The sequence below is a fragment of the Neltuma alba genome, unplaced genomic scaffold, assembly GCF_004799145.2.
Source record: "Neltuma alba isolate B1F8T4 unplaced genomic scaffold, ASM479914v2 tig00013022_pilon, whole genome shotgun sequence".
Lineage (NCBI taxonomy): Eukaryota > Viridiplantae > Streptophyta > Magnoliopsida > Fabales > Fabaceae > Neltuma > Neltuma alba.
Window position 1 is genome coordinate 1 of NW_021637369.1, and position 63303 is coordinate 63303.

The window sequence follows — 63303 nt, forward strand, 5'->3', positions numbered from 1 at the left end:
ATAGCCTGCAAAAAGTTAGAGTTTACCTTGGCATGGTAATTTGGCACCTGTAAACTTTTTCCTAATTTTAAAAACAAAGTAAGGATACCCTAATTTTACCAACTGCAGAGCAAGAGATTTGATAAAATTAGTTCATTGACAGTCATTTTTAGACCATACTCAACACAGACAACTTTAATTTCTGAAGATCTCTCTGATTTCTGTCGACTCCCGCAGATTCCAGGAAACACAGGCGCTGTTGCTAGAACATGTGCAGCATCAGCTGTTGGACTGCACTTGGTTGGGGTGAATATTGCTTCCCTAAATCTCCCCGCATTTCATCTGACATTGAGAATGTAGTCACCTCACATTTTATTCTATCAAAATTTGCTACCGACGATGGTGGTATTACCCTATTATTTCAGCCAATGGCATTCAAAGTGGCAATAAATTAAAGCGAAGCGAGCAGGACTGGATTACTGGCCGTATCCATGTACACATGTTTGATGATTTCTTCCTTGAAATCCTCTATTCTATGAGTGCTCCTCTATTCTGCCCCCTTTATCTCCTCTGATTGTTTTTCCCCACAAGGTAGGATTGTATACTTTTGGAAGATCTGGAAGTTAAATCTGATCTGATATCAACACGATTGCATGAGTTTCCCCTCCCTTTTTTTTTTTTTGAGTAAATTGCACTTTTTTGTTTGTTTAGCTTTGTATTTGTTTTCCAGCATTAATGCAAAATTGCAGATATGTGGTTGTTTAAATTCATGATTCATGGGCAGACTTTCAAGATTATTTCAGGAAGCAGGTATATATCATTCCCAAAGTAACTTCTGCTAACCTTTATTGAAGTCTTTCTTCTGGATTGAATACCTTACATGGTGTCCGGAAGTCACATTAGACCTTAATAAATCTGAGTCAAGCTGGCTGAGCTCACTGGGGATAAAGCTCTCCAGCACCTATTTTCTTCATTCACAAGTCTTGAATGTGAAACTTTATATAAAGGGAATTGTCGTCATTGTCACTCTGATAAAAAATTGTTGGTTATATAGTCTTCCTCTGACTCCACATGTCACCATTGTTTGGCGCAGGAGGGTGAAAAGCGGCTGCTAGCATTTACTAAGAGGGGAACAAAAGTTCATTCAGTGAGTTGCCAATCCTTTTGATAAGTGACTTCCTCTAATGATGTCATTTCTCTCTTTCATTCTTTCAGCCCTAACTGATTGACAAATTTGTCTCTTCTGTCATTACTTTTTCTATGGTTAGCTTGAAATCTTTAATCATTTACTTTCTTTTGAACCCATTTTTCATTAAAAATAGATAATCACTGTCTTTCATCTGATGCGCTAGAACTCAAGGAGATATGCAAGTTGACTGAAGAAAGAAATGCTGAAACTATGCCACAGAGTTTGAACCCTATAATTGGCACAGTTCCATATATGTGTGTCTATAACTTGTGAAAAAGAGGGAAAATAGTAAGTGTATTTTCCAATTTCCAATTGGAAGATAAATAGTGAATAAATGCAGGTATACCAATATTAGTACAAGGACAAAGAATGAGGCCAACAAGGATCAACTTGTAACTATTCGGCTATAGGGGCTTTTGCATTTACACTATATGAAGCACAACAGTTGAACGTTTAAACTCAAGTCAACATAATAGTTTTTGAGAGTAAATTACACACGTGAAATTCTATTTATCTGTCTATTTTCAAAATCAATTTACATCTTCGCCAAAATTTTGCCAAATTATACACACCTCCTGATTATCTTCAATCGATACAAAGGCCCAAAAAAGCGAGTATATGACACGAACCTTCCTAGAGTTTGAAGGAAAAAATGCATAACTTCTTTCGTTCCGAAATATGCACGTATCTCCCCTGCAAATAAAAAGGAGGTCTATGTAATTTTATTTTTCCTGTCGTGGAGGTACACGTGAGTTTTATAAATATAAGAGATAAATTTTTGTGATGTTTGCCAATATTTGGAATGGCCCCTCTGGTTTTATTTTTTGTTAAAGTGTGTGTTAATATTGAAAATAAAATAGTGGTATGTATAATTTCAAAAGAAAAAGAAAAAGAAAAACTCCAAGAATTTGTAGAACTTACTAATACTCTTGTAATATTCCTTTACCTTGCAGGAGTTTTCTTACAGAAAAGGCGATTATCTTTTATTTGGTTCTGAGACGAGTGGGTTGCCTCCTGAAGCCCTGCAAGACTGCAATTCTGAACCTTATGGTGGTGGTACTATCCGAATCCCAATAGTTGAAACTTATGTCAGATGTTTGAATCTTTCTGTAAGTGTTGGCATAGCATTATATGAAGCTTCCAGACAACTGAACTACAAGCAAATTCAAACACCTTCTGTAACAAGTACTGATACAGCAGAATCATTAATTACTGAGGACATTTTTGGTTGAAAACTGAAAATTACTACTGCAAATTATAAAACATCCTAACCAGGTGTATTTCATTCTTCCAGGTTGAGCATTACTTTTCTTGATCAATTCAGGTGCAAAGATCTATTAAATATAATGGGATGGGACCTAGTCAATTATAAATGTCCTGTTGGTCACGTTTTCTAGTGGGGTTTACTTGTTATATGTTTATATGTTTATTTATGACAACTTTTGAGTGTAGCATGTTGCTTCTTATCTTGTCTTTGGCTGGGTCTGAATCTAAGGTGTTCGAGTGGATCATTATTGGGACCAGGTCGAACGATGTGCCTCCAGCTTGGAGCTCATTTGGAACACAGAATGGGAGAAAAATTGATGAGAAAAAAGAAATCTTGAGGGTGGAAAATGTCAAGAGATATTAGTTAAGTGATGATTATAATAAGCATTGATTATATGAACTAAATACACTTGTTTAGACTGATGAGGTTTTGGGGCCTGTTTGGATGCCTCCAAAATCATGGTTTGGAAGACAAAACCATGATTTGGGTGGGATGTCACTCAAACAGTATCAATTTTTTCAGAACCTTGGTTTGCTCTGAAACCTTGGTTTGATGCGGTAAAACCATAGTTTGCCCAGAAGTGGAAATTTGTCGCTTTTGGGGACTGAAATTTGAATCAGTAGAGTGATAATGAAGAAGTCAGAGGGCCAACAGTATATTTGACCAAAAACACCCCAATTATTTTGTCAGCTCGAAATCACCCAGCGGTCACAAACATCAATTATTTCACCCATTACCCAGTGAAAAAAAAATCATTTTTCTATTAATTATATTATCTTATATATCATTAATTATGTTAGTAAAAATTAATTTATTAATAATTTTTATTTCTTCAAATCAAAATATATTATAAATCTGTCTCTCTATATAATTATCATATTAACTTATATCTTTTTTAGTAATTTGTATATGTAAAAAGTATTTCTGGTAACAACTATCCAAACATTCTCACTTTTCAGAATTATTTTTTACAAAATTTATTCTCTAGAAAACTATTTTCCAAACCATAGTTTGGTTTTATTCAAACACCCATCTTGATAGGGCTTATTAATTAAAAGTCTAGCATAGCCATAAACACCAGTTGTACCTTATGCTTCACACGGAATAGTTAAAATTGACCAAAACACGCAATTTGATCCTTTCACGTTGTTAGGACTTTATGTTATGTCCAAAACTTGGAGGGCACAGCTTCAATGCTTCATGTCATGTGCACTTTTTTTTTTTTGCTTTGTGAGGACCATTAATCTTTGGTCCTCCATTGTTTCCTTTCGTCTTGGATTTTCGCTCTTCATCATCCTTCAATCTCATCTTTCCGGTAGCAAGTAAACTCTCAATTTTAAACCAGACTTGCCTTTGCATGTGGTGTTGAAATGGTGTGCTTTCCTTTCTTTTTTTTATTCCCTAGCCTCTCTTTTAGTTAAAAGGGAAAATACTTACAAATGAGATCGAATCTGTAATCTCCTAGTTATGGAGAAGCGCCTATATTATTAGGTTACAGGGTCTTTGGCGGAATAGAGCGGTTTATCCGCCTCTTAAGCAACTTCACTGAGCTTCTCAGTTTGATTGTGTAGAGTTAATTTGTTAGTGATGAAAATGTTGTTATATTTTCACTTAGTTGACTAATTTTTCAAGATGCAAAACCTTTTTTTTTTTTTTTTTTTTTATGAAAGTCTTATAATTAAAACTGAAGTGGTAGTATTTTTTCACGATATTTTTTGCTAAGCATTAGTTTGCTTGCCCATCCTGTTTTATGCAATCCCATTGGTGCTATTTTAGTATAATTATTTATGATGTTATGAGAAAATTAATCTAACAATTTCTATAGTTTTATCAGGTCTCTAGAATTAATTTTATTCATCATCACATCACCCTTAAACTAATGGCATGCGCAAGTTTTATCACGGGAAGGACTAGTACTAGTAACTAAGCAAATAATAGTTAAATACAAATTCAAAATTTAATAATTTGGTGAAACCATAGGAATTAACAGATTAATTTTCCTTAATTTTATGGGAGAATTGCAATTAGGTCCCACTCAAGAGAATTAAATGCAAAAAGATCCCTTGAAATGATGAAATTATTCTGAAGTCCTAAGGAATTTTTTTGCAATAAATTTTATTTGTTTAATTACCAAATTATCCTTCTTTTTTTTTTTTAAACTTTGTATTGACAACTGAAAGAGCAGTGGTTGACAATTCAGGGTACAAGAATTGATAACTATCGCGGCTGGTTTGATAACGCGTTTTCTCAACATATCATATCATAAGTTGTCAAACCAGCCGCGATAGTTGTCAACCCTTACACCCTGAGTTGTCAACCACTGCTTTTTCAGTTGTCAATGCAAACTTAAAAAAAAGAAGAAGGGTAATTTGGTAATCAAACAAATAAAATTTATTGCAAAAAAATTTTTAGGACTTTAAAATAATTTCATAATTTCAAAGGATCTTTTTGTATTTAATTCTTTTGAGTGGGACCTCATTTTCATTTTCCCTAATTTTATTCTTAATAGCAGCCGATTGCCTCGAATGAAAGTTAAGAATTAGGTATGAGGAAATGTTAGATGGACCCACTTACAGCCAATTTCCAACTAATGATTGGATGAAAAGGCGGACCCATCCTTTGGATGCCATCACATGTATATAAACACCTTGTCGGAAAAATAATCATTATAAACATATCACAATCTCATACTTTATCAAGTTTATAAAATTTACCTGGATTTTACCCTATTTCGTGCATATGAGTATAATTTCTTTTTTTTTTTTTGGGTATTCGAGTATAAAAAATATTTTAACAATAGTACATAGTAAGATGCAAACTTAAGGCCGAAGAATAATAATGGAAACCAAAAAATAAACAATTTATTTGGTTTTAAGTTCATATTAACTTGCGCATTTTAGTATTAATTTTGATTTTCTTTGAATGTGTTAATGTTTTTTGACTTAAACCTGTATTCTATTTCATTATTGCATTATGGTAAGTCTGTTATCAAATGTTGTGTAGGCTATCCTCTGATAGAATACACTTTAACAATCAAAAATTAAATTTTATTTAATTTTTATACTTAATTTGGCTTTATTTTTCTTTTTGAATTTATCTGCATATATATCTTAATATTATTTGTGTTATGATTTAAATTGTCGCAATTAAATCATTATTCTGTGTTTTTCAGTCTATGTTTTTATCTTATTTTATTTCTTGTTGATTTTATGTTGTTAAACATGCATAATGAACACTAAATAGTCAAATTATACTCTCATCATTTTGCCACCACCAAATTTGGTCTAAGTTTTAAACATAAAAATTTTCATAAAAATGAATTCTTAAATAAATAGTCTTAAAAAGATATGGCTTCAATAACTTTTGGATATCAAACTTTTGAAAAGATTTAATAATGTAATTTATATTCTTAAAAGAATTAAAGCAGCGAGAGATGGCTCTACTTTTCACATCTTTTTGAGCAATTCTGCTTTTGTCATTGTTTTCTGCTGCCAATGAAACAAAAATGGTAAATAAAGTCTGAAGAGCACAAACCACATCACGTGAAATCAAATTAAAGGAAAAAAAAGAAGTGAAGAATAATAAATATGGATATGCATATGAGAATGCCTTAAAAAGGGTGCAAAATAGACTAAAAATAGTTAAAATTAATTCTCAAATTTTTATTTCAAAGAAGTAATATAAACTAAAAATTATAAATAATAATGAATAGAAAGACCTAGTTTCTTAAAAGAAATAAAAGCATTTATCTAGGATCTCAATCACAGTCTTATCCATATATAATTATATATATACACAAAGGAGAAATAAAAATAATAAATAAAAGGTCTATTATTCTATGCAACACTTAAATGTATAGAATAATGTACTGAAACCCAGAAAGGATGGGGCTTTTATGAAGGCATCTTTCATTATTGTGATCTCTTTAACATACCAGAAAGTATTTACACATTTCGAAATGCCTTATGAGTGGAATTATTATGTCCTCCACAACTTTCTTTTTAACCTTTAACATACTAATGTTAAATATTAAAAATAATAATTATTGGAATCTCTTGGGAAAATAATCATATAATATTATATTTACTTCAAACTCATGCACTCTTCTTCTTTAAGCTTTTGTTTGGCAAGTTGTTCTTTCACCCGAAGACACCTTTTATTAGTATGTTGTTTGTAGTTATATAGAAGCCTCATCGTATAAACATGCCTTAAGATTTTTTTTAAGAAGAAATTAGATATAATTCCTTCAACTTTATGTCATACTCCTCTGGTTCTATTTATAAGACATAGAGAGAAGTTTTTTTATCCTATTTATAAGCTACTTTATTAAATTTTTACTATGAATGTACTATATTGTCCTTCATTTATTATAGTATAGAGAGTTATTTATTTTGAAATGTGTATATACTCCTCCGGTCCTTAATATAGGACCCAATTGTTGAGTTGGTTTTGATTCTAAATATAAGACCTATTTATCATATTTTTAATTTTCTGTAAATTACCTTATGGATACTCCCTCAACTATAATCAAGTAGAAGAGGAAAATGGGATATTAAGAAAGATGATTATGGTATTTTAGGAAAAACGTGTCACGTTTTTTATAATTAATGAACTTACCTAATTTTCTTAATCTAATCAAACTAGTTAAATGGGTCTTATATTAAGGATCGGAGGAGTATTAAATAAGGATAAAGTTGAAAAGTTGTTATATTTTAATAAAGAGTTAATGTAGTTTAATGTTCTTCTTAGTTTATATAAAACATGTTAGAAGTGCGTTATAAATAAAACTAGAAGAGTATATAGAGAATCTTCTTAAACTTTTTAGAGAGTTTATATGCATATAATTTAAAACCAAGGGAATTATCTATACACACAAATACTCCCTCCGTTCCTTATTATAAGAGACGAATAACCGAATTACGTTGATCAAAAAAACAGTTAAAATTAGTTAAAAACAATCAATGTGTAAAAAGTATAATTTCTTTTCCAAAAATACCCTCATTAATAAGGAGAGAGAACGTGAGAGATAACAATAGTAAATTATTAAAAGAAAGAGAAGTGGGAAGGAGAGAGAGTGTGAGTTGGAAACAATAAATATGGGTAAAATAGGAAATCAACACAAAAAAGTAGAGACAACTTTTAAGTGTCTCTTATATATAGGAACATGCCATAAGCATCAAATGTCTCTTATAATAAGAAACGGAGGGAATATAATTTAACAAGAGTATATAATTGATGGCAGGAATTTATATATCTATATAGAGTTGAAAGTCCAGGTGAGTTGGTTATTAAATTTTAAAGCTTGAGTGAGTTATCTGTAAGTGGTTGAGAGTTCTGAGAAGTATTGAATAATTTAGTTTTTTTAACGTATAAAATAATTGATTGATTCAAAATTTTAATACTGTCTCTGGTCCTTAATATAAAATATCGTTTGACGTTTATTTTGATCCTAATTATAAGACTCCAATCCGTTTTGTCTATCATATTTATGTATTCTTTCCCAATATAGTCTTTCTAAAAATGGTAGTTTTAACCAATAAATTTGATTAGCAAGGATATTTTAGAAAAAATAACATCTATTTATTAAAAATAACTAACTTAACTTATTTTCTTAATCTCCTCAAATTAGTTAACTAATTCTTATAATTAAGACCAGAAGTAGTATTAAATAAGAAAAAAGGAAGCCTAGTGCAATCATAATAATGGAGGCGTTTGGCCAAAAACAAAAATCATAATGGAGAAGTCCTTGGTCATCATGTGAAAAGATAGGGTATGGCCATGATCTTGTGTCGGTGATTATACCCAAACCTCTTTCATTTATTAACCACAAATTAATCCACTCACTTAATTTTGTGTGTGTGTGATTTTTGCCCTTGACAAAGGTAAAAGCACTTTCTCATAGGTATAATTGTGGCTTCCATGTGTGTTAATCATGCACATTGCCTTTTACCTTCCGCTCTGAGCTTCATACTCAATTTCGTTACTCTCAAACTTTTTTTTTTTTAATAATAACGCACAATGATATTAATAAATAAAAAATGGCAGAAAAAAGATATGAATAAATAAAAAGAATTCAATAAGCTCTTGGTGGAAGACATACCCTTATTTCATTAGTGCTAAACAATATATCGAATAGGATTACTCTAAATAAGAGGATACTTATGTTTAGCAAAAAAAAAAAGGAAAAAAAGAGTACAATAAGCTAATATTTCTAAGGCGGACGAAATTTGGCGTTTGTCAAGTAACTTTTTTTGTTACCTATGCTCATATAAATGTATTTACATAAAACTTAAAATCAACCACATTGTCATGACAAAAAGCCCGCATTTTTTAATATTTTACAAATAATATCTCTCATAAATTTTAAATCACCTCTAGTCTCTAATATAAGAATTAGTTAAACGATTGAATTTGATCTTAAATATAATATCTTGGTCTATCTTATTTTCTATTTATTACACTCTAATAACAATTGATAATATTTAAAAAATAAATAACAACACATCTTTCTAATCATTTCTAATTTAGAATTTTAAAATTTTAAATATATTTTTCTTAGGATTTATCCTAAAATAAACCAAGGAAAAGTACAGAAAAAGATTCCCAGCAAGTTATTACAACTTTACAAGCAAACGTTTCCATTTCGTCTGGGAATTTCGCTCCCTAATTTTGTTTTTATCATTTTGTCATTATTATTCCTAAACCCCACAAAAGAAAATGGAGCATGGGAGTGAAAAGCTCCAGCAAAGCACTGAATGACATTGTAATTTTATGCATTTACTAGGGGTATTTCCGTCAATGAACACGTATGCTATTGGCCTATTGCCTAGCAAACGAAGCTATGGTTATACTTATACTCTTCCTTATAAGCATCCTCACCTTCTTCAGATATTCATGCACTCGCTATCGCTTCTCACTCTCAGAGACAACTATCCAGTACTCTCTCCCTCCGTTCTCTCTCTCTCTCATCAGTTCCCTCTACAGAGAGAGACACTGATGGCTTCCTTTCTGTTTCTGGTAACTCTCATTCTTGCCGTTGCTTTTTCCGTTCACTCTTGCCCTCCGTCTGACCGGGCGGCACTGTTAGCCTTCAAGGCCGCACTCACCGAACCCTACTTAGGTATCTTCAACTCCTGGACCGGTACAAACTGCTGTCTCAACTGGTACGGCGTCAGTTGCGACCCCTCCACCGCCCGCGTCGCCGACATCAACCTCCGTGGCGAGTCGGAGGACCCGATATTTGTGAAAGCTGGTCGCTCTGGCTACATGACTGGCACCATCTCGCCGGAGATTTGCAAGCTCGATCACCTCACCAACCTTGTTGTTGCTGACTGGAAGGCCATCTCCGGTGAGATTCCCGACTGCATTGTCTCCCTCTCCTCTCTCCGCGTCCTCGACCTCATCGGTAACCACATCTCCGGTGAGATTCCTGCTGGAATCGGGAGCTTGCAGCGGCTGACTGTGTTGAACCTGGCCGACAATGCCATATCAGGTAGGATCCCGCCCTCCATTGTGAACCTCGCATCACTCATGCACCTCGATCTCAGCAACAATCAGCTCACTGGCGAACTTCCCACCGATTTCTGCAAACTCAGTATGCTCAGCCGTGCGCTGCTGAACAAAAACCAACTCACCGGCTCGATCCCGACGTCCATCTCTTCGATGAACCGGCTCGCGGACTTGGATTTGTCCATGAACCGCCTGAGCGGTTCAATCCACAGCGAACTCGGTTCAATGCCGGTTCTTTCGACACTCAACCTGGACAGCAACTCTCTGTCAGGTCAAATCCCTCCAAATCTGCTGGGCAACTCGGGTATGGGCATCCTGAACCTGAGCCGAAACGGGTTGGAAGGGCAAATTCCGAACGTGTTCGGGTCAAAATCATACTTCATGGTGTTGGACTTATCCCATAACAACTTGAAAGGTCCGATACCCAGTTCGCTATCATCGGCCAAGTATATCGGCCACCTGGACCTAAGCAACAACCACCTGTGTGGATCCATACCCGTCGGGTCTCCGTTTGATCACCTTGAAGCTTCCTCCTTCGCTAACAACGACTGCTTGTGTGGGAATCCCTTGAAGACTTGCTAACAAGTGACCCGACCCGGAAAGTCACCTATCTGGTTGATTCTCACAAGCAAGTCACGGTCAAGCGTATCTGTGTTTGATTTTTGTTATATTAATACATAATATGTAATGTGTGATATATCTGGAAGTTAGGGCTGATATGTTACCCAGTATAAAATATTTTGCATTTTTTGTGGATGGGAAAAAAATTAAGAAAAAAGAATACTAGAGGGAAATTTCTCAAAATAGTAAAATTTTTCTCAATAATAAAAAATATACCATTTTGGGGAGTTTTTTTTAGTATTATTTCTTTCTATTTTCCTCTTAATTTTTCCTCCATCTAAATATAGTCTTAAAGTGGACTTAAGAAAGAGGAGGAAGGGAGACACGCAAGTCTGTTGGTGTATTAGTGTGTATATTATTGTCATTCTTAAGTTGTTAACTTCACAATGAAATTTGGTCAAAAAAAACTTCACAATGAAATATTTTGAAAGATGTTGAAATAATGGGCAAGTTAACTAAAGGTGGGTAATCTGTGAGCATAGGTCAAGAAATTGGATAAAGCTTTTTATTTTATTGGGTTTTCCTTTACTATTTGCATAACACGTGAGTGTTGCTACTTTATTGGGAACGTATGGAGGCTTGAATCTTGATATTTTGATTTTTTTTTTCCATGATAGTTTAATTTTACTATTCACTTAAAATTAGATTAGATAATGCACCTTGCTTTACTTGGAACATGAGATAATCCAATTAATCATGGTAAATAATACATATTTGACAAGTAAACATTAATTACTCTCCAAAAAAAATTTATGTTGTGGGTTAAAATCTTTTATAGAAGTGATTTATGTTGTGAATCCTTTATATATATATATATATATATATATTTGTTTTTCAATTAACAAACAACTTATTTCAACTAAATAGAACGATACATGGTAATATAGGCCTGCCCTTTAACAATGCTAGAACAAAACACTAACCAGAAAAACCTAAGCGATGGTAAGTTCATAATCCAAACTAAAAATGTTACACCAATTCAACCATATACAAATATGGAAAACACAACAAAGAGTGAAATTAAATGATCTCCATAAGTGCCTATGACGGCAAAGGCACCCCATAGGATATTGAGCCAGCAAACAAGTGCCTCATATCAAAGCCAGATACATTTTTTTTAAAAATTGTTTAGATGAAGTTTTAATAGTTTGAACTTATTTATTTATAATTTTATGTTATAATAATAGCTTTTTTAAAAAAATTATTAAACATGAGTCATTTAAAATTTAGTCTACTATTTGAGAATGTGTAGCAAAGAGAAAATCAGCCAAATACGAATTTGAGACATTAACGAATAACAAGAGTGAAAAAGAAAATTTATGGAGAGTGAAAAAGCTGTGAGAGGGGAGAAAAATAGTAAAAGGAGGTATTAAAGGAGCCAACCTAACAGGCTGCCTTTTATTATTATTTGCATTGAATTGAATGGAATTAAATCATGTGGGCATGGTCCCCTGCCTCACTGACATCCCCATTCAAATCGGTACTCTCTGCTCTGGCTCTCTACATGTGATGATGCTCTGCACCTATATTTATACCTCCCTCGGATACTTTCTCCTTTTTACTTAAGGACATAGTTTCAGAATATTTAATTACAAGAATTTAAATCAAGTCAATAAGAAGCAAATAATATCCATCAAACGAATTAATTGTTAGAATTTTAGAAAAAATATATCATATTAACTAATTTAACTTACTTCTTTAATCTACTCAAATTTTTTAATTATGTCTTATATATAGGACTGGTATCAACTCCCTAATTAGTTCATATGTTAAGGGCAGGAAGAGTATAAGTATATTCTTACCTTTGTAAGTTACAGGGTGCTAATGACCATTGCTTGCCAAATTGAATGGAAGAGACTGGATTCTTCTTGAGTAACATCATGCGTTCCTACTTAATGAATAAATAAGAACAGAGAGAATAATAGAAAAAGAAGCTGGAAATTGCAAATCCCAAATCAAGTTTGGTAACACAATTTTATTTGGTATTAACAAATCTGAATTTACAAATGGCAACAAATTTTTGTTGACATTCCTTGTTTGGCACTTACAAAATTCCAACTTCTTTTTTTGACATTGTCCCATAAGAATAACAATGTTATTTGATAATTCTATTAAAAAACACACACACACACACATCTTCTAAAACATGTATTCATATTTTTTGGGGGTCAGGAAATGTATTATTCCTGACAAGGTAACATTGGAGTTGAGAGGTGTGGGTGGGACTGTGGGAGAATTATAAAAAGAAGAAGAAGAAGAATGTTGAAGGAAAGCATAAGATGAATGCAAAAAAGTTAAGCGAACCCTCACAATTATTATTTGAAGAGAGTTATTCTGTTTCAGGCATCCATAACCACGTGCCTTTCTGGTTCTTAATTGAACACCAATTTGAATTAATTTAGGCTCAGAGCCCAGACACAGAAAACAATTGTTAGAATAATTAGAAACCAAGATACTCCATACAAGCGGCTTTGTATGGAATATTATGAAGCGAAAGTTGTATGAAGATTTTGCATTAGTGAACGAAAATAGGGAATAGTTATCAGAAAAAATTGGTCAAGAGTTCCATATTAAAAAATTAATTGTACAAAGGCACCAAAGAGCCCATATTTTTTAAGTATGCAACATCTTTTCAGTTATGTGTAAATATCATTTATATAGCTGAAGAAAAATTGCACCCATTAAAAATATATTGCACATGAATTCTTAAACAAGTTTGAAGTACTTTTGCACAATTTATTTCCTAATCAGGTACTTTTAACCAGTTTTCTACCTAGTCCACAAAATAAATGACAGGTGAAACTTTTTATTTTATTGATGAATCTAAAGTAACAAAGAGCATGTGAGCAGAACGCTGCAAACACATACGCATTTTTAGTTTAAAATTTCTGACAGGACATTTTTCCTCAGGCACAAGAACTCCCACCAACAAAAACTGGTTGAAGGAAGCTAACTTTTAAAGTTGGAAAATTGAAATGGCAATATAATGATAGTAATGTGCGGGACAGTTTGTTTATAATTCGGATTCAAACCCAATATTCCAAAATCCTTCTGGAGTCATAGGAGGAGCATATCTATAACGATGCCTGGAAACACCATCAAGATGTTCACATCGAAAATTCCGCCTACTACTATCAGGATCCTTACTCTCGTCACTTGGAAGAACAGCATCATAGAATTTCTTGCATTGTTTGCATTCAATTCCCTTCAACTTTTCTCGCTCAGCTTTCTTCCTCACTGGTTCAATGTACTTAAAACTCTTCTTGCTCGCATTCGGAACTGAAGGTTGCTTGCTTGGGGGACTGCTTTTGGCATTCATATCCTGTGTTTCATCATCTGAGCTGCTCATGCTAACGTCTCTCTGTACTGGCTCTGGCTGGTCTTCCTTATTTGAACCTCTATTTAAATTTGCTCTGATGTTCTCAAGAGGAGTATCGAGAAAATCATCATGTGGGTCATTACCTACTCGACTTTGGCGAGACCGGGTTTGTCTCCAAGAAGATGCAGGCCGCTTTGTGCTAGATGGAGAGGTCAATTTTGTGTTGGTGGGGTATTTTGGGCCACGATGTAAACTAGAAGAACGAGGAATGGTTTTGATTCCTCTGTCATCCTCGACTATTTCTTCCTTTACTTCGTTCAGATCGCATCCAGCAACAAAGATATCAGGGGTTTTGTTTTCAAGACCTGCTATAAATGAAAGCACATGATGAAAGATGAGCCTAAGATGTGCACATTCAAAATATCAACCAAAGATTTAGGCAACTGAATTTATGCATGTAACCCAGTTAGACAAGATGGAATGAGATCCACTCTAGAGCAAACATTTTAGATGATGTGCATTTTCGAGCAACTAATAATATCAATAGAAAATGTGATTACCTCCTAAGTCATCCTCTAAATTTTCACTCTTTACTTTTGCTAATTTATGATTATCTGTGGAGGTGTTTGAACTGGGAACCGCAAGATCTGAAATAACAAGCAATACAGGGTTAGGAGACAAAGCGCACTGTCTGGGCCTTGGTGTGCATCTTATGGATACAGCTTTGCAAAGCTACACAAGAACCACAAATAATTCAAACGACTAAACACAGGTAAGTTTTTTATGGGCTTACTAGCAAAATCTCTAATAAGAATTTAACAAATATTTTTTTTTTAAAATGCAATCAAAAATTATAAAATTATCCACCTGTTACATTTTGATGGAGATTGATAGCATACGACTAATAAACTGCATATTTTTCCCAATCCAAAATACCTGATAAGTCTACTTAATAGAATCAGTTAAACAATCAGAAGAAAACGAATATAACGGGAACATGAGAATTTTGTTTGGCTGGTGGGAAGTAGAACAATCAAATCTTACCTGATGCCACAATTGGATCCTTATGCTTGTCCAGATCACTTTCATTTTCCAGTTTGTCCCGGGGCAGCATATTTTCTGAGGTAAGACCCACCTTCTCACGAAGGTAATTGTGCTGAGATTTCAGCCTTTTATAAGCATCAGTGACATGCAACCTTTTCCTCTTCTCAGCCTGCAGCTCAGATGATATTGACTCAACTTCTTTAAGCACCCTTTGATATGAATCAACCCCTTCAGATGATTCCCCTCTTCCAGTACTCGATTTATGTGGCAGATTGAATTTCTCCTCCAAACTTCTCATTTTTTCCAGAAGAAGTTGTTTCTCCTTCTCATGCACATCCAACTTTTTCTTATTCTCCATCAGTTCTGAGCTCTGTACATCTATTTGTTTAACCAATTGTTTCTGCATTTCATCCTTTTCCTCGACCTCTTGTGTCTTAATACTGAGGTTTTTTCGAATTCCTATAGCTTCTTCACCCATCTCAACTATTTGAGCCAAAAGCTGCTTCCTCTCCTTCTCAGAACCCTCAATCTCAGAGGTCAATTCCAAGTTCTTAGCATGTAACGTTTCCCGCAACTTTATCTCTTCTGCCATTTTCTCGTCCTTCTTTCTTAGGCCAAGCTTGAGATCCTTTACTTCTTCCTCCAACTCTTTCACTTTGGCTATCGACCCTCTGGTCTTTTCAACATACTGGTTCAGTACCCCCTCCCTTTCCAAAATCAAAGACTCTTTTGACTGAACCAAATCCACCAAATTCTTGTGCAACACTAATCCTTCCTCAATTTCCTCACTCTTCTTCCCGATCTCCCTTTCCAGCTCCTCAATTCTGAGCTGTCTAGCTAGCAACTCCTTCTCCAATGGCTCCTTTACTTTGGCCTCCTCAGCCTTCAACAGCCGATTTTCCTCCAGAACTCGTTGATTTTCAATCCTCATTTTCTCAATCTGGATTAACAATTCATTTTCCTTCTCCTTCCACTGCTCTTCCAGAGATTTTCTGGCCTCCGAGTAAAATTTGTGAAGAGCTTTAGATTTTGACTGGAAATTGGGATAAAGCTTCCTACAAAATAAAAACTCTATCTGCGAAATCCTATCTTTAGCTTCTTGTATCGAAGCAACTAGTACCGTACTAAGCCCAGAAATCACTTTCTCATCATCGCCATCAAAGGGATACCCTAATTTCGGAGACTTGAGAGAGAGTTCCTGCGCATCCATTTTTCAATTGACAGACACATACAACAGAGAGGAGTTAAATGCGAACAGCGAGAACGAAGATAGCTTACTTTAAGGATTAATGAAGATTGAGATCAGTTTACAGCAACGAACAAATTTTTGAAGAAGGAAGGGTTCATGGTTTCCGGTTTCTGCTATAGTCTTCGCGCGCGAGCTTCTCCCTTTGAAAATAGCTTCGCGCGGAAGATTTGCTGCATGAAATGAAATTCGTTTCAGGTCATTTTCCATGATACCACCTCCCGTTATTAATATAAAACTTTGTTTTCAGCTCAAAAAATATATATATAATTTTATTTAACTTTTATTTTGGTTTTAAATACAGTACTCCAATCTATTTTATTTTCAATATTTATGTATTTTTTTTCAAGATAATCCTTCTAACAATGATAGTTCTAGCTAATATACTTAATTAGTAAGAATATTTTAGAAAAAACAACACTTATTTATTATAAATAACTAACTTAACTTATTTCCTTAATATTTTCAAATTAGTCAACTAGCTCTTATAATTAGAGCCGGAGATAGTATTCAATTTCTACTTCTAAATATTTTGTTAATAATTTAAACATATCTTTTGCAAGTTAAAATTTGTATAGAAATAATTTGAAAATCATCGCCTTTTAATCATATTTTAAAATAAACGAAAAAATAAGTAATTTAATTACTTAAATAAGTCAATACATTTATAAACTAAAGGTGGTAGCGTATACACAATCCTATCTTTATTTTATTAAAGTTGCATAAATTTTTTATTTCTAAAGGTGATACTAAGTCTTCTTAATTCTGTCCAATTGATTTAAAATTTCTTTTTATTCTCAAAACTTGCACCAATATATTATAAAAGAAATTGTATAATTTATTTCTTGAGTTTTCCTAAAATTAATGTAAAATTTTTTGTTTTGTTTTTTGAATAAAGATGATACATTCTTTTTTAACCAAAAAAATAAAGATGATATGTCCATTCAAAGAGAATTACGACAACATAGAGTTCTCTATCAATAAGCTTCCTTCGTTCTTCTCCATCTTCAAGCCAGGGTGGAGGATTAAATTCCATCTTCTCCAAGGATGTGGTTGCCCATAAAGAGCACCAAAACTAGTTACTTGAAAAAGTGACAATGACCAAAATTAACAAATGAGGCTCTAAAGTTCCAAAAGAATTTTGATAAAAAAAAGAAGATAAAAAAGCTAACGGCAGGCTTTTTCTTATCAAAATGCTATAAACAACAACAAAAAATACTTAAATGCTACACCATGAGAAGTATTCATTGAAATTCTATATTAGAAGTCATTTGCTGCATAAATAAGTTAAGAATTGTACAAAAATCATTTTTTGCTATGTTAAAAATTTGATAAAATTGAAATCATTCCTGGCATGAACAGTAAAATCGTTCACGTTAAGAACAATTTCACTTTTATCTATTTGTGAAATATTCTTGCATCTGAATTCAGCAACACCTCCTTCATAATACCATGGGAGTGATTTTTCATGTCAACTCCTTCCCAACGCTAGCCTGTGAAACCACAGTCATCAGTGCATGCTCTATATTTTACATGCCCATTCTTGCTTTCTCTTCTCCTTCTTGCTCTCTGGTTTCACTCTTCTCATTCTTGCAACATCCTCGCGTGTATTTACATTCATGTTAAGTAACCTATACTAAGTTTATGTTCTTAGCTGGTAAGCTAATCATTCAGTTAGTTATAATTTTGTTTCAGTGTTGTTGGGGAAAATCCAGTTCTGTATGACCATTATTTGTCCTTGTTTATTTCATTTATCACAAAGAATTGTTTATATGATCTTCATTAACTGTTCTCCCAGTATCAATTTCTCAGCATCTGATAATGAATCCAATTGTTTTAAATTTACAAAAAGAGAATATCTTTTGGTCTAAGACAGTTCAGTTGCCTTCCAATGTGTATTGGGTAAGCAACCTGCAAAAGAAAAGGAGGATGGGAGGCCTATCTGGGTCAGAAGATTGAACTGCAGGTTACTTGCTATGAACATGGAAATGAAAACATGTGAATGCCAAGTCATCTGTTCAGCTACTGTTGTGTGATGGCCATTTCCATCTGTAAGAATCATTCAAGCACCATCAAATCCATAAAAATTACCAATAATCACCACATGAACATGATCCATCCAAAAACTGATGAAATCTCTTTGAATCACGGATTATGATAGTACGCTTCTCTATCCGTGAGACAAACTTTGCAGTGCTGTGACAATCACGACAGATTCTAAGGTTCTTCATAACTACTAATGGCTCATCAGAGCTTTTAACCAAAAGGCCATATGCAAGAGCAATCTTCTCACTGTGCTTGTTGATCATATCCATTTTCACTTCCTCATCAACATTATGAAGAACAGATTCAGTTTCTGGCAAAAAGCCAGCCTCATGAATCTTTCTGATCAAGTCTTCCAGCTTTTCATGTATCTTGTCAGCATCAGGGTGAGAATAATCATCCACCACAAAACGATGGATTTTCTTCCCATGCTCAATAAAACTGATGCCAGGGCTTCTGATCAGACCTTTAGCCTTCATTGAAGCCCTCAATTTTGATGCATCATCCCATAAACCCGCAGCTGAGTAAATATTTGAAAGCATAATGTAGTTTCTAGAATCTAATGGATCTAATTCAATCATTTTCTCCGCAGCTTCTTTCCCCAGGTCAGTATTACGGTAAACCCTACAAGCACCAAGAAGAGCACCCCAGACTCCAGCATTTGGCTCTAAAGGCATGTTCTTAATGAGCTCATAAGCATCATTGAGCAGACCTCGGCGGCCAAGAAGATCTACCATACATGAATAATGATCCAATCTGGGTTGAACGCCATAAACATCAGACATGCTATGGAAGTAGTGCTTCCCCTCCTCAATAAGCCCTGAATGGCTACAAGCACTCAACAAATGGGTGAAAGTAACATGATCAGGCTTCATACCTTGCCTTACTGTCCTCTCAAACAATTCTATTGCTGTTTCTCCATGACCGTGCATCGCGTAAGCCGCGATCATTGCGCTCCAAGCCACTTTATCAGGCATAATAATCTCCGTAAACACCTTATGAGAAGCATGTAATCTCCCTAACTTTGAGTACAAGAGTAATAGCGAGGTTGCAATTGTAACATTTTCACTCAGACCGCAGGTGAAGGTTACACCATGAATGGCCTCTAGTAATTTCCCCATAGGCAAGTTTTCGCAAGCTTGAAGCAAGGCGACAATTGTTGCCTCGTCAGGCAAAAGTCCATTGTGCCTCATCATATTAAAGTATTGAAGAGCTTCTTCAGGGATCCCGTTTTGGGTACAGATAGCCACCATTGAATTCCATGATACCAGATTTCGTTCTGGCATTTCCCAAAATAGCCTGAAAGCAGAATCAAGACACCCAAACTTGCCATACATATTTACCAGGGAATTAGCGACCTTGGATTCCAACTTCATGCCCAATTTTACTGCATTACCATGAAGATACCGACCTTCATGCTGGGCTTTTGCAGAAGTACAGGCTGAGACGACGGGTATAAGCGTCAGCTCATTCATATCCAGTGTAAGTTCAGATTTCAACCTAAGAAATACATTCATGCACTTACCAAGGTCCCTTCTTTTTGAAAACCCAGAAATTAAAGAATTCCAGGAGATCAGGTCTCTGTGGGGGAATTCATCAAACAGCTTTTCTGCGTCATCTGCGAACCCCAGACTAATGTAACCAGATACCAACTGATCCCCAATAAAACCATCTCTGTAATTCAAAGATTTGAGCACTCGAGCATGAATCGCCCTGCAGCAGGAGACAGAATGTGAAGAATTCAACGCAACCAGCAGACTCGTAAGAAGAGATTCTCGTCGCGAAACGGTGTGAAATTGAAGAGAAATTCCAGAAAAAGCAGAACTATTTATCTTCTTGGGTGTTCGCATGATTTATTATTCATTGCGGAAGAGAAGAAAGGACCGAAAATTCATAAGCCATGGTATGGATCTCAGGAATAAGCTACCAACCTCTAACGGTTGAATTTCGCGCGCTACTAACAAATTATTTCAGCAAATGACACAAGCTGGTGATGACGTCAGCGGACTGGTCAACCCCTTGGCTTGACTCATAAAGTTTCAAGATATTGAAGAATATGCAGGGAAGAATAATGAGATTGAGTCACATATGCTTCGCCTTCTGCAAGTGTTTGAAGTGAAGCCACAACTGAGAATATCCCTTGGACCTCACCCCCAAGACCAAGCGTCTCAAAATTTGGAAACTTATTCAGCAATCCGAATGGGCAAATTTCTGAGTTATTATGTCGGAAACCTGTTCATGGGAGCATAGAGGCCATTTGGACGCAAGTGCGATCCATCATTCCGGACAGAAATTGTTGAGATTTGGGAGCCGTTCAAGAGAGAGGGAGATGAGCATAGGGAACACAAATGTTGCAGCAACAGATTCTGCAGAAACCTCATCCTCTGAAAGCAGTTGGATCACATCTGAGTGTCCCTTTACCTTATGGGAAAGATTCTGAACTCCTTAATGCGGATGAAAGTTTTTCCCTTGAGGTTGTTTGAGTAACAAAATTGAGAGTCTTGTAATGCAAGGGACTGCTTAGTTGACATGTTCAATCTATTTAGCACTCCAGTATCCTGCCCTTTTGCCATTGTTCTGCTCCCACGCAAAGTTTTGACCCTGTTCAATGTAAATATTTTTAACTAACCATCGACCATCATTTCAACAAATACATAGCCTTTAATCTCCATTTCAAAATTCAACTTTAGATATAAATTATGTAGCTCTTACAAAGTTTCTTGACGATGATGACGACGACGATTCTTTATTTCATTGCGTATGGGGTGATGAGATTTAAAAGTAAGTACTAAATAAACAATTTCCTTACAATAAATAACTCCCTTTTCACAAATATGTCTAGTGATTTATCTAAATTTACCCCCTTTTTCAATTCTTCCTCCATCCGTTTATTATTTGATTACGAGTTTGTTACATTATGGACAACTAAATGTCATATATTTAACAATTTGCCTTTAAATTCAGACATAACTACTATTAATTTTCTGATTGTTCGCTGGACAATCATTCTTTGGTACTCCAAAATCACATATATTAAAATAATCAAAATTTATTAAATGACTAATTCAATTGTAATCTAGATAATCTAAAATTCATAATTGAAATAAGAGTAGTCAAAAAATATAATTAAACAACCGAAGATATGAATTTCCCCCGACATTAACCGACGTGGTGATTTTTAGTTCGGGAATCAGGTCGATATGACTTACAAGTAGCATGCACTTTCCTATGTTCGCAACCAACACCACTAATTTAGAGGACAGAGAGATCCAAGAATAAATCCTTCATACGTCATGGGGAAAACAATTCGCCTATAGGTGCAACATCGAAAACGCAATTGATAAAACATAAGCATAGGAAATGTGGAACTTGAACGCTCTGCAATAGTAAAATCCCAACAAAATTCCATAATCCCGTCGTCGCAGGTAACAAAGGTGTATTCAAAGCAGTCAAATGTACCTCAGCAATTAAATAAAAACACAGCCAAAAATAGAGAAAGTAACTATCATCTAAAAGGGCTGGATAGATTAATCCTCTTCATCAATCAGCTTCGTGCCCAAACCTTTCAATTCTTCTCTTGGGATGTCTACAACAGTGACTAATGAGTAGAACTCTTCCTTGGCATCTTCTTCATCATTTCTCTTTCGGGCTACGCGGACACGAATTCTCCTTGGGACACTGCGGATTCCACCACTCCAGACATGCTTGTTAAGCTTGACATCCACCCTCACATCGGTTGTTCCCATAGCCTTCTGAGCAAACTTCCTAATTTCCTTTATTGCCTTTGGAGCCTTCTTTTTGAATGTGCTGCATGCAATTGGAGGGAAGAAAATAACGCATTAGACACAGAAAAGAACAACATTCAGGACTTGCAATTAGTAGGTTTACAAATAAATTCTTCTCCACAATGACCTTTCCCCTGAAGCTAACAAAAACGTATCAAAATTTAACTGAAGAATTTGATTGACATATCAACGTATCAAAATTTAACTGAAGAATTTGATTGACATATCAATGTCAGCAAGGAAGGAATGTAAACAAAGTGAACTATTTAGAACTGCTCATGTTATATGTCAGTCTAAAGCTCATGTTGCAAAAGGCCCAATCATCCAAGGACATGGGGTAATGGGGGCAAATTACTCCGGCAAAACTAACACCAAGACGAATGACACATAATAACTCCCCAGCATAAACAGGAAGTAATGTTGCTATCATTTACATTAGAATCAAGAAAGCAAAATAATACATTAGCACGAACAGGAAGCAATCTATTTAATGTTTAGAAGACACGCACTGCACACTTACAATAGATTGCTATAATGCCACATCAGTTCATCCTACTTGCCAAAGACAGCCACAGACAGAAAAACCATACTTGTCTCTAGGATCATTCTAGCAGCTGAATTGCAACTCGAGGAATGAACTACATTTGAAGTATTTCCCATTATTCCAGGTTCGAGCTCATAATTCACTAGGGTTGTTAGGCATACAAGAAGCCAAGTGCCTTATTAGAAGTCAAAGTGATCAACACATGCTTTGAAATTTCTTTCAGACTCAGAAATATTAGACGAAACGGAAGGAAAATAATACGAAATGATGCAATTAAACAAACTTCATCCTCCCACATTGCATAATGTTAAGATCTATAAAATTTTTAAGGTAAGGACGAATCACACAAGGGGAGAACGATAGACTACGTAGGCTCGCTACATCATAAATACATGTATTGGGAATTTGCGGACAACGCTAGAGAATTTAAGACTGTAAAAGCTACATGCCACCGAGAACAAGAGGAAAAAGGACCCCAAAACTCATTCCAATTAACTTAAACTCTGGCTCCAAATTTTGGAACAAAAATTTCAAACGAATCCGGTGGGATCACAGTAAGTTATGAGCAAGCAAAGAGATGCAAATGAAAGTTACCATCCATGCAAGCGCTTGTGGAGGTTGATGGTGTACTCTCTGGTAACGACCTCCTCCTTTCTCCCCTTTGCCGTCTTTTCTACCATGGTTGCAGCTCCGCGAGTCTCGGCCTACTGCGCAGATTCCACCTCCCACTCGGAAAACCCTAGTTGTTGCCGATAGAACAATATATAGCGTTTCTAGCAAATGAAAAGCCCTCACCTTTCCATCAAACTACCAATGTGCCCTTCGGTATTAACTTGGGTCGGATCAAATCCGTGCAATCGCTATGTGGCCCAAAAAAACCCCAGCTGTGGGAGAATCGCCACTACAATTGTCAAAGATTCATTATGTATATCAATATTGTATTTACACCAATATACTATCTCCTATCCTTAATAAAAAAAATTAATACACTAATTTAAGTAAATTAAAAAATTTATTAAGTTAGTTATTTATAATAATTATATATTTTTTTTAAAATACCTTTACTAATCATATATTAGTTAAAACTACTATTTGATTGAATATTTAACATATGCAATTACTACAAGAATTATTTTTTAAAAAAATGATAAACAAAATAAATTGAGATATTATATTTGAGACTAAATTTTCTTATATTACGAATCGGAGGTAGTATAGAATATCAAATATGACTCTACTAAAAAAAATAATATCAAATATTTCCTCTTTTATTAAAAAATATATAATGTCAAATATATTAATTTATTATAACCAAAAATATATATGTTAATGTCTCAATCAAATTTATAATGAAAACATAAAATTTCATACAATTTCTAAGTCATGATGAATAACGTAAGAGTTAGTTGGAGTTGAGTTTGATTTTAAGTACAAAGTTTTGAGTGTAATAATGATAATGATAGTGTTTGCCCAAAAGAGTGTAGCAACTATAGTTTTAGACATATTATGTTGCATGTTCTTTCTTTTAAAATTAAGGAAAATCCCAAAAAAGGTCTTTAGAATATGAAAAATACCAGATTGGGTCTTTAAATTTTGAAAATGACAGAATGGGTCATTGACCCGATCTGTCATTTGTGAAATTCAGGTGAATTGACAATTTTGCCCTCATTTATTCATTCACTACAATGATTTAAGGAATCACTATAAGAGTTTAGGTGTTACCTAGATTTGTGTAATGAATAACTACTCACTTTTTCATAGTCAAGTGTCTTGTTATTAACTACAACTAATTCTGTAATCACTAGAACAATGTAAACATTACCTAGATTTGTGTAGAGAATAACTACTCATTTTTTTCATAGTCAGGTATCTTATTATTGTCAAGTACCTTCTTATTAACTACAACGAATCTTGTAATCACTAGAACAGTGTAAGCGTTACCTATATTTGTTTAGAGAATAACTACTCACTTTTGCTCAGGGGCAAAAATGTTAATTCGCCTAAATTTCACAAATGACAGATTGGGTCAATGACCCATTCTGTCATTTTCGAAATTTAAGGACCCAATCTGGGATTTAGTATATTCCAAGGGCTTTTTCTGGGATTTTTCCTTAAAATTATCGTACTAAAATGAATAAAAAATTATTATTGTTGATCAATGTTAAATATCATTTTTATTTTTCATATAAACATATCATTAGCTTATATTTTTTGGGTTAAAGTGCATGTAGCTCTTCAAAATATTTTTCTTGGTATTGTATTTTATAATACATTTAACATTCTGAAATATTTTTTTTGTACATCCAACACCCTAAAATATTTTTTTGTGGACCTTCAGAACCCAAAGTATTTTTTAGCGCATTCAACATTAAGGTTAAAAAAATGCTTCAAGCTGCTAGACACCCTTAAAAAATATTTCAGGATACTGGATACACCCAAAATACTTCGGAATACTAAATACACTTGAGAAAATATTTTAGGATGTTTAATGCATTTTAACCCTATCTTTTTTAAGTAATCTACATTTACATATGAAAATGTAATTTCATTACAATCATTTAGACATTTTCAATTTATCAATGTTACTTCTTTCGCATGGTTTATTCCACTTAAAATCTATTATCACTTTTTAACCATTTCTTTTCGGGATTTATTCTCCAAAACCTAATAGCATCACCGCATGTCCTCGATGCCGATATAAAGATATTTATAGATCATCTGCTAACAAATTTTTATGAAATTTCAACTCATGATTTTGTGAATTATAAACGCACGCTTTGTCAACTGTTGAGAATTTTTAAGACGTTATTTTGAAATTTTGATCTCTTGATATGAATTTTTTGAATGGCCCAAAACCATGAACCTGCATGTTTGCCGGTTTGCCTTGGAGCAGATCTCCCGGGTCTTATTTAACCCGCCCAAAGCTGCACAGCTAAAGCGCAAATTTTCGATTTTAAGCAAAGCCTTCTCTCGCCAACTCTCCCTCTGTGCGCGCTCCACAGTCGGTCTCCCTTTGCAGATAGCTTCCGTTAGTGTATGTGTTGTGTGGATTTCATTTTAGCTTTCTGTTTCTATTTTACGATTTACAATTCAATTTTCGCTGTGATGCAGAAGAAATTCAATAGAAGCCACCAAATCCTACTGAGGCATGGTAAGTTTATCTGGCACTGATTCGGGAAAATGTAAAAGCTTGTGAAGAAGCTATTGTGTTGGTTCAGGCGCTTCTCCTTCGTTTTTTTAGGTTTCTGGTTGCTTTTCCTTTCCTTAATTGTTGGGTTTTATTGTATTATCAGTCGGGTAGGAAAGAAACTGTTCTGGACCTGGCAAAATTTGTGGACAAAGGGGTTCAAGTCAAGCTTACTGGTGGCAGACAAGGTGATCCAATTTCGTCTTTTTTCATCCCTAGTTTAAAGCCATGTGGTTTAATAGACTTGGCCGTGAAGTTTAATTGATTTATGGAGAAAAACCTATTTTGGTTCTTGAAAGATGGTGTCATTATCAATTTAATACTTCATTAATAGTTTATATCACTTCGATATGATTCCCCACCACCAACACCCCCCCCAAAAAAAAAAAAACTCTACATTTTTCTTGTTGGTCTCAATGCCATTTTACTATCCAAGAAATTTAACACACACTTTTTGGTACTAAAGTGACACAAAATCTCTGCAGTATCAATATTTAGAGCATCTTTGAGGACTAAACTGGAGTAGTTGAATATTTAACTGGCTAAGCAGACTTTGTGAAACATACGTGCTTTTTCAGCGCACAGTTTTCTTGAGGGCTCGCAATCTCCTATCGCTACAAACTAACAATATGGGTCTAGTTCTCTGTATATGAGTGTGTTGTCCTTCGCCTGGGACTTAACGTCCCTGAATACGGTGACTTTATTTGAGGACCTGATTCATTTGCTTCAACTTCATGCCTGAGTCCTTCTTGATGCAAAATTCTATTAGGTTATTAGAATAAAATCAATGATAAACTATGTGAATAGGTTTTATTAGAATGCATTGTGTTATATGTATCAGTATATTTTTCTTTGTAACTATATTTTTGCCACTCAATGTTATGCTGTATTCTCAATTAAGTTATCGAACACATAAATTAGGCTTACTTTTTTTGTTCATATCAACTTTTTCGTCGATTAATATGCTGTTGCTAATGGAAGCAGAGGAACTTAAGCCGTATGAATTCAGATTATGAGGGATCGATTAATAAAGTAACAAGTGGCAATGACTTTATTTGAGAAAGACTGCATTTTTTGTGGAACAAAGTGTTAGTAACTTCTCCTATTCAGCCTTTTTATATTTAATTTGTGGCATTGCAGTGACAGGAACTCTAAAAGGTTATGATCAGTTACTTAACCTTGTCCTGGATGAAGCGGTGGAATTTCTAAGAGGTAGATATTGTCAACACCTTATTTTGCTTTTCTTGAGTTATTAACACACAGCCACACACACAGTCCCCATATATATATATAGCCCTAATAGAAACATGTGAATCAATAGTTTTATTGAGTGTTTAGATTCGGAATTATGTATTCAAGTTCATAAATGCAACTTGTGCATCTTTCTGCATTGAGTTTGACGTGTTCTTTTTGTTTCAAAAAAAAAAATTGCAAATTGTTGGTCACTTCATTTCTAATCAAAAGGTCACTTGTACAGTAGATTGATTAAAACGTATTTTTTCTGGCATAAGTCCATAGCATATTTTGTTAATCTTGAAAAACTTATGCCATTGTATGTCATAAACAAAATGCATTTTGTTTTCTCTTTTGCTGCAGATGCTGATGACCCACTGAAAACCACTGATCAGACCAGACGTCTTGGCTTAATTGTAGGTTTCCTCCTATGTGGTTATATTATTATCACATGAACATCAAACTTAGATCTTCTGATAAATTGTAGTTTACGGGTGAATTGACTTGAGTCAATGAACCATTTATTTGAAGCCTGCTAGTGGATATTTTTCCTTAGTCAATATCTTTTAGACATAAAGAGAGAAAAAGGGTACTCATTTCACAAATAGATGAATCATGCATCTTGGTTCTACAAGCTACTTTACCAAGAACAGATGGAAATGGCTTATTTTATATTAGGAAGAATAACATAAATGAATAGGGGGTAGAACTTGAAATTATTTTTTACGTCTGAACCTTGATGGGAAGTTTTTGGCCAAATGGTAGGGGCTTCTTGCCATTTGTCTATGAAGCATTGTTGGGAAGGAAACAGCAAAAATGTTATGTTGTTAACTTGGAAACTTAAAGTCTGAAACTATTGCTTCGAATGACCAAACTTTGATGGTATCTTTCAGACCAATGATTGATTATGGTAGAGTATGGTAGATTTTGTTGTTTTATCATGCATAATTAATAGAACTAAGCTCTATTTTGACGCCATACCATCCGTAAGCTGTCAATGTTATTAATTTCACTCTACATTATTGATAATACCCTTATCCTGACTAGTTATAGTCTTATAGAACATAAACGCAATGCTATCAAGAAATCTCGCATCGTCATTTTAATTATTTATGCTTGCAAAATCTAGGTAGTGCCTGTATAAACTAATCAACTTGCTTTCTTGGATCTGACAATAATGACATGGAAAGAAAACAAGAATAAAGCAGCAAAATGAGCTTCATAAAAGATGCAACTCCTAGTTGTTATATTTTTCTTCTCCGTCCAGCCCTTCCTCGGATCCAACAACTGCTGAATAAGAGCATTTCAAGGCAGTTCATTTGAGTGTGTTAAGGAGCTGCAGGGAGGAAGAATGAAAATTGCTTTGATGTGCTTTTCTTTGGAGGAAAAGCCAAGATCACCTGTGTCTGATTTTGGATATGTTAAGGGTTTCTGAGAATGAAAAGCTGGGAAGAAATTGATAAACTTTACTTATTCTGAAGCCACTAGAGAGAACTTATGGTATTAGCATCCTGCTAAATTTGAAACTCATAACATTGCATGCACAAACTCATTTTAAAATGATTCTTATCTTTGCAGTTTCTATTAATTTTATCAAGCTTAACTTCTGGAACGCCTATGACAATACTTTACTCTGGGGACTTGACTGCTTCTGTTGTACTGCAGGTTTGCAGGGGAACAGCTGTCATGCTTGTATCCCCAACCGATGGTACAGATGAGATCGCAAACCCCTTTGTGCAGCCAGATGGGGCCTAGATGTGAGATATATAAGTAGTTGTTTTTCTGTTTTGTGCTGATTTAACCATGTGCCCCTTTAATTTGAACCATTTGGTGGTCTGATCAGCATTTAGTTGTCTATGTGTAATTGGATGTGTTTAGTTGATGAAGCACACTAAAGGATAGATGGGTAGACATTGCATGATCTTGTTCTAATTGATTGCCTTGAATTCCCTGTGACATTACCTTTTTAATTGTCACTTGACTATTTGACGCGGAATATTTGCTCACTGTGTTGAAACATGGGAGATTTTGGTTTTTACTTTTACTCCTTGGTGCTAAACAAATATTGAGACCTGTGTAATTTTCCCTTTTTCTTGAAGAGAACATGATCCTCCATTATTTTCATAGAAAGGGAAAAAATTATTGTACATATGAAAATTATCGTGTGTCTGAATAAAATATAAAAATATATATCTTGCATTATATATCTCACTTTTGACGTAATGAATGAGGAATATCTTTCTAATGCTATAACCAAATCAAGCTTAATGCTTTTTTTTCCTTTAGCAGTCTGTCTTGTTTCTGAGCATGGGGAATAAAATCCAGGTTCTTTTCTGATGTATCAAATCCATACTTTCTTTTTATGATGAGTTGATTTTGTTTTTTTATATTTGACTTCCGGTTTGGCATACCCCTTTAATAAAACATCACATAGTTACCCTTACTTTGTCAATTAAATGGGATCTGCCTTGTCAGTTGGAATTCTTTATCTTGGTGTAAAGGTCAATACACCAATTACTGTAAAATACACACACTAGTGGAAGCATGCGCTTCTTTCAAGTTGGAAGTGGGCCAATATTCAATTGAAAAATGGAACCCAAAGCTCAAACTTCTATGATTGCATCTTTACACCCACTTCATTTCTTTCTTTGCCCATCATTTCCCCCCTCCAAACAACTTTCTTCTCACGGTCCTACTTTCTTCTTCCCAACAACTCTCTTGTGATCTCCAAATGGCCAATGTGTTCTCTTAATGTCAATAGCTAATTGCTTCAGCGGTAATACCGCCTGATATGTTTGGATGAGCTTTCAAGTTCAGACCTGGCGTTGACATGTGTGTGAATACGTGCTTAATTGTATAATATAAAAAAAATGTGTTCTCTTAATAGCCTCCCAGTGGATGTTCTTTCTTATATCATATAAATAATCGTCTAAACATTCATGCACCAATATATGTAAATATATCATTGACAATTTCGGGTACCATGATATGGTAAAATGGTTTCAGTTAGGGGTGAGTATTCGGTTTTTCGGTTCGGTTATCGGTAATAACCGAATAACCGAATAGAGTAAATTTTAAACACCGAACCGAAACCGATTAACTGAACTAACCGAAAATTTCGGTTCGGTTAACCAATTAACCGAAATATATAAATATGAAAAATGATTTTAAATTAAAAATAATAATAAAACACAATTATAACTATTAATTAATTAATATTTCATCATTCTATGTTATTTATTATAATAATATTCATTATAACCATATTTATTGAATATAAATATATTTAAAAATTCACATATACCCACATATATATTTATTATAATAATATTTATTAAATATAAATATATAATATATTTATTTCGGTTATTCGGTTATAACCGAAATTTTTTTTCTACTAACTGAACCGAAAACCGAAACCGAATTATTTTAAAAATAAAAACCAAATATATAATCGAAATAACCGAACCGAAAAACCGAAATTAAATTCGGTTCGGTTCGGTTTTCGGTTATGGTTCGGTTTTGCTCACCCCTAGTTTCAGTCATTACTAGATTTCTTTTGTTTATCAGTTTTTATGTCTTTTTTTTTTTTTGTGGCTTTATCTCACGTGTAAATGTATTAACAAAATGGAATTAATTATTTCCCCATCTTAATATACTGTGTCAAATTACATCTTCCATTGATCCTTCCGACTAAGCTAAGATATTAATAATTATTACACCGTAGGAAGAAATTGCATAATTTGGATCACTTGTTTATTTGGCATGAAATTGATGTCTATATACATATATATTCCCAAAAAAATATCGATGTATATAAAATAAAATTTATAATAAATCACATCACTCACATGACTAAATAATATGACCATTTTCGTTTGCCCAACTTATTTTTCAAAATATAGTGTACTACCTCCGGTCCTATTTATAAGAGTTAATTGACTAATTTGAGGAGATTAAAGAAAGAAGTTAAGTTAGTTATTTGTAATAAATAGGTGTTGTCTTTTCTAAAATATCTTTACTAATCAAGTATATTGGCTAGAGCTACTATTGTTAGAAGGACTATATTGGGAAGAAATACATAAATATGAGAGATAAAGTGAATTAGAGTTTTATCATTAGGGTCAAAATAAAAATCAAACAAGATATTATATTAAGGAGCAGAGATAGTAATATTTTTTGCACAATGTATATTGAAGTATCTGCTTCTCATGGAGCAAACACCCTGTAGTCCCATCACAGAAAAAGTGAAAACAGAATAAAAATTGCATGAGAATCTCTTAAATTTTGTTGAAATTATGAATTACTTTATTTTTAAACGTGATCAAGCCGCTTCTAAATTTTGTTTCAATAATACACAATTTCTATTGTCAAAAAGATTTATGCAATTTTTTTAAAAAAAGAAAAATTTTACGATGTTCTTTGTGAATTTCGTTGAAATTATATAGCCTTTTATTATAAAATTAAAAGGATAAAATTGCTTTTTATAATTTCAATATAATTTTAGAAAAAAATACATAAATTATTTAATATTTTAATAGCTAGATAAAAAGTAGGCAAATAATTTTATTAGTGGGGTGGGTGGATTTTATCATCACTTTGATTTAAAAACCTCCTAGCTTAAGTGCTTCCCCACATATCTTTTCATTAATTCTTTATGCCTTCTATGCAAAAAAATCTTTAATAAAAAAAGGCTTGCATTACACAAAAAAAAGGAGTAAGAGACAAGAACCACGACCCACCATTAGCACCAAATCATGAATTAACAACACGATCATGATTAGTAAATTCAGTGACACCTAATTATTCTTTCATTGTTTTTAATATTTTGGAAATTGGAATCCTAAGTATACTTTCTATGATGTTATTACACTATTTCCAGCTACCAATTTCTTTATTATTTTAAAGCATATGGGATTATTTCTTGGTTAAATTATTCCCAAAGGTCAAACTTATGAGTTGGAGTATTTATTTCCAAGGACTCCTAACAGTAAATATTACTTTCACGGGTAATTAATGCTGTTTGTGTAGCAAATAATAGTAAAATATCATTCGACTTGTAAATTTGCAATATCTTAATGATAAATATTTATAGTTTGAATAGTAAATTTGTACTTTTTCCCATCAATTCTTTTTAAAAATGGTTTTGATGGAATATTGGTACTCCTTTCAGTCTTATATATAAATTATAATTTTTGAGATAGAGTTGGTACTTTTATAAATTATAATTTTTCCTTATATTTATCTTGTCAAATTGATGAAATGTTAGTATTTTTCCTTTTATCAAACCTTCCTTCAACATATGAAGGTCATATTAGATTCACTGATTCAATAATTCTTTTTTTGTGTATTCATTTTATGATTAGCTGAATTTTTTTTAACTATGCATTGAGTTTCTTTCTTTAATCTCTCAATTTTTTATTTGCATTGAGTTTTTTTCTTTAATCTCTCAATTTTTTATTTGTACATTTAATTAAATTCGTTGTTAATATTTTTGTTTACTCAAGTATGACAGGTGATACCTTTGTGCTTTTTCAAATATCAAAGGGCGTTTGTTTAGGGCACTAAGGAATATGATGTCTTGTCAAAATGTCCACTATTATTGGTGTTGATTAAGTGATATATTTAATGGTAAAATTGGCCTCAGCCGTTAATGATTTAATTTTGTGTTTTTAAGTTCAGTCTCTGACACAGGAAAATAATAGGCCTAAATTTAATCATGACGTTGGACGAGGAAAATGAATATGCTTAATAATCAATTCCATTAATTATTACTTATGTCATGGCGTCTGTCTGTAATGTTTAAAGAAATTCAATAAATACAATTTATTTAGTTTACCAATATTAATGGATTACCCCTCCGATTCTTGATATAAATAGCTTCTCCCATGTAAAGGAATGCATTAAATTGACAATTTTTTAATTTTACTCTTATTAGAATTTTTTCCTTACATTTACAAATTACTCTCATATCTTTTCCATCTTTCCCCTCTTTTTAATAAAAATTAAATAACAGTAAAATTGAAAAAGTATTAAATATGTTATAAGCTACTTAAATTTAGAACTTCATTTATGGATGGCAATAGAAAAAAAAACTATGGACAAGTGTTTTAAACAAATAACATTATTGATGAATAACACTTGCTGGATACTAAATATAAGAGTTAATAAAAAAAGTTTATTTTTATCATAAATATACAACCTTAATTTATTTTATTTTACAAATTTATACTTTTTTCATAAACTTTTATATTGATTACATATATTAAAAGTATTTTTTAATCAATGAAATAACTTGTAATGTAAATGGTAAAAATGACGCTTTAAGAAAACCAACACTTAGTTTTTTTAAAATAAATAATTAATTTAATATTTTTAAATTAATTATCTAATTTATATTTTTGGCAAAAAAGCCCCTATATTAAAGACACTAAGTAAATTTTTATATCTTGCGTCCTGCAATCACAATTTTTGGCTACAGAAACATAATAACACTAAATAATTGTTTTGTTATTGATACTCTCTACTCATACATAATTATACGTAGATTAATATTTAATTTGAATTCATGTGAAATAATTTTTTATTTGATCCGTGTTTTAAAATAGGGTTAATACAATTTTTTTCCTTAAGTTTGTCTTCATTTTAGTTTTAGTCCATGAAATTTCAAACCATAAATTTTGATCCATCGAGTTTCATTTTATTTAAAACATAGATCCCTACAATTCAATAAATACCTCAACTATTTTGTTCTTTAAGGGATCAAGATCTATCATTTGAAATTTGAGATATCAAAATCAAAATAAGGATAAATTTGAAGAACTAAAGATTATATTAACATTTTAAAATAAATGAAAACACATCACATGATACTGAATCATAGAGATGCCACGCTTCCCACTACGCACTTAAACATTTCATATAAACCCTCCCAACACCCCCCCCCCCAAAAAAAACCCGGGCTTACTGGTAAGTTATATAAATCCGAAAAAGGTATACATATCAAGAAAAATACCATCAATATATATTTTTTTGCCCTCGGAAGAGCATCAATATATGCTGTACTGTATAATTATAAAAACCGCTACCATCAATTAATATCAATATCATATATCAATTCCCTTAAATTTCTTTACAAGGTCACGGATAATTTTACTTTAATTTGTGTAATGAAGATTTTGTCAGCAAGCCATAGATTAAATTTATATTTATCTATTAGCGTTTTTTTCCTTTAGGAAAAAAAACTGGCATACTTATCATATTTACAAAGGAAAAGCCGAACCCATAACATCATACTTAAAAGGGACTTCAATATGTGCTCAGTATCATTAGACTTTCTTAGGGATTAAATTTGTATTTTCCTATTCACAATACAAATATTTTGATCCCCGATACATGTGACTCGGAGAGTAAATTAATACTCATTTGTTAGTTTTGTCTTTGTAAATAATGTTTAATTGCGACTCATTATTTTTTCTATCTCTTTCACAACTTCATTTAATTTTAATAAATTATTCGAAGTGACTAATATTATAGATTAGAAAGAGTATTTGGGTGGAATCTTTTGAATGCATCATATACACAAATTATACCAAGCACGTTAAATATCATGTCCTGGTTCAATTCTTGAGATGGTGTGTACGAAACAAACATTGTGGGGAGATGTTCCTGCTACAACGCCTAACAGTATCCCGAGAGTTTAGTTCGTCATCATTCGGGTGAAAAGATACTTTAGGCAACAAAAAGAAATTATACTACATTTGATCCTTAATATAAAAATTAGATAATTAATTTATGAATATTAAAAAATTAGTTAAAATAATTATTTATAATAAATAAAGTTGTCTTATCTAAAATACCTTTATTAATAACGTGTATTTAAATAAAAATTATTTAATATTTATAATTACTGAGAAATTATTAATAAATATGAAAAAGAAAATAAATTAAAATTTATACTTAAAACTTAATTAAATTAGTTTTTATATTGAGGGATGGCCAGCTGGTGGTCTCCTTTTGAATCTCGAACCGCACCATCAATAACAGCCGTTGGATCACGACAGCCCTGTAGATTTCCACTTACTCCTGGCATCCCCTTATTCACCAACACGTTCCTGTTCCTTTTCTCCTCTCTTTTTTTTTTTTGGTAAAAAAAGTTAATTTAATTTGAAACACAAGGCAGACACCCCAAAACGAAACCCAAGTGGCTTACGCATCCAAATCCTGATTTCCTTCTTTTTCTTCAATCTCACTCGCCGCCTCGCGCGTCATATTTATCACCCCGCCTTTTTGCAGCCCCTCCAAACACGTGGCATATCTTTATTGGCTATTAAAGCACCCGTCATTGTCACGAAGTAAATACCGCCCCCCTTCCACTCCAATATCACGCGCTACATCGCATGAATCTATTGAGCAAAGATGGTCCCACACACGTCCCTCATCACTATCATCGAAAATTCATTTTAAAAGTACAATCAAAATGACGATTGTACCCCCGCAACTTTCCCCAAATTTCCTTTTCCACGCCCCGCTCTTCGCTGCGATTATTCCCGATTCTTGCAAGGTGACAAGCAAATTAAATTAAAGTTTTTGAATACGAAGGAAAGATGATAATCAAACTAAGGGAAAGCCCACAATTATCGTAGTCGTAAATCACAATAATTTATCATTATCAACCCAAAACAAGACCCAAAAAGAGGAAAGAAAGGTAAAACAATCCAGAAAAAATGATCATAGATTGATCGAACACGGACGATCTCATGGAATCGTCTTCGGTAACAATCTCTCTGTCTCACACGCTAAAACATTGATGTTCTGCTAACATATCTATTATCTCCTGCGACAGAGAGAAATGACGGGATCGGACCTCGATCCCGTACAGATGGTGGATGATCGTGTTGTTGAGTAATAATAATCTATCAGATTCCTTTGGTTTCTGCAGATTCAAACCTTCACAATCTTCGCCGCTTTTACCACCGGATTTTCCCTCGCGATCGCCTCGCGTCCGGCGGCTTTGTAGTCGTAGCTGCAGTCGTGTCGATCGGAGTACCGGTGCTCAGCGCAGAACAACTCGCCGCACCGGCATCGGAATCCGGTCAAACCGACCTTCCTTCGGCATCCAGAGCATCGATTCACCACCCGTTTGGCTTCAGACGGCGTCGTGTCGTCCGATTTCGTCCGATCTGATAATAGATTCTGCGTCGGCTCCTCCTCGGAAGGGTGCGACCTCTTGGGCGAGCGGGAAGGGGCGGATCTAGAACTTTTGTCGTCGGAAAATTTAGGAGGAGGAGAAATCCCGGTAGAGGAGGTCGTCGCTGACGAGGCGGCAGCGGCTGTGGTGGTGAAGCACTTCTGGCACATATTATTGTTGGCCGGATTACCGGTAACCCCGCAGTTGTTAACGCAGGGGGTGATGGTTTCAGGAACCTTGAACTCGGTCTCTTCCTTCTCCGTTTTCTGAATCTGAACCATGATTTCCCTTCGATGTATGCAAAGCAAAACACAGAGAGAGAAACTTGGGGAATTTCTGCTTGGAGGAGAAGGAAAAGAAAGAGGGGAAGGCAAAGGGAATGGGGGGGAAAGGCTGGGAAGCAGAGAGAGAAACGGGGATTTGAAGGGGCTCTGAGGTCGGTAATGGCGATGGAATATGGACCTCATAGGGACGCGTATCAATATTTTTTTCCCTGCACAGTTCAGAAATTACAAAATTACCCATGGGGATTTGGTGAAATTTCTTGGGGATTTCTTGCCCCCAGGGGCTTTCTCTGACGTGTTCGTGTCGTTGTTTGAGGAAGAACTATCATGGCCATTTGCCATGCCCAGCTGGGTCCTGTAGGGGAACTTGCCCCTCTCAATAATTCCTGGTTTTCTGATTTCAGACATATATAATTAAAAAAATTAGTAATAATTCTAACAATATTGATTTCTTTTTTGTGGAAGCTACTATAAATTTTAATTACTTTACGTTTTGTGATAAAAAATTACTGCTGGTATCAGCAAGTTGGGAGATGTAAAAACATATTTTTGGACTCCAAAGCAAAATTTAATATGCTACTCGTTCCAATCTTATTTATAAATTTTAAATGTAGAAATGACTGTAATAGATTTTATAAGTTTTAATTTTGATTTGTCTTAACATTTAATTCATTTTTTCTATTGGCAAAAAATGTATCTTTTTTAATTTTATCCTTAATTATTTATTCTCTCTTTTTTGCTCTCTGTTTATATTTCTCATATATTATCTTTCATCTCTTTCTCACTTATTAGAAGCATGTATTTGAAAACAAAAATATATTTTTAATTTATTTATTACATTTAACTAATTTTAATTGATTGTTACTTATTTACGAATTAGTTATTTGAAACTTGTAATAAAGATGAAGTATTTTTTCCTAACAAAATAATTGACCTTTTTTTCAGCTGCCATGTTCCCCTGTTTCACTAATAACCGTGATTTGGATCTTCTCAATTAAGCATCTCTTAATCGGGTTTTAATTAATGGATATTAATCATTAAAGTTGCGCTGTGATGGTATATTAAAGAAAATGTTTCAATTTTTTTACGGAAGTAAATAATTTTGTAATTCCTCTGTCAACAATTCAACACTACTGGATATAATCAGATGATTAATATTCCTCCATTAAAAGTTAACTGAGTGAGGCTCAATTAAGGTAATGTCAAGTTCATTATAATCATACCTATTTTGTTTTTTTTAAAATAAAAAACTCTGTTGCATTGCATGAGACAATCATTGAAAGCTGATATGAATTTTGATTTTTTTTAGTTCTTAAAGTAGGCTAAATAAATAAATATTCTAACACTCCTAGATATAATATATATACATATATATATATATGGTTTTTAGATCAATTGGCGGAGACAATCATTGGAAACTTGCTATAAAAATAAGTAATCCTTTTTATAATAGGTTTTTAAAAAAGAAGAAAGAGGAATCTCATGATAAGAGGGTGTTTGTCTGGCAAAACGAAGCAACAGAATCAAAGGAGGATATGAAAATATGTTTAATTGTTTATTAAAAGTCTTTGTATTTATATTATAATTTTTTCGATAAGGTGTGTTTATATCATATTAATTAAATACTATATATGTATTCATACAAAGCAGGGAATGAAGAGCCATGTGCCGAAAGTATGTGACTGTGAGAAGTCCTCAAAGGGGCGATATGAACAGTGAACCTGAAGCCAAATCTAGCACACACTCCACATGCAGTTCATCTTCTTCACTGCTCCTTCCCAATTACTATAAAAATAATAATACATTTAATTTTATAATTTGATTTAATGATTTAAAAACCGAACTGAACCAGACCAAAACGAACGGTTGGACTAGTCCGGCCGGTGACCAGAATACTTTCCGGCTCGTTTTGCCTAGATTAACAGCTCAGGTAATTGAACTGTGTTGAGCTGCTTTTGACTGGTCTTTGGATCGGAAGCCAGAGTTAATCTAAAAACCGGAACAGTTTTGCAAAAACCGAATGGCTCAAATCTGGCTGAAGATGGAAGAAGATTCATTAATTTCCCATTCTGAGTTGAGATTAAAGCAAACTAGAGAAGAAAAAAAGAGAGATTTGATTTATATATTTTCATTAAGCAATATAATTCATTAAACAATTTTTATCTTTGAAATTACGTATGGGTTATGTGGACTGGTCATACAAAAAAAAAAAAAAAGGACAATGCAGCTTAAGAGACACGTCAAATAACACAGAAAATTGCAAGTTTAGCTGCTAATTTTACAGCATAATGACATGAAGGCTCCTTATATATATGTGTGTGTGTGTGTGAGAGAAATCACGAATTGAAACTACGTTAAATTTTAAGCTTTACGAGGTAAATTTTCTGCATATTTACCAGATACAACATAAGATCGATCAATTTTCTACCACTAATATAAATATAAGTGGTCACTTAATCAGATATAAAGCTTCCATCAGAATTATGCAAATTTAAACAGTGATCCACTTCTTATGCAAAAATGTCGTTTTGGAAATTGAGTTCATGTCCCCCACACGCATGATACATTATGAATTTATGAATATTGTCTCCATCCTTTCACTATACTTTGCTGGTGATCAATATCAATACTCCATCATTGTATGCTTTTATTAATATCTCCGATTTTTAATATAAAAGTTAGTTAACTAATTCAGTATATTAAGAAAGTTTGTTATGTTAGTTATTTATAATAAATTAAGTATTATTTTTAATAAAATATTCTTACTAATATGTGTATTAGTTAGAACTACTGTTTGATGAAACATTTAATATATGTAACTACTACAATGACTACTTTAAAAAAAAATAAGTATAAGGGACAAAATAAACTGGAATATTATATTTAAAACCAAATTGAATAGATAAACATATTTTTTAATTAAAAAAATACTTGGAAAAGCTTTTCGGAATATTTCTTAATAGTGTTAATGATTTGGACTAAAATATATGTTATTAAAATATAAAGGATGTCTCTGTAATTGAGATGAAACAGAAAAGTGGTCAGAATATTTTACTCTTTTTTTTTAACTTTTAGATCTGTGTAGATTTTTAATCATTCAGTTTATTTGAAGGGTCAAAACTTTTGAAACACAATAATGCTAATTATTTTTCAAAGTCTTTTTTGAGCATAGAATTATGAGTTTGATTTTATTTTTTTTAGAGCATAGCGGGCGTATGAAGGGAAAAAAGAAATAAAAGTTAAAAAATGGTTTTTATAACCTGAGAAAAAGAAAAAGAAGTCGCTAGAGAGATCAAAGGGGGCGCCGAACAATTGCCATGCAAAATGGATTTCATTTATTTATTTATTTTGGCCGAAAACTCGATTTATTTATTAGTAGTGTAATTTTCAAAAGAGTGATGCTGATAAGGGCGGGGACGTAGAGAAGAGAGAGAAGGAAAAGGAAGGAAGGGTAAAATGGTAAATGGGGAGAGGGTAAGGTCGGAGGCGTGGGGCAAATGGTGGCGACAAAAGTGAGAAGCCCCACTGAGCCGCCCCATCTGACCACCGCCCCTATCTATCTCTTGCTTTTCTTCCCTGCTACGCGCTCATCATGTGCATGTGCAAATCAAAACGACATCCTCCCAATCAAATTAATCTTCATGTTAATATAATGGCTTTTTTTTTTTTGGACCAGCGTTAATATAATGGCTTTAATGCCTGCCACTCCCATGCTTCCACATAAATTAGTTGTAACACATTTTCGTATATTAAGAATATCTATATTTAGTGTTTATAAACCATTCTCATGTCTTTTTTTTTTTTGCCTCTTTTCAATAAAAATAAAATTAGAAAATAAGCACTAAATAGAGCATAAGTGATTTACATTTAGAATCAAAATTTTTTTCTATAAGTGACTTATGTTTAGGATAAGAGTAGTATAATATACCGGTAAAAAAAAAAGAGTAGTATAATATAGGAGTATATGTGAAAAAATCACTATTAAGGGCCTGTCTGGGAGGACTTAAAAAAATCTTTTATAAGCACGTTTCACATAAGACGAGTCACAAATTTATCTCGTATTTCGTAAATTATTATTTAAAAGATATTTATAAACTATTCTAAATGGCCCTCAATCTCAAAAATTTTAATTATTAAAAAATTATATAACAATTGAATGATAAATTTTAAGGCATAAAATGACAACAAAATTCATGCTACTCTTATATTGGAATTTTTTGGCTTGATTTTTTTTTTCTTGAGATCTCATAGTGAAATGGTGAAATGGGAATAATGAGAGTTTTGGTCTTTAAACTTGTTTTAATTACCAATTTGATCTTGAAATGTTTTTTTTTTATGTCAATTGAATTATAAGATTTCATGATTAGCATGATAACCGGGTGGGCTGCAAAATATGGTATGTAATTGATAATCGCTCATCTCTCTCTCTCTCATTCATTTTCCCATCCGCGGCGATCCCCCTCCCCGCCATGAACACGTGTCAGTGACACGTATTCATCGTCCTGTCAATGTCATTTCCATAAATTATCAGGTGTTCCTCCCCATTATGCCGTTATACCTAATTCCTATCAAATCAAATCACCTCCCCCATGAGAAATGAAATTTACGTACTAATACTGTTGATTCTCCACTAATCAAATATTTATCTTCCTAACCATATTTATTTATTGTTGGGGATCATGTGGCTGATAGGGTTGGGCCACTTGTATGTAGTATGGATTGGGCTGGTGGAGTGGCCCATCACCCATGTTAGATTTAGTTGAATATGGGTATTATAAGATCTTAATTACTTTTGTCCCCTCAAATTTATTACCTTTTTCTAAACTATCCTTGTTGATGGTACATGTCAAAACAGTTTACATCGAAAAATAATTTCAATACAAATGATTTAAGATAGTATTTTAGGAAGATCAATATACTTCTGATCTTTAATATAAAATCCAGTTGGTTAATTTGTAACGATTAAAGAAGCTAAATAAAAATTACTTTAAAGTACTTATATTTATTATTTTTTCTTTAAAAGGTAATTTAGTGAAAGAGGGATTGAAACTATATAGCATAATGACATGAATGCTCCGTTTTTTTTTCATATATATATATATATATATATGTATATGAGAAATCACGAATTGAAACTATGTTAAATTTTAAGCTTTACGACATAAATTTTTTGCATATTTACTAGATACAAGATAAGATCGATCACTTTTCTACCACTAATATAAATATAAGTGGGCATTTAATCTGATATAAAGCTTCCATCAGAATTACGCAAATTTAAACAGTGATCCACTCCTTATGCAAAAATGTCGTTTTGGAAATTGAGTTCATGTCCCACACGTGCATGTGACTGATAGGGTTGGGCCACTTATATGTAGTATGGATTGGGCTGGTGGAGTGGCCCATCGCCCATGTTAGATTTAGTTAAATAATAAATTCGAGAATTATAAGATCTTAATTACTTTTGTCCCCTCAAATTTATTACCTTTTTCTAAACTATCCTTGTTGATGGTATATGTCAAAACAGTTTGAATCAAAAAGTAATTTCAATACAAATAATTTAAGATAATATTTTAGAAAGATCAATATACTTACTGTACTTCTAATCTTTAACATAAAATCCAGTTGATTAATGGGACAATTAAAAAAGCTAAATAAAAATTCCTTTAAAGTACTTGTATTTTTCTCTAAAACCTAATTTAGTGAAAGAGGGATTCTTAGGGTACTAGGGACAATGGTGCTTTTTCAAATACCAGCAGTCTGTGGATATGATGAGCTCTTGTAAGTTTTCTGCTACTGTATATTAGGCAACAGTCTCTTATTTTGTAGCTTCGTCTTGGAAGATAAAAACATGTCTAATCAGCTTCCATCTTATTTGAATCAACCACACATACAGGCTGCCTCATCAAAACTGCGCAACGTTTTCTGTTTTGACGAATAAGCCAACCGAAACTCAACAGCAATCCAAATCCACAGACATGGTTAGTTCACAGTTCATAATTCTTCAACCGAGTCATCTGGAGATGACAAGATAAAACACTCCAGCGCACAGGCCTGACATACAAATAATAGAAACCCCACGAGTCCTCACAAAGAAAAGATTCAATTGCTTGGCGACCTGAAGCGTCAGAGTGAGAATCTGTAACCTTCCTTCCTCCTCCTTCTTCTTAAAGAAGTACATTGGCTTCAGAGACTGACGCAACAAGAAAGCCACCGAGAATGGCAATGCAAATGCCAGAAAACTTTGGATGGAAACCTCTGTGATTGGAGAAGAAGACCCCTTAATATGTGTGATCCAAGCTCCTAATCCAAGCTGAACCAGACCCAGAAAGGCCATTGCCTTGCTTAAGCTATACATGTTCCTCATCATCTTCTCTAGGACATCTCGAGTTTCTTCAGCCAAAGCTGAAAGATCCCGTTCCACAGTAGGCCCTTCAATTTCTTGGTGCTTGAAGTGAGGGTTTTGACTAGGGTACGCCTCCGGGTCTTGGGGTTTATCAGATTCTGAAGATGGTTTTTCAGTTGAGAGAGATCTGGGTTTGGCCACCGATAACTGTATAATAAAATGGCCTCCGGAATTCACGTTGGATGATCTCAGAATGCTAAGACCTAGACTTCTAGGCTTCCGACCAAACAGCTTCTGGTCCTTCAAGCCAGGGTTTTTACAAGAATTCTGGGATATCAAAGTCGGACTTGATGTCCAAAAAGTTCTGGGTTTCACAATAGTGTTTGAAGCCGTTAATTGTGAAGACTGAGCCAAAGTGAAAGTGGAATAATATTGGGGGTTGGAGAGGGAGGAAGGTTCAGACTCATTGATTGGGTTTTGAAGCTTCTTAAAATGAGAAGAAAACACAGACGAAGAAGAATGAGATGGTTTTAGCAGCCTAGAACCTAACCTTCGTGAAATCATAGCAGCCATTTTTTTATGTCTAGTTGAAGGAAGGGAAACAGGTGGATTGATGCTAGATCAAGGGGTATTGATTTATGGCGCTCAAAATTTCCCAGACAAATCCTTGGTGACACCTGTGATAGATAGATAGCTCCAATTAGATTAACAATTCTAACACAAAATATAGACCAGAAGCAGGATTAAATCATGCTAACAGGCATGGGACAGAACAAGAGTTTATGCAGAATCTCAATCCAACTTTAGACCAAAACATTCTTGCCAAACAAAGACATAATAGGAAAGCTTTGACCCACAATTTGTTGTCAAATTTGGAGAGATAATCTGGTATAACAAGAGTGTCAACAAAGATCAGTAAAGAAACAATTTAAAAAAAAAAACAAACAAACAAGAAGAAGAAAAAGAAGAAGAAATCTGACCCAGACTTCATATACGAAACACAGCAAGCTGCATTAACAGGATTTTCTTTTATCCTTCCAAATAAGGGGGAAAAAAATCTGATGGGAAGCACAACTAACACAATGAAAAGAAACCACTACCCAGCTACCAAATCGCTCGTCTCTTGCAACAACATCCTCAATCTAAACAATCGAAAGCAGCAAAAAGGACGAAGACAGACTCACGATCTTTATTTATTTTATAAACATTACCCACGTATGCGCTCAATCAGGAAAATAATGACTGATCTTCGTTACACAATACAAATTCCAAATTCAAACGGAACTCGGGAATCAAAGACACAGAAATTAGGTTGACAAACAGAAACCGATCGCCCAAAAATTAGAGCAATCATTATCAACTAATAATCTCGAATCGAACTATAACCATATGCACATTTCAGGGCCCCAATAAAACGCTAACTAGAGGCAACACAAAAGACCGAGACAACACCACTAGCATTCCACGTTACACATCAGGAATAGATTCACTCCAGAACATCTCAAGTTCCCAGCAAACACGAAGCAAGTGAAAGAGTCCGAAACCGTTACCTGTTGGAATGTTTCTGTAGTTCGAATATGCTACTCCTTCCCCTCCGTCCTCCGTCCACTTAGATTAACCATCTCTCGAGAGTGGTCAAAGCTCAGGCCTTCTTCCACTCTCTGATTGATCGAAGAGACGAAGCGAGTCAGAATATTCAATGCTTGGATTTGGCACCAAGAAGATTCAAAGTACTTAGAAAACAAAAATAAAAACAGAAATGAAAAACCTACCGCGCGCGCGCGCCACCGCTTTCCTTGCTCCAGTAGAAGATCGATCGGAATCTGCATCCTTCTTGGCGATGGGGAGCTTAGGAAATTCTGCGTCTTCGTGGGTCCCATCCTCCAACGCAGGCAAATCCAGCGTTTTGACGCAAGCCTTTTTTATTAAAGTTTTTGCCAAAATTACAAGAGTAATATGACATATAATAAACTGATAGCAATATACTCATCCAATTCTTAATATAAAGCCTATTTAACTAATTTGATTAGATTAAAAAGGTTAGATAAGTTAGTTAATTATAAAAAATATGACATATTTTTTAAAACACCATAATTAGTATTGATTAGTATTATCTCTCTTCTTTTTATTGATTAGTATTATCTCTCTTCTTTTTTTAACACCAGCGATTTGTATTATTCCTCCTATCTTAAATATAAAATTTTTTTGTAATATAATTTATATTATAATAGGTATTATATTTAGGATCGAAAGAATATTTAATATTATATATTTTTTAACCTTCTTAGAACTGATGAGACGTTGGAAGAACTGAACGACCGACCACACAAGAACCTGAACTGTTGAGACGGCGGGAGACGGCGGGCGCACAGCGAGTATATGGCAGCAGACGTCAGGAGGAGTTTTTAGCTTCAGAGCGTCTTGTGGCTGAGTGCGTGTGTGCGTCTTTTTTTTTGTCTTTGAGCTGAAGTGAAGTGAGAGAAAAAACATGCAGAGGGTCAGTTAGGTAAAAAAATTAACACACTCCAACGGTTTCTCAACCCTAGCTGCGCATCCGAAAAAAAAGCTCCTTGTATGAGCTTCTCTCAGAAGTCCATTTAAGCCTCACAAGTCAGATTGGATAATCGCAGATCTAAACACCTAAAATCACAGCCACCCCAAAAGTCAGATTGGGACGCACGTTTGGGGGGCCAACGTGATCCCAAACGTACCCTTAGAGACACTCATATATGATTTTCAATCGCAGCCTTCTTATAATTAAATCCTGACTCCACCGTTGCTTGTTAGCAGAAGTGCGTTTATTGACGGCAGGTTCAAGGGACAAGATGCGTAATTTCCAGAAGTCATTCATGTGCAATGCTGGAAAAAATCTCCTGAAAACACCCCAAAAAAAAAAAAGAACAAAAGTGAACTTGTTCCAACTCATGCCCATAGACGCTCTCTATGAGAAGTAGGGAATAATAGAAGAACAAAAATAAAAGGAAAAATGACGTAAAAATATTTATTAAATTTTAAAATGACAAATAAGTAATTTTGACATATTTTGACTTGTCAAAATTATTATAAGAATAATTAAAATCATTACAAGAGTTGTTAACATGACTTACTTATCGTTTTAAAATTCAAATCATTTTTTAAAATAAAATATAACTAAACAGAAGAGAAAAGTAGATGAAAATAAAGAAGGTTGCGATAACTTGAGAGCTTAGTATACTTAGATTAGCACCAGAGACTACTTATTTATAGGTGGCACTGGCTTGAATCTCTCGAGAATTAATCGTTTGGGGGGGAGGTGGTTTTAGTGGCATGTTTATAGACCTATTTTCTGGTTACATCTAGGGTGCTGGATGCACAGAAAAATTAACATCAGAATACTGGACCCATTATAAAAAAGATCAGAGTACTGAATGCACATGAAAAAAAACTATCTTCACCCTATTTTAAAATAAAATATAACTAAATGGAAGAGTAGATGAAAACAAAAAAAAAAAGAGTGCGAAAATTCAAGAGCTTGATATACTTAGATTAACACTAGAGACTACTTATTTATAGGTGGCAGTAGTATGCTAGATGAGATGATTTTTTTGGATGTGGACTCTCTCCTTTTGACACACTCATGTGATAAACACAATATGCAATGCATTAGAAGTAGTTAGTTAATAGCAATAGACATGGCATTGAATTGGGATTTCCTTAGGGAAACATGTTGGGAAAGGAAACCAGTTTCGGTCATCATCACTGTGATGAACATCTTAAATTTATCAGATTTGGACCGTTTATATCTTATTTGAACGGTTTAGATTTAAAATTTTTAATTAATTATTTTGAGATAGAAAAACTATTTTTTCAAAAAAATGATAGTTAAGAAATGATCTTTATTTTAAATTTTATGCATATTAAAATAATTATTTTAAATAAATAAAAAAATTAAATATAAAACCTCTAAATAAAATATAAATGATCCAGATATAATAAATTTAAGGTGTTTATCTAAAATTGGTTCAGCTAGGAAGTAGATATTGGCAAGTTCGGCCCTTGAGGCTTCTCGGCACCGTAAAGAAATACGGATTTGACCCAAAAAACTCTCCCAAGTTCTTTTTGGGCCAACTTTTCTTCAGAAGCCCGTAGCTTGGAGCTTGTCACTTGTCAGCAATGGATAATCTCTTGAAGGTTCCTCAGTCACAACAAACCCTTCCTATTGCACCCAACTGGACGCCAGTCTAAATTCTCATCATAGCTTGATTTAATAATCCTTTGGGTTAAACTTGGGCGCATTTATAAGTTGAGAACTAAAAACTGTAGTAATTATAATCTAGCTGGTCTGATAGGCAAGGCCCTAAAAACTGGATCATGGTCAATCCATACCTTCACGTATGAATTACACATAATCCAACAAAATTTTCAGACTCAATAATAGGATAAAAATATATGAAATTGAAGGTGCAGTGGTCTAACCGGCTTACCCAGGTTGGGCAATACCATGCTTAAGGGGAAATAAGTCTCCAATCAAGGATTTACCAGCTGAGCTATGCTGGTTTGTTGTTCCTCTTGAAGCTTATGGTTTTCGCCTTTTCAGGTGAGTAAGGTGTTTTTCAGCTATGATGACACATTTGAAGATGTTTTCTCTTATGGTTCGGCACAAATCATCCTCTTCATTTATATTTGGTGGCAGATACAACGAAAACCTATTCCACTTCTTCAAAAGAAATAGTTTTTCTTGGATATAAAGACCCATACTTATGAACTGGTCTCTCTTCTGTCAATTTCTCGGGTTCATCTACACCACTAAGCGCTTGTATTAATGACTCTTTTTGACAAAAGAATGAAAATTCAAGGAATATAGAAAAAGCTTGAAGGAATATGATTGTGCACACACACACACATAAATGGAAGGAGACAAAAGCTTGAAGTAACAGAAAAACGCCATATGTATAATAATCATAGAAAATTTTATTAGAGTTGCATTAGATCAGTCCATTACAAACCCTTTCAAGCGCACTCTATTACAAGAAAGAAAAGAAAGAACATCGCACCCACCAAACCAAACAAAAAGCAGAAAACCAAGAAGTCGAACCAGAGATTTAAGCGAAATCTCAGATCCTACCTCCTCCTCTCGCCATTCATGTTGCCACATAATTTCCTTCTTCTCCTCCTCAACGCAAATAACTATATATCATAAATATAAGTCCGTCGCTCAGATCTACATGTACATGGCGGCGACAAAGGAGAGGACGGAGGCACCGACGAAGGAGCCGAGAGCGGTGGCGCCGCTGGCAGGCCCAGGAGCCGGAGCTGGAACCTCAGATTCGGCAACTACGGCGGTGATGGAAGCGGCAGCGAGAACGACGGCGAGGGCAAGCTTCTTCATCTCCATGGCGGATTGGTAAAACGGAAGAGGAACTTCTTTTGTGATAATGAAATCAAAAAAGAAGTTTTGGTTTTACCAGACACGTACGCCTTAGGAACCGAGAAGAATAAATGCAGCCTGAAACGTTGTGGAAGGGCTAGGGATGCTTTTATAGCTTTTTTGGGCGTGAAGGTGTTTGTCTGTTTCCTAATTTGGTGAACAGTTTTCCTATTTTTTGGATCCTGCCTTTAATTTTATATATTCTAATTTTGCATGCATTAATGCAGAGAAAGGGATTGAATAAAACTTACATAAATATTGTCAATCAATTGACCGATTCTTGCGGGATATTCTTTCCCCTTTTTTTTTTGCCATTTTTATGCAAATTAAAGGGAAAAAAACTGGATTTTCAAACTTATATATTTAATGTATTTTTTTAACAATTACATCAGAACAAATTAAAAAATTTTCACCCGCGGTTTGTATTGTAAATAACTATTTTTAACTTTTAAATTAAACATTCAGTTATTTTAGTTTGACTCAAGGCATGCATACAATAATACGTGAATCTTGTTGATGCCCACCGCTATAAGCCCATAACCCTATCATGCTCAAGCCATTTGAACAGTTTGGACCGGGCATGGAGTTACGGTTAAACCTGCTCAGTTCGAACATGTGCTACCTTCTGTTTGAACATATTCTAATTATAAAAATTAATTGACTAATTTAAAAAGATTAAAAAAATAAGTTAAGTTATTTATTTGAAATAAATAAGTGTTGTTTTTTCTAAAATATCTTTGTTAATTAAGTGTATTGGTTAGAACTATCATTATTAGAAGGACTATCTTTGAAAAAAATACATAAATATGAGAGACAAAGTAAATTGAAATCTTATGTTTAGGATCAAAATAAAACTCAAACGATATTTTATATTAAGGACCACAAGTAGTATTTTCTTAAAATTATTTTTGTGAAACTAATTGTTTAATTTGATATCATTATTTTTCATACTAATCGTGTATATATGTTATGATTGTTATGAATCTTTTTAATGATTTAAACCTTTTTTACCTGTTTTAAAATTTTAAATTTATTTTTTAACTTAATATTATGTAAAAACAAGGAATAATTTATAAATATATAATTTTAACGCCCTCACTAGGGCGTAAATATATATAATTTTAAAAAATGATTAATTTTATAAATTATGTTAATTATATGTTTTTGTTAATGAGCAAATTTTTTTTCCATATTTTAAAAAAATTAATCTTTCTGAAAAAAATGTTTCAAGTTAGGTCAAAGTCTCACACTACCATTTGGATACCGAACATGACCAGGCATCAGGGTTGGGATGAAATTTGGCTCCACTGGGCCCATATAAGTAGCTTATTTAGTGTTCGGTATCCAACAATATCTCAAGCAGGATTATCTTTACTAGAAGGATGTATCTGCTTAATTAAAAAGAAAAATTGGCTTGTATTTCATGTGAATATATGTGTTCAAGTCCTACTTTATACATATATAATATAGGACTAATTAATATAAATGAATCAATTAAAATTAAATCATAACATACACTTTATATGTCATTCTTTGTGTGTGTGTGTGTGTGTAATAGCGATCTTATAGCGTAAAACCTTATACATACTCACTTTATGATGAAGAAGTCGCGATTAATAAATTATGTGACCCATGTATCACTTTTAATTTACATTATTTTATTCGTGGCTATGTTTTGATCTGACTTCAACCTTTTTTTTTTTTAATTATAAAAAATAGCAGCGATATATTGCCTTCAATTCAAAAGGTACTAACCAATTTCTCGGAGCAATTAGGGAGTCTTTGGATAAAAATCAAATCATGATTTTAGAAATACTTTTACGATTTACGAAATAAATATATGGAGGAATTTGTCTCGTTTTGCGGAAAAGTGCTTTTGAAACCATCGTTTAGAAGTTGCCAAACACCCTCTTAATGATGATGACGCATGGAACCTTGTTAGAAAATAATACTATCTCCATTTCTAATTATAAGACCTCATTTGTAAAACTTCGTTTGTAGACTATAAATAAAGTGTTATAATTAGAACAGAAGGTAGTAATATTTTTTCTAAAAAAATTATTTACATATGTAATAAATTCCAATCATGTCTAGCGCTGGTCAGTGCATATGAAGGCAATGATCGTCTCGTAGTGAATAATTAGGAGTGGGGAAATGATGTGTCAAAACTCATCAAAATGGCAGCTCAAATCGTGATGCCTTAAATAATTATATATTCTCAAATAATCTTAGGTTAATATATATATTCATATATTCTCAAATGGTGATGATGTGTGTGGCCCAAATCATAACAACGAAGGAATAACATACCAGAAAATTTTTGCTGCATTATTCTTTTGTAGTTTCAAGATGCTTCTATGATTAGCATATGTGCTACATTCTTCAAATAAATGTCATACTCCTCCGGTCCTTAATATATGATCCAATTCTTGAGTTGATTTTGATCCTAAATATAAGACCCATTTCTCATATTTATTAATTTTCTCTAAATTACCCCTATGGATACTCCCTCAATCATAATCAAGTAGAAGAGGGAGAGGGGGTATTAAGAAAGATGATTATGGTGTTTTAGGAAAAATGTGTCACTTTTCTTATAATCAACTAACTTACCTAACTTCCTTAATTCAGTCAAATTAATTAAATAGGTCTTATATTAAGGACCGGAGAGTATTTGATTTATTACAATATATTCATGACCTCAAAGAAAGAAAGCATTACAAAACAGTTGTTATTAGAGATAGAAGAGGAACCTGGAGAGCATAATTTTTCTTTTTAAATTTAAAAAGCATGTAATAGAAATAAAAAAAATCACAAAAAAAGATCGCTAAAATAAAAAAATTACAAATAAGAACCCATTATAATATTAGTATGGGTTTTGATAATAATAGTATGCGTTTTCATAACAATTTTTGTGAACGGGTCATTGTTATAATTTTTTAATTTCAGCAGTTTTTTTATGATTTTTTCAAGTTAAAATGCATTTAAAAATAAAAAAATCATATACATAAATTAAGAATTCACATTTGGGCATCAATCTCTTACCGACGTAGAGGCGTTCTTCTAGAGGAAAAATCCAATGCTAAGTGGGTTGATGATCATGCTTACACGCGTTCAATCATATCGCGTGACTTGGGAGACGGGTCTAAATAATTTATTAATTTTTCTTTGCTGGGCAAAAAGATTGCACTAATAAAGCCACATTTTTCTTTTTGAATGAGAAAGTCCACATTTTTAAAAATGTACGGTGGGCACGAATAAAAAGGTGATTTTGTTTTTATACCATCTCTTCTAATTATAAGAACCAGTTTACTAATTTAAAAAGATTAAGAAAGTAAATTGAATTAGTTATTTGTCTTAAATAAGTGTTGTCTTTCCTAAAATATCCTTACTAATCAAGTATATTGACTAGAACTATCATTGTTAGAAAGGTTACTGTAGAAAAAAATGTATAAATGTGAGAGATAAAGTGGATTGAGACTTTATATTTATGATCAAAATAAAAATCAAACAGAGTCTTATATTAAGGACAGTAGATAGTACCATAAAAAGGTTCTTTTATTTGGTGTGACTTTCTTTTGTTGTTTAGTACTATTTCTGGTCTGTAATATAAGATTTTATTTAATTTTTATTTTGGTTTTAAATTTAAAACTTCAATCTATTTGATTTTTTATATTTATCTATTTTTTAAGAGAATTCTTTTAATAATAGTAGTTTTAGTTAATATATTTGATTAATAAGGATATTTTAAGAAAAACAATATATATTTATTATAAATAACTAACTTAACTTATTTTCTTAATCTACCTAAATTAATCAACTAGTTTTTATGGAGATAGTATGATGATGAAATCGTGGTCGAAATGCCAACATAGAAGAATCTAGTTCACCCGCTATGGACTTCAAAACTCTTATGACATTATTATAATACGAGAAAAAGGAGGGAAAATGTAAAAAGAAAAAAAATCATGAAATATATTTTTGTTTGATTCTTTTGTTTTTTCCCCCTCATAATATATTATACAATTTTTTTTTACTAAATAATTCAGACCATGTAAAGTTGGCAAAGCAAAGCCGCAAATAATGAATGCCTGGATACAAATAACTTACTTTTTTTTTTCCCCCACCCATAAAAGGTGTATTAAATTCTTGGGGGAGTGCTTGAACCAATAATGCTTAAAAAGGTGATTAAAAGAGAATGTATGGACCAAAATAGGAGACTTAGCACATAAGAATCCTTGGTATTAATAAACCTTGGCTTGTGTAATTACTTTATTTTCTTCATGTTAAAAATAAATTAATAGATGTTCAAATATAGGAAAATTAAAATTTACTCATTCTTGTGATGGTTCTCTCTCATTATTCCTCTCAATATTTATACGATTTGGAATATTAAATCTGTTCACTTAACTCAACTTCCCTTCTTTTTTTGGTCAAATTACTCAACTTCTTTGTTGGTTTGTATTTTGAGCTGTTTTTTTTTTTTTTAAACTTTCAAGTTACTCAACTTTCTTAATAATCTTTTTAAATTGGTTAGCTAGTTTTCACACTAAGAATCGAATATAGTATTTTATTTTTAGTGTTAATATAAGTTTTGGTTCTTCAAATTTGTTTTTATTTTGGTTTTATCTCTCAAATTTTTTTCATTTAAAAAATTAATTCTTATAATTTAATAAAGACCTGGATTAAAATGAGAACAAATTTAAAAGACTAAAAATTATATTAACTCTTAATTTTAATTAATTTTTATTTTGGGGGCGACTGAGTTCAGTTTAAACGGGAGAGCTGAAGAGGAGGCCGAGTCATGTCCAACATTATGAGTCCATAAATTGCTGCGCCGCTAGGTCGGCTACATTGCATAGTTGCGATAGAGGTTTTCAGGTTCCCAACAATTCAGGCATTAAACTGTTCTGTTTTGAAAACTTCTTCTCCTTGTAAAAATTATGTTGAAAAACAGTCTTTTTACATACAAAATAATACTCTTCCGGTCCTAAATATAAAATTCTTATACTAATATATAAAGGTCTTATATTTAGAATCGGAGGGGTATTATAAATAGACTCGGACAAATCAATGATTTAAAAAAAAATTAATTAATAATGAGTAAAATAACATTCAGTATTTTAATCTTATTTTTCTGATATTTTTTTCTTATACATTCAACACCCAGTATAATCTTTTAATCATATGCAGTAGTAGCATCTTAGTCCTATTTATAGTTTCGGGCATTGATCAACCATAAATAAGCTAAGAGTACTTTATGTATTATAAATAAAAATCAGGTAAAATTATTTTTAAAATTATGATTTGTTTTTATTCAATTTTTTTATTTAAGTGACAATAACTACTGAGGTTAAAAAAAAAAAACTCATATATGGATTCAATGAAGCAACAAGCTGTAATAGGCAAGATGCTCATTTGAAATTGCTGTCTTCCTGCAGAGGCGCAAAATGAACAGTACGAAAAAGCAGTTTCTGAAACCTACTTTGGGAGATTATTGCAAGGGGCATGCCAATGCCAGTGCGGTTGTTTAGTGTGAAAAGAAAGAAAGCGAGAGGATGGTTCACACTACTCCACGCTAGCCGTTGCAGCACTCAGCAACAGGCAGCTAGTCGGTTAACCAGTTGGCCTTTCACGCTAACCAGACCCCTTCCCTCCGTTTACGCGCTCCCCTCCTTCTCCATCTGTCCCACGCCTTCTTCCCCCTTCCTTCCTCACGCGCCTTCTCCGCTTCTCTCTCTCCTATATATACCCCTTCCCTCCCAACGTCTTCCTCTCAACCCTCCTCCATTCAAGCTCCTTTGATTTCCGCTCTCATATTTCTTCTCCGACTTTCTCAAACTCTTTCGTTATCATGGCGCCGGTGACCACGTTCAAGGCCTTTGCCGTTCTCCTTGTCGCCGCTATCTTCGCCGCCGTGGCCTCCGCTCAGGACTTCGACTTGTCTCCCTCGCCGGCTCCTGCTCCCGATGTCGGAGCTGCGGGATCTGTTTCCAGCTCCGTCGCAATCATCGGTGCCTCCCTTGTCTTGTCGATGCTAGCTATTTTGAAGAACTAGACTATGTTCCATTCATTTTATGATCATACGTTTTATACACATATACACGCATACTAATGGATTATTTTACAGAGTGGTGATTTGCTTTATATTTGTCGATTTAGAGTTGAGTTTTGTGGCATTCAAAATAATATCTATATGATTTCGAAGACATACGTGTTCGTTTGATACTATATCTATACTATATCTATACGTGTTTGTTGGACTGAGAATGAGTTTAACACTGGACCAGAACATTTATATCAGGGTTTCAAGCTCTGTACGATCGTTATCATGATTCCATAGCTCCACTTTTTTTTCCTCACTTGTTTTTGTTCCTCTATGCTTAACTGAAAATAAATGTGTACACAAAATTAGGTCAACTGATTAATGATGAATCACAATCATATTAATCCTTTAATTTTCCATCAATTAAGCACAAAATACTGTTAGAACAAATTTTTCATATAGATCTCAATGAATTATTCGTAACAATAAACTTTTAAATTAACCATCCGGAAATTCTGCTAAATAAGATGTAATTATAGAAGTTAATTAAATATAGTCCTTCAGTTAAAATATTGTGAGAAATGAGTTACTACTATATACTTTTCACAGGAAATAAAAATCAGAAAAATAGATGAATTGAGGGTTTAATACATTTTCTGAAGTGTCGATATATGGTATTCAGAATCTTTCTATATATATATATATATATATATATTTGTATCTCTGAAATTTCTTAGTTAGTTATCTCGATCATATTTCTTCCTCTTTCAATTTTTATTTAAACTTAAACCCACCCCTCTACAGTTTAATCCTAACATGCATCCAAATGAACATCGCAGCGAACACACACAAGCAAGTTATCGTTTAAAGTTAATCCATTATACCCTCAGGCCTCAATGGACGTGACGAGAAACGTTAATAAAACTATTTATGCAACCGAAATAAAATTATTATGCTATTAGATAAGCATCCTAGAATCTCATCATCGCTATATATAACTTCCATTAGTTTAATCTTCAATCGTGTTTTGATCAGAGTTCTGCTTCTGCATAAGTAACTTTAAACCAAACCCAACGCAATGAACATATTCTTATAGATTGTCTAAACATGTGCTTAAACTTTTGTAGAAAAGTAACTATCCGAAGTCACATCTGGTCATATGCGTTTTTTCTTTAACTTTAATTTTGTTTACTCAGATCAATTATGTACTATTTTTATTATAAACCTTATTTATAAATTATAAATTATATTTTATAATTAGAACGGAGGTAATATTTAAGCAGCTGTGTCATTCCAAAAAAAAAAAAAGAGAGAAATAAATTGACCCGGAAAAAAGGTTTCAACGAAAGTAGCGGTCGAGGAGCGGAGGCCCTATAGCCTGAAGGGACAGTTTTATGAATCTAAATAGCAGAATTTATTGCTATCAATTACAAATAATATTTAAATTATAATGAGACGAAAAACCTTTGAAATTTGTTGTTGTTATTACAGCTTCCCCACATCTTCGAAGGTTTACCCGCCATATTCCCCCTTTCCCAAATGCTATTTAGCAAACTAGTTCAATTAATTTTATTTTTAAAATTTATAATTTCTTTCTTAGACTATTTTTATCAAGTACACATTAAAAAATAATGTTTATCAATGAGATAATTTCAATACAAATAATTAACAAGAATTTTATAAGTATCCCATCCACTGTTATTTTGACTTGGGTGGATGGGTGATAATATGTTTCAGTAAACTGGCGGAATGGAGAAGCCGCTCGGTTCTCCGTACTGAACGGTGTCCCTGTCCCCTGCATTTTCATTTCTTCGTATACAATAAATCTAATAGCACTCCAGATTCTTTAAAGCAAATTAAAATTAAAAATTCAATTGAACTGATGAGAAAGAAAGAAATGGAGGCAAAGGTCACTGTGTGAGATTCATCAGAATAGGAGTAAATCTGTTCTCAAATGTCAACCCCCCCCCCAAAAAAAAAGAAGCTAAAGATTCAACAATTCCCCTCATTTCACACTAGAATGCAGCATCATGGAGAATCATGATGGCTCAGCAGGATTCTGCTCTTCATTATTTGATACTTTAGGATCTTCATGACCCGACGAACTACCAAGTGTCTCTGATGGGGGCATATCAGGAACAGACAAAGATGAACCACCCTGCCCCGCTACAGAAGGCACAACACCCATTGCTTGATCATCAAAACCTTCAATACCAAACCACCATGAACCATCCGGACCCTGATGAGTTAATGGCATAATCTCAAATAGATTCAAGTCTTCAGAATCAATGGCGTCTGAATTAGAATCTAAAACTTCAGACATAGCAGCCAAGCCAAAGGAAGGGTCAGTTTCATCATTTGAGGTGTCAGCATCAAACTGCATTGAATTAACCAGTGTCCCTGGTAAACCCCTTATCTCTGAAGGATACATCTCATTGAAAAGCTCTAAATTTGGAGGAAATTCTTGACTTGGCAAATCCAGATATGATCTGGGTGGAGCTGGTGGTGGTTTGTGATGTATCCATGTATATGAACCAGGCTTCACTGTATGCTGAAAGCAAGAACATCGAAATCACACTCTAGACTTATCACAGCAAAAAGTTACACATTAAAAAGTAAAGTCATCCAAAAACAATCACAAGTAACCAAAAATCCTCTATACCGATTTTAGAAATTCAGGCAAGTACCACGGTTCAGTAAGACTTGGTTTCAGAACACTGCTTCTCTAAGTTTATTTCTTTATCTATCCATTTATTTTTCTTCCCTTGTTCCCCTTGAACATCTTGTTTTATCAATGAAAAAGATATGAACATTACAATGGGCATGGCATTTGCTGCGACACAACAAAATATAGACCTCAATTGAGAAGAAAACGGAAAATATTTAATATGTCTATAGACTGCAGATGATTTCTGAGAGAAGTGGAAAAAGATTTCATTGTTATTCAAACATAGTTAGACACAAGGAGCTAATTTAGAGTTTCTGAATATTTTCAATGCTATATAATGCTATACAACTACTATGCAAAAGAAACACTAGTTTCCCGGGAAAATCAAATGAACACGGTCATTTACAGCTCTCATTTCCTAAGTGAAAAGGCAAAAAGACACCGTAGAGAGGGCAACTCATTTACCCTGTAGAAACAATTATTCCTAAAGGGACAATATCCGTTTCCCAAGTCAAAATGCTTGCAATTAATCAACCTGAAAAGAAAAACAATAATAAACAAGTAAAACCGTGTATAAGTTAAATCAGCTCTTTTCAGTCTCAATTGAATTGAGTTGAGATTATCTATGTTTTTTTTTTTTTCCCAGACAGTCCCCAAGTTATCTCTTCACTAGGCATAAAGAGTCCCTCAGCAAAAATAATAAGGGGGAGTGTAACAAAAAAATACATATCTCATTTCACAAGGAATATGACAAGGGGAGAGGAAAGAAAGCCCAGTTGCCCCGTCAATGAACACTGATGGACCCTTCAGCAATTGACCATAATAAATAAAGAGTAAATTATACAAATTTTCCCAGAAACTTGAATTTAGTGAGCCCTTAACCAATAACATGCAGGGGCAATTAAGTAAATAGATAAGAAATTACTTGCAGCTTGTCTTGTAGTTGCCAATAATTTCCTGTTTCTCTTCCATTGTAAAATACCAGACAGTACTTGGAATCACGTAATATGATAACTTCCGGCATATGGGGCAGGTCTTCACATTTCTATTGGCCGGTAACTTTATAAATGAGGTTGGAGAACTACTACGCCAATTCCTGATACATGATAAACAGAAAGGATGATTGCACGCAGAAGGAATACCAAACTTACATTCATCTGCTTTAGGCTTTGAAAGAACACGTTCATAGCAAATCCTGCACTCTATTTCTTGACTTTTATTCAAAACCTCAAGGTACTTTTCCTTTTTCCCACAGATTTGCAAATGCTCCTCTTTTTCATTTGGTTCAGAATGATACAGACAGAACTTTTTACAGTAAACACATAGTTCTCCAGGAACACAAGAACACTTTTTTCTTGATGGTAAAGCAGTACTGGGTTCGCTGGCATCATAATTCTTTTGGTAATCTTGATGCTCAAGTTTTATACTCTTTCCATGTCTATCAAAATTCAGGAGCTGGCTTCCATGTTCCAAAGATTGTGCCTGAGAAGTTTGGATATGTTTATATTTGCATTGACCACCAAAAGCACATGTGCCTTTCTGATAGAACCTACAAATCTGTTTTCAAAATGTATGAGGAAAGAAATACAAAATTGTTAAGTATCATTAATTGGTAAGTAGGTAGAAGGAAGGCAGAATAAGAAGGAAGCACATTGATTGAAGGATTCTTTCTGTCATGAGAGTATTCACACTGGTCCCCTTTGGTACATGCTCCGCGAGCAAAGAACTTGCAATGCCTAAAGGATCCCCAAATTTAAAATGAACAAATTACAACAATGAGTAATTAGAAGAATAATTGATCTAAACTCAGATTGAAGAGTAGAGATGAGTAATGAAGAGGAGAGCAACCGATTTGAGTCAACACACAACATTATCATCAACAACAACAACAATAACAAGTCTTATTTCACGAAATGAGCTTGGTTACATGATTGCATGACACCATTATGCTCTATCAGCAGCTAACTTTTCAAATATGCCATCTACCAAAAGATCTCACTTAATAACTTCCTTGGGGATGTTGAGTTAATACACATAAAGAAAATGCACATCATAATTTCAATTAATACACAGAAGAAAATAGGAAAAAGCCTTGGAGACGTTGGCGGAAAGAAGTCGTCATAAGCATTTGATCCCGCACAAATGAAAAATATACCTCTAGCATCACCAGCCCACTAATAACATAGGTCAGACATTAAAAAGTTAACTAAATTGTAGGGAAGGCTTCCTCATTTATCATTCATGCTGAGGAACCCATAGTAGGTAAAAAAACAAATAATTTCACAGCCATTACTTGTTAAAATTATCCATCTAACTAACCATGACCCACAAATGCCCTTTATTTCTTCGTTCGTGCCTGGACCATTCAGATACGTAAGAAAGAAAAGAGTGAAAACCAAAGAAATCACTGTGAACATAAAGAAAGGGGAGACAATCAAATGCTCGTTGTAAAAGGACTGAAAATTTACTCAATTAATGAAGCAATATCATGCGATTTAATTGAATTTGAGAGACACACATGCAGAGGGGGCCAAAAAAAAAAAAGAACAATTCACCTCTTAGGCATAGGGAGATCTGTGAAATTTGTTGCGAAGAATCACAAATCTGAAGAAGATTTGAGGTTATGAGGACGTCCCTGTTCCTTCAGCCTTTTCTTGTACTCATGGGAATGCCCTTACATTGCAGTTTCATGATCAAGCCTCCCTGGCATTTAGATGGCACACAACACGTGATCAAAGATACGACAACGGCAACTTTCTGTTTAATCCTAGCCATTTTCTTGATCCAGAAGCCTTGTCATGCAACACAAGATAAAACATCAAAGCGCACCGTTTTGAGGCCAGTGAAATGATGCACTTGATCAGTCCTTTTCTGCCAAACATGATGTGATTTCGATTGTTTGTATTGCAAATCTTTTCCTTCCAATTAAACACCCTAGACATTGTGTTTCACCCTTGAATATCAACCCTCAAATGCATCACCAAATCCATCTAATTCTAGTTTGCCTTGTTCCTGTTTTGATTTAAACCAAATGGCATTCTGTCTTGTACATATCGTCTTCTTTGTGTGCATTTTAAAGCGATGATAGTGATGGTTATCCTCTTCTCTTTATGCAAAGTCTTAAATAGCGATCGTATAAACTCTTACTATATTTTGCTGCTCTTCCTTGAAATTGAAGCTTGATCATGTATCAGTCTACATAAAGTAAATGCAATGCATTGCTAATGAAGGCTATGCAACTTAATTATCCGTAAGTATCTCTTTGATCTCTCAAAGTCTTGAAACAGGCCATAACCATGGTAAGCCCTCAAGATACAACTCATGCAAGATATACATTCAAGAGAATTATAGGATTGTCTTTTTCCAATGGCTTCTGATTATCTACGATTAGTTCTTAATTGCACAAGAAGTTAAAAGAGTACTTGTACTTGAAGCTAACCTAGAGCCTAAGGAACAAAGATAGTTATATAGAGACGTGCCAAAAGGATATACTATAAGATGATCCACCAAGTAAAGAGAACCAGCATAACGAGATTAAGCTGTTGAAAGTTCCTCGTTTAAGGCTATAAATCTTCTCCATAAATTCTAGGCTTAAATGATAATGTAATACTCGTTGAATCTTTTATCACTTAGGTGAACATATTATTTCTATACTATAACCTAATGGGTTTTCACATCATACGTGCTGCAGGAATGTACTTCGAATATAGGGTCAAGGGAACCTCATCCTAGTTATCTGACCGCAACATTAGACTACGAAATCACCAATTTATATCCAGAATAAACTAAAATGGAGAGAATAATATGATTTTGGGAAAAATCAACGGATAGAAGTTCATATGCAGATTGCTTTCAATTTGTGAAAAATGGTTTTAAGAGGTCAATCTAGTGTCACCTAGATCTCATCTTCAATATTTACTACAACTCTTGTCACTCTCCGGTTCAATTGAATTCAGTGCACCTAGACCATTTGTCATGATTATTTCTGACTGATTAGGACTTCCATTAACATGATCACCATCTTGTCATTCTAGATTCATCCTAGGATTAACCAAGCAGTGATTAGTTGCCAAGTTACTTAATCATGCAAGAGATGAACACGAATGCATAGGCAATTAACCCACAATCCATCATATATCACATGACTTATCATTCAAGAGATAGAGAAAGTGAAATATGCATAGCACATAACTATTATCACCAATCATATGACATAGAAAGTTAACTGGATTAAAAGCATGTATTGATGTAGCAATCTTTAATTGTTCCAAGTAGCGGAAGTAAAGTTAACCTAATCCCTCACAGGGCTACTTCTCCTACCCTAGTCAGGGTTTTGAAAACATATGTGAAAAGCAAACATCAAACCAGAATTACACGTTTGCATCCCTAAGCTAAAGAATTGAGAAGAAGCAGGAGAAAAGAACTTATATTTGTATCTTCTCTAGCATCGGCTCCCTTTAGCTTTTGTGTTAATGGACTCCGAGACTTTGACCCTTTCCAAGTTGCCGAAGAGTATTATTGAGAGGCTCTTTTACACATTCCTCAAGGTATTACTTACAGATTTTGGAAATTCCTGTGAACATTACGCTGCTACGTTGATTCTTAGCTGCGACTTCTGTAAGGTTTACCTTGTTTCTCTTCCGCATTAATGCGTGACAGAGCATTTCTAACGCCTGTGAAATCTGGGTTTGCCAGTAATGTCATGGCTGTAAATTCATGTGCACCACGACTCTGATCTTCAGGATGATTTACGCCGCAACATTTGCGATTCTCTGCATAAAGCCGAGATTTTTGCACCAGTTTAGTGTTTTCCTTCCTCTTCTGGGGTCATTCATGGGCGGCTAAGAAAAGCAAGCGAACTTCATAACGTCCAAAGAATATTACTTCTCCGGAGGAATACTATTTAACCCTCAGAGGTCCGTTTTAAATACAAGTACTCCTATCTTTCTTAATATAAAAACTACTCTTCCGGTATAGGACTCAATTGTTAAATTAGTTTTGATCTTAAACATTAGATTTATTTTTCATATTTATCAATTTTTTCTAAATTACTCCTATAGATACTCCCTCAACCATAATCAAGTAGAAAAGGAAGATGGAGTATTAAGAAAAATGATTATGGTATTTTAGGAAAAACATGTCACATTTCTTATAATTAACTAATTTACCTAATTTCCTTAATCTAATCAAATTAGTTAAATGGATCTTATATTAAGGACCGGAGAAGTATTTAACTAATTTGATTAGATTAAAAATATTAGATAAATTAGTTAATTATAATAAACATGACATGTTTTTCCTAAAATATCATAATCATCTTTTTTAATATCATCTCTCCCTCTCCCTCTTCTACTTGATTATAATTGAAGGGGATCCATAAGGGTAATTTAAAAAAAATTGATAAATATGAGAAATAAGTCTTATATTTAGTATCAAAATTAACTCAATAATTAGGTCTTATATTAAAAACCAGAGAAGTATTTACTATTCAGAAGTGCTTATAAACATTTTTATTAATAAGTGTTTGTAAGCATTTTTATGAAATTAGAGACTAAACTTATTTTACAGATGTACGTCATATTTTATAAAAAAATATTTGGATAAGATCAAAACCATAGTTTCAGAAGTGTTTTTACACTATACGAGGTAAATATGTGGAAGAGTTTACCTCGATTTATGAAAAAATGCTTCTGAAAGTGATTATTGGGATATCTAAACACCATGTCATGGTTAAAAAACCTCAGTTTTCGCAACAAATGTGTGTAGACAGCCACGAAAGCCATTCCAATGCAATACTTGATCGTATACTTACCAATCTTACATATTCTTGGTCCTAAAGTCTAAATCACTCAAATTTCAAGATATTAATGTAGTATAAATTTAAGGGTAACATTTCCTGATAAAATCAACTAAATAAACTAAGAAAAAGCCAGTACAAATTGATAAAACTGTACAGGATGAGCAAAGTGTTTGCCACCTCATTCCTCTTGAGCTGTCCCTTTGTACAAAAAAAACATTTAACCAAATTACGTAGATTAAAAAAATTGGTAAAATTGGCTAAATATAGTAAATATGTAAAAATTGTAAGTTTTTTCTCTAAAAAATACCCTTATTTATGAGAGGAAAAAGTATAAAAGAGAAAATAAGAAAAGAAATTAATGATAAGATAATAAACATATCGGGCATTAAAATAAGTAATTAATAGTGGCAAAATAAGAAACTAATCAAGAAAATTTAATTCATCTTACAAATGTTGCTTATAAATAGGGACAAAATAAAAATGATAATTATTGCTTATTAAAAAAAAATGGACGGAAGGAGTATTTTATTTACCAAAAGTTGATGAACATGAAGCTGAATGTGTGAGTGATACACTTACTCCAATCACTATTTTGACCA

The 63303-nt window shown here is 33.6% G+C and overlaps 8 protein-coding genes and 1 pseudogene across 10 annotated transcripts; 3 read left to right on the plus strand and 6 right to left on the minus strand.

Annotated features, from left to right (window-relative positions):
• The first annotated feature begins 168 nt into the window (after nucleotides 1-168).
• Nucleotides 169-2400, plus strand: LOC114733646 (putative tRNA (cytidine(34)-2'-O)-methyltransferase; annotated as a pseudogene).
• A 7008-nt stretch (nucleotides 2401-9408) lies between these two features.
• Nucleotides 9409-10711, plus strand: LOC114733649 (DNA damage-repair/toleration protein DRT100-like). Its single transcript, XM_028921143.1, has one exon. It carries the CDS (start codon nucleotides 9432-9434, stop codon nucleotides 10524-10526), a length of 1095 nt encoding a protein of 364 aa, XP_028776976.1. The 5' UTR covers nucleotides 9409-9431; the 3' UTR covers nucleotides 10527-10711.
• Nucleotides 10712-13377: 2666 nt separating this feature from the next.
• Nucleotides 13378-16138, minus strand: LOC114733627 (protein gamma response 1-like). The gene is made up of 3 exons (XM_028921121.1): nucleotides 14929-16138; nucleotides 14445-14531; nucleotides 13378-14249 (listed from the first exon to the last, which is right to left on the minus strand). The coding sequence occupies exons 1-3, from the start codon at nucleotides 16136-16138 to the stop codon at nucleotides 13579-13581; spliced, it is 1968 nt and encodes a 655-aa protein (XP_028776954.1). The 3' UTR covers nucleotides 13378-13578.
• A 1905-nt stretch (nucleotides 16139-18043) lies between these two features.
• Nucleotides 18044-20639, minus strand: LOC114733645 (pentatricopeptide repeat-containing protein At5g40410, mitochondrial). Of its 2 annotated transcripts, XM_028921139.1 has the most exons (2): nucleotides 19743-20639; nucleotides 18044-19658 (listed from the first exon to the last, which is right to left on the minus strand). In XM_028921139.1, the coding sequence occupies exons 1-2, from the start codon at nucleotides 20065-20067 to the stop codon at nucleotides 18262-18264; spliced, it is 1722 nt and encodes a 573-aa protein (XP_028776972.1). In that variant the 5' UTR covers nucleotides 20068-20639; the 3' UTR covers nucleotides 18044-18261. The 2 variants fall into 2 exon arrangements, with proteins under 2 accessions (XP_028776972.1, XP_028776971.1); XM_028921138.1 differs by having other exon boundaries at nucleotides 18044-20639.
• Nucleotides 20640-21560: 921 nt separating this feature from the next.
• LOC114733626 (60S ribosomal protein L31) lies at nucleotides 21561-23283 on the minus strand. The gene is made up of 2 exons (XM_028921119.1): nucleotides 23141-23283; nucleotides 21561-22024 (listed from the first exon to the last, which is right to left on the minus strand). The coding sequence occupies exons 1-2, from the start codon at nucleotides 23224-23226 to the stop codon at nucleotides 21745-21747; spliced, it is 366 nt and encodes a 121-aa protein (XP_028776952.1). The 5' UTR covers nucleotides 23227-23283; the 3' UTR covers nucleotides 21561-21744.
• Nucleotides 23284-25502: 2219 nt separating this feature from the next.
• On the plus strand, nucleotides 25503-29003 carry LOC114733634 (sm-like protein LSM7). 2 transcript variants are annotated; one of them, XM_028921128.1, is made up of 6 exons: nucleotides 25503-25580; nucleotides 25658-25697; nucleotides 25840-25921; nucleotides 26874-26945; nucleotides 27330-27382; nucleotides 28632-29003. In XM_028921128.1, exons 2-6 carry the CDS (start codon nucleotides 25695-25697, stop codon nucleotides 28719-28721), a joined length of 300 nt encoding a protein of 99 aa, XP_028776961.1. In that variant the 5' UTR covers nucleotides 25503-25580; nucleotides 25658-25694; the 3' UTR covers nucleotides 28722-29003. The 2 variants fall into 2 exon arrangements, with proteins under 2 accessions (XP_028776961.1, XP_028776962.1); XM_028921129.1 differs by having other exon boundaries at nucleotides 25528-25568; nucleotides 25661-25697.
• Nucleotides 29004-35573: 6570 nt separating this feature from the next.
• Nucleotides 35574-36587, minus strand: LOC114733648 (zinc finger A20 and AN1 domain-containing stress-associated protein 5). Its single transcript, XM_028921142.1, has one exon. It carries the CDS (start codon nucleotides 36435-36437, stop codon nucleotides 35910-35912), a length of 528 nt encoding a protein of 175 aa, XP_028776975.1. The 5' UTR covers nucleotides 36438-36587; the 3' UTR covers nucleotides 35574-35909.
• A 5697-nt stretch (nucleotides 36588-42284) lies between these two features.
• LOC114733647 (uncharacterized) lies at nucleotides 42285-44569 on the minus strand. Its single transcript, XM_028921141.1, has 2 exons — nucleotides 44337-44569; nucleotides 42285-43463 (listed from the first exon to the last, which is right to left on the minus strand). The coding sequence occupies exon 2, from the start codon at nucleotides 43357-43359 to the stop codon at nucleotides 42454-42456; it is 906 nt and encodes a 301-aa protein (XP_028776974.1). The 5' UTR covers nucleotides 43360-43463; nucleotides 44337-44569; the 3' UTR covers nucleotides 42285-42453.
• Nucleotides 44570-56184: 11615 nt separating this feature from the next.
• LOC114733643 (E3 ubiquitin-protein ligase makorin-like) lies at nucleotides 56185-59655 on the minus strand. Its single transcript, XM_028921137.1, has 5 exons — nucleotides 59460-59655; nucleotides 58556-58640; nucleotides 57830-58461; nucleotides 57370-57439; nucleotides 56185-56787 (listed from the first exon to the last, which is right to left on the minus strand). Exons 1-5 carry the CDS (start codon nucleotides 59468-59470, stop codon nucleotides 56275-56277), a joined length of 1311 nt encoding a protein of 436 aa, XP_028776970.1. The 5' UTR covers nucleotides 59471-59655; the 3' UTR covers nucleotides 56185-56274.
• Between the last annotated feature and the right edge of the window lie 3648 nt (nucleotides 59656-63303).

What these genes read in the sequence shown, in the direction of transcription:
- LOC114733648 (XM_028921142.1), bottom strand. Translation starts at nt 36,437, where the DNA reads ATGGTTCAGATTCAGAAAACGGAGAAGGAAGAGACCGAGTTCAAGGTT.
- LOC114733634 (XM_028921128.1), top strand. An exon ending in GCTTACTGGTGGCAGACAAG is followed by an intron (nt 25,922 to 26,873) that starts GTGATCCAATTT and finishes GTGGCATTGCAG; the next exon opens with TGACAGGAACTCTAAAAGGT. An exon ending in CCAGACGTCTTGGCTTAATT is followed by an intron (nt 27,383 to 28,631) that starts GTAGGTTTCCTC and finishes GTTGTACTGCAG; the next exon opens with GTTTGCAGGGGAACAGCTGT.
- LOC114733643 (XM_028921137.1), bottom strand. An exon ending in GAAAGAATCCTTCAATCAAT is followed by an intron (nt 58,462 to 58,555) that starts GTGCTTCCTTCT and finishes TTTTGAAAACAG; the next exon opens with ATTTGTAGGTTCTATCAGAA. An exon ending in AACTACAAGACAAGCTGCAA is followed by an intron (nt 57,440 to 57,829) that starts GTAATTTCTTAT and finishes TTTTCTTTTCAG; the next exon opens with GTTGATTAATTGCAAGCATT.
- LOC114733627 (XM_028921121.1), bottom strand. Translation starts at nt 16,138, where the DNA reads ATGGATGCGCAGGAACTCTCTCTCAAGTCTCCGAAATTAGGGTATCCC. An exon ending in GGATCCAATTGTGGCATCAG is followed by an intron (nt 14,532 to 14,928) that starts GTAAGATTTGAT and finishes TTGTTATTTCAG; the next exon opens with ATCTTGCGGTTCCCAGTTCA. An exon ending in TTTAGAGGATGACTTAGGAG is followed by an intron (nt 14,250 to 14,444) that starts GTAATCACATTT and finishes CATTTATAGCAG; the next exon opens with GTCTTGAAAACAAAACCCCT.
- LOC114733626 (XM_028921119.1), bottom strand. Translation starts at nt 23,226, where the DNA reads ATGGTAGAAAAGACGGCAAAGGGGAGAAAGGAGGAGGTCGTTACCAGA. An exon ending in CACAAGCGCTTGCATGGATG is followed by an intron (nt 22,025 to 23,140) that starts GTAACTTTCATT and finishes AATTGCATGCAG; the next exon opens with CACATTCAAAAAGAAGGCTC.
- LOC114733649 (XM_028921143.1), top strand. Translation starts at nt 9,432, where the DNA reads ATGGCTTCCTTTCTGTTTCTGGTAACTCTCATTCTTGCCGTTGCTTTT.
- LOC114733647 (XM_028921141.1), bottom strand. Translation starts at nt 43,359, where the DNA reads ATGGCTGCTATGATTTCACGAAGGTTAGGTTCTAGGCTGCTAAAACCA.
- LOC114733645 (XM_028921138.1), bottom strand. Translation starts at nt 20,067, where the DNA reads ATGCGAACACCCAAGAAGATAAATAGTTCTGCTTTTTCTGGAATTTCT.